General features: G+C 44.2%; 1 protein-coding gene across 2 annotated transcripts; it reads left to right on the top strand.

The window, feature by feature from the left end:
* Positions 1-40450: 40450 nt before the first annotated feature.
* On the top strand, positions 40451-66460 carry LOC106593306 (troponin T, cardiac muscle isoforms). 2 transcript variants are annotated; one of them, XM_045692800.2, is made up of 10 exons: positions 40451-40494; positions 44597-44662; positions 45713-45734; positions 62439-62502; positions 62610-62726; positions 63629-63706; positions 63855-63962; positions 64067-64173; positions 64472-64603; positions 64722-66460. In XM_045692800.2, the coding sequence occupies exons 4-10, from the start codon at positions 62449-62451 to the stop codon at positions 64753-64755; spliced, it is 630 nt and encodes a 209-aa protein (XP_045548756.1). In that variant the 5' UTR covers positions 40451-40494; positions 44597-44662; positions 45713-45734; positions 62439-62448; the 3' UTR covers positions 64756-66460. The 2 variants fall into 2 exon arrangements, with proteins under 2 accessions (XP_045548756.1, XP_082815890.1); XM_082959764.1 differs by having other exon boundaries at positions 40464-40506.
* Positions 66461-72089: the final 5629 nt, after the last annotated feature.

Genomic DNA, 72089 nt, shown 5'->3' with positions numbered 1-72089 from the left:
TAGAGTTAACACTAGGTACACATCCTGTATGGTAGGGGTTAGGGTTAACACTAGGTACACATCCTGTATGGTAGGGGTTAGGGTTAGAATTAACACTAGGTACACATCATGTATGGTAGGGGTTAGGGTTAGAGTTAACACTAGGTACACATCCTGTATGGTAGGGGTTAGAGTTAGAGTTAACACTAGGTACACATCCTGTATGGTAGGGGTTAGAGTTAACACTAGGTACACACCCTGTATGGTAGGGGTTAGAGTTAACACTAGGTACACATCCTGTATGGTAGGGGTTAGAGTTAGAGTTAACACTAGGTACACATCCTGTATGGTAGGGGTTAGGATTAGAGTTAACACTAGGTACACATCCTGTATGGTAGGAGTTAGGGTTAACACTAGGTACACATCCTGTATGGTAGGGGTTAGAGTTAACACTAGGTACACACCCTGTATGGTAGGGGTTAGGGTTAACACTAGGTACACATCCTGTATGGTAGGGGTTAGGGTTATATTTAACACTAGGTACACATCCTGTATGGTAGGGGTAAGGGTTAGAGTTAACACTAGGTACACATCCTGTATGGTAGGAGTTAGGGTTAACACTAGGTACACATCCTGTATGGTAGGGGTTAGAGTTAACACTAGGTACACACCCTGTATGGTAGGGGTTAGGGTTAACACTAGGTACACATCCTGTATGGTAGGGGTTAGGGTTATATTTAACACTAGGTACACATCCTGTATGGTAGGGGTAAGGGTTTAGAGTTAACACTAGGTACACATCCTGTATGGTAGGGGTTAGGGTTAACACTAGGTATACACCCTGTATGGTAGGGGTTAGAGTTAGAGTTAACACTAGGTACACATCCTGTATGGTAGGCGTTAGAGTTAACACTAGGTACACACCCTGTATGGTAGGGGTTAGAGTTAACACTAGCTACACATCCTGTATGGTAGTGGTTAGAGTTAGAATTAACACTAGGTGCACACCCTGTATGGTAGGGGTTAGAGTTAACACTAGGTACACATCCTGTATGGTAGGGGTTAGAGTTAACACTAGGTACACATCCTGTATGGTAGGGGCTAGAGTTAACAATAGGTACACACCCTGTATGGTAGGGGTTAGAGTTAACACTAGGTACACATCCTGAATGGTAGGGGTTAGAGTTAACACTAGGTACACATCCTGTATGTTAGAGATTAGAGTTAACACTAGGTACACATCCTGTATGGTAGGGGTTAGGGTTAGAGTTAACACTAGGTACACATCCTGTATGGTAGGGGTTAGAGTTAACACTAGGTACACACCCTGTATTGTAGGGGTTAGAGTTAACACTAGGTACACATCCTGTATGGTAGGGGTTAGAGTTAGAGTTAACACTAGGTACACACCCTGTATGGTAATTGTTAGGGTTAACACTAGGTACACATCCTGTATGGTAGGGGTTAGAGTTAACACTAGGTACACACCCTGTATGGTAGGGGTTAGGGTTAACACTAGGTACACATCCTGTATGGTAGGGGTTATAGATAACACTAGGTACACATCCTGTATGGTAGGGGTTAGGGTTAACACTAGGTACACACCCTGTATGGTAGGGGTTAGGGTTAACACTAGGTACACACCCTGTATGGTAGGGGTTAGAGTTAACACTAGGTACACATCCTGTATGGTAGGGGTTAGGGTTAGAGTTAACACTAGGTACACACCCTGTATTGTAGGGGTTAGAGTTAGAGTTAACACTAGGTACACATTCTGTATGGTAGGGGTTAGGGTTAACACTAGGTACACATCCTGTATGGTAGGGGTTAGAGTTAGAGTTAACACTAGGTACACATCCTGTATGGTAGGGGTTAGAGTTAACACTAGGTACACACCCTGTATGGTAGGGGTTAGGGTTAGAGTTAACACTAGGTACACACCCTGTATGATAGGGGTTATAGATAACACTAGGTACACATCCTGTATGGTAGGGGTTAGAGTTAGAGTTAACACTAGGTACACATCCTGTATGGTAGGGGTTAGGGTTAACACTAGGTACACATCCTGTATGGTAGGGGTTAGGGTTAGAGTTAACACTAGGTACACATCCTGTATGGTAGGGGTTAGGGTTAGAGTTAACACTAGGTACACATCCTGTATGGTAGGGGTTAGAGTTAGAGTTAACACTAGGTACACATCCTGTATGGTAGGGGTTAGAGTTAACACTAGGTACACACCCTGTATGGTAGGGGTTAGAGTTAACACTAGGTACACATCCTGTATGGTAGGGGTTAGAGTTAGAGTTAACACTAGGTACACATCCTGTACGGTAGGGGTTAGAGTTAAATCCTGTATGGTAGGGGTTAGGATTAGAGTTAACACTAGGTACACATCCTGTATGGTAGGGGTTAGGGTTAACACTAGGTACACATCCTGTATGGTAGGGGTTAGAGTTAAGACTAGGTACACACCCTGTATGGTAGGGGTTAGGGTTAACACTAGGTACACATCCTGTATGGTAGGGGTTAGGGTTAGAGTTAACACTAGGTACACACCCTGTATTGTAGGGGTTAGAGTTAGAGTTAACACTAGGTACAAATCCTGTATGGTAGGGGTTAGGGTTAACACTACGTACACATCCTGTATGGTAGGGGTTAGGGTTAGAGTTAACACTAGGTACACATCCTGTATGGTAGGGGTTAGGGTTAGAGTTAACACTAGGTACACATCCTGTATGGTAGGGGTTAGGGTTAACACTAGGTACACACCCTGTATGGTAGGGGTTAGAGTTAGAGTTAACACTAGGTACACATCCTGTATGGTAGGGGTTAGAGTTAACACTAGGTACACACCCTGTATGGTAGGGGTTAGAGTTAACACTAGGTACACATCCTGTATGGTAGGGGTTAGAGTTAACACTAGGTACACACCCTGTATGGTAGGGGTTAGGGTTAGAGTTAACACTAGGTACACATCCTGTATGGTAGGGGTTAGGGTTAGAGTTAACACTAGGTACACATCCTGTATGGTAGGGGTTAGAGTTAACACTAGGTACACATCCTGTATGGTAGGGGTTAGAGTTAAATCTAGGTAGACATCTTGTATGGTAGGGGTTAGAGTTAGAGTTAACACTAGGTACACACCCTGTATGGTAGGGGTTAGAGTTAACAGTAGGTACACACCCTGTATGGTAGGGGTTAGAGTTAACACTAGGTACACATCCTGTATGGTAGGGGTTAGGGTTAGAGTTAACACTAGGTACACACCCTGTATGATAGGGGTTATAGATAACACTAGGTACACATCCTGTATGGTAGGGGTTAGGGTTAACACTAGGTACACACCCTGTATGGTAGGGGTTAGGGTTAACACTAGGTACACACCCTGTATGGTAGGGGTTAGAGTTAACACTAGGTACACATCCTGTATGGTAGGGGTTAGGGTTAGAGTTAACACTAGGTACACACCCTGTATTGTAGGGGTTAGAGTTAGAGTTAACACTAGGTACACATCCTGTATGGTAGGGGTTAGGGTTAACACTAGGTACACATCCTGTATGGTAGGGGTTAGGGTTAGAGTTAACACTAGGTACACATCCTGTATGGTAGGGGTTAGGGTTAGAGTTAACACTAGGTACACATCCTGTATGGTAGGGGTTAGAGTTAGAGTTAACACTAGGTACACATCCTGTATGGTAGGGTTTAGAGTTAACACTAGGTACACACCCTGTATGGTAGGGGTTAGAGTTAACACTAGGTACACATCCTGTATGGTAGGGGTTAGAGTTAGAGTTAACACTAGGTACACATCCTGTACGGTAGGGGTTAGAGTTAACACTAGGTACACATCCTGTATGGTAGGGGTTAGGGTTAACACTAGGTACACATCCTGCAAGGTAGGGGTTAGAGTTAAGACTAGGTACACACCCTGTATGGTAGGGGTTAGGGTTAACACTAGGTACACATCCTGTACGGTAGGGGTTAGAGTTAAGACTAGGTACACACCCTGTATGGTAGGGGTTAGGGTTAACACTAGGTACACATCCTGTATGGTAGGGGTTAGGGTTAGAGTTAACACTAGGTACACACCCTGTATTGTAGGGGTTAGAGTTAGAGTTAACACTAGGTACAAATCCTGTATGGTAGGGGTTAGGGTTAACACTACGTACACATCCTGTATGGTAGGGGTTAGGGTTAGAGTTAACACTAGGTACACATCCTGTATGGTAGGGGTTAGGGTTAGAGTTAACACTAGGTACACATCCTGTATGGTAGGGGTTAGGGTTAACACTAGGTACACACCCTGTATGGTAGGGGTTAGAGTTAGAGTTAACACTAGGTACACATCCTGTATGGTAGGGGTTAGAGTTAACACTAGGTACACACCCTGTATGGTAGGGGTTAGAGTTAACACTAGGTACACACCCTGTATGGTAGGGGTTAGAGTTAAATCTAGGTAGACATCCTGTATGGTAGGGGTTAGAGTTAACACTAGGTACACATCCTGTATGGTAGGGGTTAGGGTTAACACTAGGTACACATCCTGTATGGTAGGGGTTAGAGTTAGAGTTAACACTAGGTACACACCCTGTATGGTAGGGGTTAGAGTTAACACTAGGTACACATCCTGTATGGTAGGGGTTAGAGTTAGCACTAGGTACACATCCTGTATGGTAGGGGTTAGGGTTAGAGTTAACACTAGGTACACACCCTGTATGATAGGGGTTATAGATAACACTAGGTACACATCCTGTATGGTAGGGGTTAGAGTTAGAGTTAACACTAGGTACACACCCTGTATGGTAGGGGTTAGGGTTAACACTAGGTACACACCCTGTATGGTAGGGGTTAGAGTTAACACTAGGTACACATCCTGTATGGTAGGGGTTAGGGTTAGAGTTAACACTAGGTACACACCCTGTATTGTAGGGGTTAGAGTTAGAGTTAACACTAGGTACACATCCTGTATGGTAGGGGTTAGGGTTAACACTAGGTACACATCCTGTATGGTAGGGGTTAGGGTTAGAGTTAACACTAGGTACACATCCTGTATGGTAGGGGTTAGGGTTAGAGTTAACACTAGGTACACATCCTGTATGGTAGGGGTTAGAGTTAGAGTTAACACTAGGTACACATCCTGTATGGTAGGGTTTAGAGTTAACACTAGGTACACACCCTGTATGGTAGGGGTTAGAGTTAACACTAGGTACACATCCTGTATGGTAGGGGTTAGAGTTAGAGTTAACACTAGGTACACATCCTGTACGGTAGGGGTTAGAGTTAACACTAGGTACACATCCTGTATGGTAGGGGTTAGGGTTAACACTAGGTACACATCCTGTAAGGTAGGGGTTAGAGTTAAGACTAGGTACACACCCTGTATGGTAGGGGTTAGGGTTAACACTAGGTACACATCCTGTATGGTAGGGGTTAGGGTTAGAGTTAACACTAGGTACACACCCTGTATTGTAGGGGTTAGAGTTAGAGTTAACACTAGGTACACATCCTGTATGGTAGGGGTTAGGGTTAACACTAGGTACACATCCTGTATGGTAGGGGTTAGGGTTAGAGTTAACACTAGGTACACATCCTGTATGGTAGGGGTTAGGGTTAGAGTTAACACTAGGTACACATCCTGTATGGTAGGGGTTAGGGTTAACACTAGGTACACACCCTGTATGGTAGGGGTTAGAGTTAGAGTTAACACTAGGTACACATCCTGTATGGTAGGGGTTAGAGTTAACACTAGGTACACACCCTGTATGGTAGGGGTTAGAGTTAACACTAGGTACACATCCTGTATGGTGGGGGTTAGAGTTAGAGTTAACACTAGGTACACACCCTGTATGGTAGGGGTTAGAGTTAACACTAGGTACACATCCTGTATGGTAGGGGTTAGAGTTAACACTAGGTACACATCCTGTATGGTAGGGGCTAGAGTTAACAATAGGTACACACCCTGTATGGTAGGGGTTAGAGTTAACACTAGGTACACATCCTGTATGGTAGGGGTTAGAGTTAGAGTTAACACTAGGTACACTCCCTGTATGGTAAGGGTTAGGGTTAACACTAGGTACACACCCTGTATGGCAGGGGTTAGAGTTAACACTAGGTACACATCCTGTATATTAGGGGTTAGGGTTACAGTTAACACTAGGTACACACCCTGTATTGTACGGGTTAGAGTTAGAGTTAACACTAGGTACACATCCTGTATGGTAGGGGTTAGGGTTAACACTAGGTACACATCCTGTATGGTAGGGGTTAGGGTTAGAGTTAACACTAGGTACACATCCTGTATGGTAGGGGTTAGGGTTAGAGTTAACGTTAGGTACACATCCTGTATGGTAGGGGTTAGAGTTAACACTAGGTACACATCCTGTACTGTAGGGGTTAGAGTTAACACTAGGTACACATCCTGTATGGTAGGGGTTAGAGTTAACACTAGGTACACATCCTGTATGGTAGGGGTTAGAGTTAACACTAGGTACACATCCTGTACGGTAGGGGTTAGAGTTAACACTAGGTACACATCCTGTATGGTAGGGGTTAGGGTTAGAGTTTACACTAGGTACACATCCTGTATGGTAGGGGTTAGGGTTAACACTAGGTACACATCCTGTATGGTAGGGGTTAGAGTTAACACTAGGTACACATCCTGTATGGTAGGGGTTAGGGTTAGAGTTAACACTAGGTACACATCCTGTATGGTAGGGGTTAGAGTTAACACTAGGTACACACCCTGTATGGTAGGGGTTAGAGTTAGAGTTAACACTAGGTACACATCCTGTATGGTAGGGGTTAGAGTTAACACTAGGTACACATCCTGTATAGTAGGGGTTAGAGTTAACACTAGGTACACACCCTGTATGGCAGGGGTTAGAGTTAACACTAGGTACACATCCTGTATGGTAGGGGTTTGAGTTAACACTAGGTACACATCCTGTATGGTAGGGGTTAGAGTTAACACTAGGTACACATCCTGTATGGTAGGGGTTAAAGTTAACACTAGCTACACACCCTGTATGGTAGGGGTTAGGGTTAGAGTTAACACTAAGTACACATCCTGTATGGTAGGGGTTCGAGTTAACACTACGTACACATCCTGTATGGTAGGGGTTAGAGTTAACACTAGGTACACATCCTGTATGGTAGGGGTATAGTTAACACTAGGTACACACCCTGTATGGCAGGGGTTAGAGTTAACACTAGGTACACATCCTGTATATTAGGGGTTAGGGTTACAGTTAACACTAGGTACACACCCTGTATTGTAGGGGTTAGAGTTAGAGTTAACACTAGGTACACATCCTGTATGGTAGGGGTTAGGGTTAACACTAGGTACACATCCTGTATGGTAGGGGTTAGGGTTAGAGTTAACACTAGGTACACATCCTGTATGGTAGGGGTTAGGGTTAGAGTTAACGTTAGGTACACATCCTGTATGGTAGGGGTTAGAGTTAACACTAGGTACACATCCTGTACGGTAGGGGTTAGAGTTAACACTAGGTACACATCCTGTATGGTAGGGGTTAGGGTTAGAGTTTACACTAGGTACACATCCTGTATGGTAGGGGTTAGGGTTAACACTAGGTACACATCCTGTATGGTATGGGTTAGAGTTAACACTAGGTACACATCCTGTATGGTAGGGGTTAGGGTTAGAGTTAACACTAGGTACACACCCTGTATTGTAGGGGTTAGAGTTAGAGTTAACACTAGGTACACATCCTGTATGGTAGGGGTTAGGGTTAACACTAGGTACACATCCTGTATGGTAGGGGTTAGGGTTAGAGTTAACACTAGGTACACATCCTGTATGGTAGGGGTTAGGGTTAGAGTTAACACTAGGTACACATCCTGTATGGTAGGGGTTAGGGTTAACACTAGGTACACACCCTGTATGGTAGGGGTTAGAGTTAGAGTTAACACTAGGTACACATCCTGTATGGTAGGGGTTAGAGTTAACACTAGGTACACACCCTGTATGGTAGGGGTTAGAGTTAACACTAGGTACACATCCTGTATGGTGGGGGTTAGAGTTAGAGTTAACACTAGGTACACACCCTGTATGGTAGGGGTTAGAGTTAACACTAGGTACACATCCTGTATGGTAGGGGCTAGAGTTAACAATAGGTACACACCCTGTATGGTAGGGGTTAGAGTTAACACTAGGTACACATCCTGTATGGTAGGGGTTAGAGTTAACACTAGGTACACATCCTGTATGGTAGGGGTTAGAGTTAGAGTTAACACTAGGTACACTCCCTGTATGGTAAGGGTTAGGGTTAACACTAGGTACACACCCTGTATGGCAGGGGTTAGAGTTAACACTAGGTACACATCCTGTATATTAGGGGTTAGGGTTACAGTTAACACTAGGTACACACCCTGTATTGTACGGGTTAGAGTTAGAGTTAACACTAGGTACACATCCTGTATGGTAGGGGTTAGGGTTAACACTAGGTACACATCCTGTATGGTAGGGGTTAGGGTTAGAGTTAACACTAGGTACACATCCTGTATGGTAGGGGTTAGGGTTAGAGTTAACGTTAGGTACACATCCTGTATGGTAGGGGTTAGAGTTAACACTAGGTACACATCCTGTACTGTAGGGGTTAGAGTTAACACTAGGTATACACCCTGTATGGTAGGGGTTAGAGTTAACACTAGGTACACATCCTGTATGGTAGGGGTTAGAGTTAACACTAGGTACACATCATGTATGTTAGAGATTAGAGTTAACACTAGGTACACATCCTGTATGGTAGGGGTTAGGGTTAGAGTTAACACTAGGTACACATCCTGTATGGTAGGGGTTAGAGTTAACACTAGGTACACACCCTGTATGGTAGGGGTTAGAGTTAACACTAGGTACACATCCTGTATGGTAGGGGTTAGAGTTAGAGTTAACACTAGGTACACACCCTGTATGGTAATTGTTAGGGTTAACACTAGGTACACATCCTGTATGGTAGGGGTTAGAGTTAACACTAGGTACACATCCTGTATGGTAGGGGTTAGAGTTAACACTAGTTACACATCCTGGATGGTAGGGGTTAGAGTTAACACTAGGTACACAACCTGTATGGTAGGGGTTAGAGTTAACACTAGGTACACACCCTGTATGGTAGGGGTTAGGGTTAGAGTTAACACTAGGTACACATCCTGTATGGTAGGGGTTAGAGTTAACACTAGGTACACACCCTGTATGGTAGGGGTTAGGGTTAGAGTTAACACTAGGTACACATCCTGTATGGTAGGGGTTAGGGTTAACACTAGGTACACATCCTGTATGGTAGGGGTTAGGGTTAGAGTTAACACTAGGTACACATCCTGTATGGTAGGGGTTAGGGTTAGAGTTAACACTAGGTACACATCCTGTATGGTAGGGGTTAGAGTTAGAGTTAACACTAGGTACACATCCTGTATGGTAGGGGTTAGAGTTAACACTAGGTACACACCCTGTATGGTAGGGGTTAGAGTTAACACTAGGTACACATCCCGTATGGTAGGGGTTAGAGTTAGAGTTAACACTAGGTACACATCCTGTATGGTAGGGGTTAGGATTAGAGTTAACACTAGGTACACATCCTGTATGGTAGGGGTTAGGGTTAACACTAGGTACACATCCTGTATGGTAGGGGTTAGAGTTAACACTAGGTACACACCCTGTATGGTAGGGGTTAGGGTTAACACTAGGTACACATCCTGTATGGTAGGGGTTAGAGTTAACACTAGGTACACATCCTGTATATTAGGGGTTAGGGTTACAGTTAACACTAGGTACACACCCTGTATTGTACGGGTTAGAGTTAGAGTTAACACTAGGTACACATCCTGTATGGTAGGGGTTAGGGTTAACACTAGGTACACATCCTGTATGGTAGGGGTTAGGGTTAGAGTTAACACTAGGTACACATCCTGTATGGTAGGGGTTAGGGTTAGAGTTAACGTTAGGTACACATCCTGTATGGTAGGGGTTAGAGTTAACACTAGGTACACATCCTGTACTGTAGGGGTTAGAGTTAACACTAGGTACACATCCTGTATGGTAGGGGTTAGAGTTAACACTAGGTACACATCCTGTATGGTAGGGGTTAGAGTTAACACTAGGTACACATCCTGTACGGTAGGGGTTAGAGTTAACACTAGGTACACATCCTGTATGGTAGGGGTTAGGGTTAGAGTTTACACTAGGTACACATCCTGTATGGTAGGGGTTAGGGTTAACACTAGGTACACATCCTGTATGGTAGGGGTTAGAGTTAACACTAGGTACACATCCTGTATGGTAGGGGTTAGGGTTAGAGTTAACACTAGGTACACATCCTGTATGGTAGGGGGTTAGAGTTAACACTAGGTACACACCCTGTATGGTAGGGGTTAGAGTTAGAGTTAACACTAGGTACACATCCTGTATGGTAGGGGTTAGAGTTAACACTAGGTACACATCCTGTATAGTAGGGGTTAGAGTTAACACTAGGTACACACCCTGTATGGCAGGGGTTAGAGTTAACACTAGGTACACATCCTGTATGGTAGGGGTTTGAGTTAACACTAGGTACACATCCTGTATGGTAGGGGTTAGAGTTAACACTAGGTACACATCCTGTATGGTAGGGGTTAAAGTTAACACTAGCTACACACCCTGTATGGTAGGGGTTAGGGTTAGAGTTAACACTAAGTACACATCCTGTATGGTAGGGGTTCGAGTTAACACTACGTACACATCCTGTATGGTAGGGGTTAGAGTTAACACTAGGTACACATCCTGTATGGTAGGGGTATAGTTAACACTAGGTACACACCCTGTATGGCAGGGGTTAGAGTTAACACTAGGTACACATCCTGTATATTAGGGGTTAGGGTTACAGTTAACACTAGGTACACACCCTGTATTGTAGGGGTTAGAGTTAGAGTTAACACTAGGTACACATCCTGTATGGTAGGGGTTAGGGTTAACACTAGGTACACATCCTGTATGGTAGGGGTTAGGGTTAGAGTTAACACTAGGTACACATCCTGTATGGTAGGGGTTAGGGTTAGAGTTAACGTTAGGTACACATCCTGTATGGTAGGGGTTAGAGTTAACACTAGGTACACATCCTGTACGGTAGGGGTTAGAGTTAACACTAGGTACACATCCTGTATGGTAGGGGTTAGGGTTAGAGTTTACACTAGGTACACATCCTGTATGGTAGGGGTTAGGGTTAACACTAGGTACACATCCTGTATGGTAGGGGTTAGAGTTAACACTAGGTACACATCCTGTATGGTAGGGGTTAGGGTTAGAGTTAACACTAGGTACACACCCTGTATTGTAGGGGTTAGAGTTAGAGTTAACACTAGGTACACATCCTGTATGGTAGGGGTTAGGGTTAACACTAGGTACACATCCTGTATGGTAGGGGTTAGGGTTAGAGTTAACACTAGGTACACATCCTGTATGGTAGGGGTTAGGGTTAGAGTTAACACTAGGTACACATCCTGTATGGTAAGGGTTAGGGTTAACACTAGGTACACACCCTGTATGGTAGGGGTTAGAGTTAGAGTTAACACTAGGTACACATCCTGTATGGTAGGGGTTAGAGTTAACACTAGGTACACACCCTGTATGGTAGGGGTTAGAGTTAACACTAGGTACACATCCTGTATGGTGGGGGTTAGAGTTAGAGTTAACACTAGGTACACACCCTGTATGGTAGGGGTTAGAGTTAACACTAGGTACACATCCTGTATGGTAGGGGTTAGAGTTAACACTAGGTACACATCCTGTATGGTAGGGGCTAGAGTTAACAATAGGTACACACCCTGTATGGTAGGGGTTAGAGTTAACACTAGGTACACATCCTGTATGGTAGGGGTTAGAGTTAGAGTTAACACTAGGTACACTCCCTGTATGGTAAGGGTTAGGGTTAACACTAAGGACACACCCTGTATGGCAGGGGTTAGAGTTAACACTAGGTACACATCCTGTATATTAGGGGTTAGGGTTACAGTTAACACTAGGTACACACCCTGTATTGTACGGGTTAGAGTTAGAGTTAACACTAGGTACACATCCTGTATGGTAGGGGTTAGGGTTAACACTAGGTACACATCCTGTATGGTAGGGGTTAGGGTTAGAGTTAACACTAGGTACACATCCTGTATGGTAGGGGTTAGGGTTAGAGTTAACGTTAGGTACACATCCTGTATGGTAGGGGTTAGAGTTAACACTAGGTACATATCCTGTACTGTAGGGGTTAGAGTTAACACTAGGTATACACCCTGTATGGTAGGGGTTAGAGTTAACACTAGGTACACATCCTGTATGGTAGGGGTTAGAGTTAACACTAGGTACACATCATGTATGTTAGAGATTAGAGTTAACACTAGGTACACACCCTGTATGGTAGGGGTTAGAGTTAACACTAGGTACACATCCTGTATGGTAGGGGTTAGAGTTAGAGTTAACACTAGGTACACACCCTGTATGGTAATTGTTAGGGTTAACACTAGGTACACATCCTGTATGGTAGGGGTTAGAGTTAACACTAGGTACACATCCTGTATGGTAGGGGTTAGAGTTAACACTAGTTACACATCCTGGATGGTAGGTGTTAGAGTTAACACTAGGTACACAACCTGTATGGTAGGGGTTAGAGTTAACACTAGGTACACACCCTGTATGGTAGGGGTTAGGGTTAGAGTTAACACTAGGTACACATCCTGTATGGTAGGGGTTAGAGTTAACACTAGGTACACACCCTGTATTGTAGGGGTTAGGGTTAGAGTTAACACTAGGTACACATCCTGTATGGTAGGGGTTAGGGTTAACACTAGGTACACATCCTGTATGGTAGGGGTTAGGGTTAGAGTTAACACTAGGTACACATCCTGTATGGTAGGGGTTAGGGTTAGAGTTAACACTAGGTACACATCCTGTATGGTAGGGGTTAGAGTTAGAGTTAACACTAGGTACACATCCTGTATGGTAGGGGTTAGAGTTAACACTAGGTACACACCCTGTATGGTAGGGGTTAGAGTTAACACTAGGTACACATCCCGTATGGTAGGGGTTAGAGTTAGAGTTAACACTAGGTACACATCCTGTATGGTAGGTGTTAGGATTAGAGTTAACACTAGGTACACATCCTGTATGGTAGGGGTTAGGGTTAACACTAGGTACACATCCTGTATGGTAGGGGTTAGAGTTAACACTAGGTACACACCCTGTATGGTAGGGGTTAGGGTTAACACTAGGTACACATCCTGTATGGTAGGGGTTAGAGTTAACACTAGGTACACATCCTGTATATTAGGGGTTAGGGTTACAGTTAACACTAGGTACACACCCTGTATTGTACGGGTTAGAGTTAGAGTTAACACTAGGTACACATCCTGTATGGTAGGGGTTAGGGTTAACACTAGGTACACATCCTGTATGGTAGGGGTTAGGGTTAGAGTTAACACTAGGTACACATCCTGTATGGTAGGGGTTAGGGTTAGAGTTAACGTTAGGTACACATCCTGTATGGTAGGGGTTAGAGTTAACACTAGGTACACATCCTGTACTGTAGGGGTTAGAGTTAACACTAGGTACACATCCTGTATGGTAGGGGTTAGAGTTAACACTAGGTACACATCCTGTATGGTAGGGGTTAGAGTTAACACTAGGTACACATCCTGTACGGTAGGGGTTAGAGTTAACACTAGGTACACATCCTGTATGGTAGGGGTTAGGGTTAGAGTTTACACTAGGTACACATCCTGTATGGTAGGGGTTATGGTTAACACTAGGTACACATCCTGTATGGTAGGGGTTAGAGTTAACACTAGGTACACATCCTGTATGGTAGGGGTTAGGGTTAGAGTTAACACTAGGTACACATCCTGTATGGTAGGGGGTTAGAGTTAACACTAGGTACACACCCTGTATGGTAGGGGTTAGAGTTAGAGTTAACACTAGGTACACATCCTGTATGGTAGGGGTTAGGGTTAGAGTTAACACTAGGTACACATCCTGTATGGTAGGGGTTAGGGTTAGAGTTAACACTAGGTACACATCCTGTATGGTAAGGGTTAGGGTTAACACTAGGTACACACCCTGTATGGTAGGGGTTAGAGTTAGAGTTAACACTAGGTACACATCCTGTATGGTAGGGGTTAGAGTTAACACTAGGTACACACCCTGTATGGTAGGGGTTAGAGTTAACACTAGGTACACATCCTGTATGGTGGGGGTTAGAGTTAGAGTTAACACTAGGTACACACCCTGTATGGTAGGGGTTAGAGTTAACACTAGGTACACATCCTGTATGGTAGGGGTTAGAGTTAACACTAGGTACACATCCTGTATGGTAGGGGCTAGAGTTAACAATAGGTACACACCCTGTATGGTAGGGGTTAGAGTTAACACTAGGTACACATCCTGTATGGTAGGGGTTAGAGTTAGAGTTAACACTAGGTACACTCCCTGTATGGTAAGGGTTAGGGTTAACACTAGGTACACACCCTGTATGGCAGGGGTTAGAGTTAACACTAGGTACACATCCTGTATATTAGGGGTTAGGGTTACAGTTAACACTAGGTACACACCCTGTATTGTACGGGTTAGAGTTAGAGTTAACACTAGGTACACATCCTGTATGGTAGGGGTTAGGGTTAACACTAGGTACACATCCTGTATGGTAGGGGTTAGGGTTAGAGTTAACACTAGGTACACATCCTGTATGGTAGGGGTTAGGGTTAGAGTTAACGTTAGGTACACATCCTGTATGGTAGGGGTTAGAGTTAACACTAGGTACATATCCTGTACTGTAGGGGTTAGAGTTAACACTAGGTATACACCCTGTATGGTAGGGGTTAGAGTTAACACTAGGTACACATCCTGTATGGTAGGGGTTAGAGTTAACACTAGGTACACATCATGTATGTTAGAGATTAGAGTTAACACTAGGTACACATCCTGTATGGTAGGGGTTAGGGTTAGAGTTAACACTAGGTACACATCCTGTATGGTAGGGGTTAGAGTTAACACTAGGTACACACCCTGTATGGTAGGGGTTAGAGTTAACACTAGGTACACATCCTGTATGGTAGGGGTTAGAGTTAGAGTTAACACTAGGTACACACCCTGTATGGTAATTGTTAGGGTTAACACTAGGTACACATCCTGTATGGTAGGGGTTAGAGTTAACACTAGGTACACATCCTGTATGGTAGGGGTTAGAGTTAACACTAGTTACACATCCTGGATGGTAGGTGTTAGAGTTAACACTAGGTACACAACCTGTATGGTAGGGGTTAGAGTTAACACTAGGTACACACCCTGTATGGTAGGGGTTAGGGTTAGAGTTAACACTAGGTACACATCCTGTATGGTAGGGGTTAGAGTTAACACTAGGTACACACCCTGTATTGTAGGGGTTAGGGTTAGAGTTAACACTAGGTACACATCCTGTATGGTAGGGGTTAGGGTTAACACTAGGTACACATCCTGTATGGTAGGGGTTAGGGTTAGAGTTAACACTAGGTACACATCCTGTATGGTAGGGGTTAGGGTTAGAGTTAACACTAGGTACACATCCTGTATGGTAGGGGTTAGAGTTAGAGTTAACACTAGGTACACATCCTGTATGGTAGGGGTTAGAGTTAACACTAGGTACACACCCTGTATGGTAGGGGTTAGAGTTAACACTAGGTACACATCCCGTATGGTAGGGGTTAGAGTTAGAGTTAACACTAGGTACACATCCTGTATGGTAGGGGTTAGGATTAGAGTTAACACTAGGTACACATCCTGTATGGTAGGGGTTAGGGTTAACACTAGGTACACATCCTGTATGGTAGGGGTTAGAGTTAACACTAGGTACACACCCTGTATGGTAGGGGTTAGGGTTAACACTAGGTACACATCCTGTATGGTAGGGGTTAGAGTTAACACTAGGTACACATCCTGTATATTAGGGGTTAGGGTTACAGTTAACACTAGGTACACACCCTGTATTGTACGGGTTAGAGTTAGAGTTAACACTAGGTACACATCCTGTATGGTAGGGGTTAGGGTTAACACTAGGTACACATCCTGTATGGTAGGGGTTAGGGTTAGAGTTAACACTAGGTACACATCCTGTATGGTAGGGGTTAGGGTTAGAGTTAACGTTAGGTACACATCCTGTATGGTAGGGGTTAGAGTTAACACTAGGTACAAATCCTGTACTGTAGGGGTTAGAGTTAACACTAGGTACACATCCTGTATGGTAGGGGTTAGAGTTAACACTAGGTACACATCCTGTATGGTAGGGGTTAGAGTTAACACTAGGTACACATCCTGTACGGTAGGGGTTAGAGTTAACACTAGGTACACATCCTGTATGGTAGGGGTTAGGGTTAGAGTTTACACTAGGTACACATCCTGTATGGTAGGGGTTATGGTTAACACTAGGTACACATCCTGTATGGTAGGGGTTAGAGTTAACACTAGGTACACATCCTGTATGGTAGGGGTTAGGGTTAGAGTTAACACTAGGTACACATCCTGTATGGTAGGGGGTTAGAGTTAACACTAGGTACACACCCTGTATGGTAGGGGTTAGAGTTAGAGTTAACACTAGGTACACATCCTGTATGGTAGGGGTTAGAGTTAACACTAGGTACACATCCTGTATAGTAGGGGTTAGAGTTAACACTAGGTACACACCCTGTATGGCAGGGGTTAGAGTTAACACTAGGTACACATCCTGTATGGTAGGGGTTTGAGTTAACACTAGGTACACATCCTGTATGGTAGGGGTTAGAGTTAACACTAGGTACACATCCTGTATGGTAGGGGTTAAAGTTAACACTAGCTACACACCCTGTATGGTAGGGGTTAGGGTTAGAGTTAACACTAAGTACACATCCTGTATGGTAGGGGTTCGAGTTAACACTACGTACACATCCTGTATGGTAGGGGTTAGAGTTAACACTAGGTACACATCCTGTATGGTAGGGGTATAGTTAACACTAGGTACACACCCTGTATGGCAGGGGTTAGAGTTAACACTAGGTACACATCCTGTATATTAGGGGTTAGGGTTACAGTTAACACTAGGTACACACCCTGTATTGTAGGGGTTAGAGTTAGAGTTAACACTAGGTACACATCCTGTATGGTAGGGGTTAGGGTTAACACTAGGTACACATCCTGTATGGTAGGGGTTAGGGTTAGAGTTAACACTAGGTACACATCCTGTATGGTAGGGGTTAGGGTTAGAGTTAACGTTAGGTACACATCCTGTATGGTAGGGGTTAGAGTTAACACTAGGTACACATCCTGTACGGTAGGGGTTAGAGTTAACACTAGGTACACATCCTGTATGGTAGGGGTTAGGGTTAGAGTTTACACTAGGTACACATCCTGTATGGTAGGGGTTAGGGTTAACACTAGGTACACATCCTGTATGGTAGGGGTTAGAGTTAACACTAGGTACACATCCTGTATGGTAGGGGTTAGGGTTAGAGTTAACACTAGGTACACACCCTGTATTGTAGGGGTTAGAGTTAGAGTTAACACTAGGTACACATCCTGTATGGTAGGGGTTAGGGTTAACACTAGGTACACATCCTGTATGGTAGGGGTTAGGGTTAGAGTTAACACTAGGTACACATCCTGTATGGTAGGGGTTAGGGTTAGAGTTAACACTAGGTACACATCCTGTATGGTAAGGGTTAGGGTTAACACTAGGTACACACCCTGTATGGTAGGGGTTAGAGTTAGAGTTAACACTAGGTACACATCCTGTATGGTAGGGGTTAGAGTTAACACTAGGTACACACCCTGTATGGTAGGGGTTAGAGTTAACACTAGGTACACATCCTGTATGGTGGGGGTTAGAGTTAGAGTTAACACTAGGTACACACCCTGTATGGTAGGGGTTAGAGTTAACACTAGGTACACATCCTGTATGGTAGGGGTTAGAGTTAACACTAGGTACACATCCTGTATGGTAGGGGCTAGAGTTAACAATAGGTACACACCCTGTATGGTAGGGGTTAGAGTTAACACTAGGTACACATCCTGTATGGTAGGGGTTAGAGTTAGAGTTAACACTAGGTACACTCCCTGTATGGTAAGGGTTAGGGTTAACACTAGGTACACACCCTGTATGGCAGGGGTTAGAGTTAACACTAGGTACACATCCTGTATATTAGGGGTTAGGGTTACAGTTAACACTAGGTACACACCCTGTATTGTACGGGTTAGAGTTAGAGTTAACACTAGGTACACATCCTGTGTGGTAGGGGTTAGGGTTAACACTAGGTACACATCCTGTATGGTAGGGGTTAGGGTTAGAGTTAACACTAGGTACACATCCTGTATGGTAGGGGTTAGGGTTAGAGTTAACGTTAGGTACACATCCTGTATGGTAGGGGTTAGAGTTAACACTAGGTACACATCCTGTACTGTAGGGGTTAGAGTTAACACTAGGTATACACCCTGTATGGTAGGGGTTAGAGTTAACACTAGGTACACATCCTGTATGGTAGGGGTTAGAGTTAACACTAGGTACACATCATGTATGTTAGAGATTAGAGTTAACACTAGGTACACATCCTGTATGGTAGGGGTTAGGGTTAGAGTTAACACTAGGTACACATCCTGTATGGTAGGGGTTAGAGTTAACACTAGGTACACACCCTGTATGGTAGGGGTTAGAGTTAACACTAGGTACACATCCTGTATGGTAGGGGTTAGAGTTAGAGTTAACACTAGGTACACACCCTGTATGGTAATTGTTAGGGTTAACACTAGGTACACATCCTGTATGGTAGGGGTTAGAGTTAACACTAGGTACACATCCTGTATGGTAGGGGTTAGAGTTAACACTAGTTACACATCCTGGATGGTAGGGGTTAGAGTTAACACTAGGTACACAACCTGTATGGTAGGGGTTAGAGTTAACACTAGGTACACACCCTGTATGGTAGGGGTTAGGGTTAGAGTTAACACTAGGTACACATCCTGTATGGTAGGGGTTAGAGTTAACACTAGGTACACACCCTGTATGGTAGGGATTAGGGTTAGAGTTAACACTAGGTACACATCCTGTATGGTAGGGGTTAGGGTTAACACTAGGTACACATCCTGTATGGTAGGGGTTAGGGTTAGAGTTAACACTAGGTACACATCCTGTATGGTAGGGGTTAGGGTTAGAGTTAACACTAGGTACACATCCTGTATGGTAGGGGTTAGAGTTAGAGTTAACACTAGGTACACATCCTGTATGGTAGGGGTTAGAGTTAACACTAGGTACACACCCTGTATGGTAGGGGTTAGAGTTAACACTAGGTACACATCCCGTATGGTAGGGGTTAGAGTTAGAGTTAACACTAGGTACACATCCTGTATGGTAGGGGTTAGGATTAGAGTTAACACTAGGTACACATCCTGTATGGTAGGGGTTAGGGTTAACACTAGGTACACACCCTGTATGGTAGGGGTTAGGGTTAACACTAGGTACACATCCTGTATGGTAGGGGTTAGGGTTATATTTAACACTAGGTACACATCCTGTATGGTAGGGGTAAGGGTTAGAGTTAACACTAGGTACACATCCTGTATGGTAGGGGTTAGGGTTAACACTAGGTATACACCCTGTATGGTAGGGGTTAGAGTTAACACTAGCTACACATCCTGTATGGTAGTGGTTAGAGTTAGAATTAACACTAGGTACACACCCTGTATGGTAGGGGTTAGAGTTAACACTAGGTACACATCCTGTATGTTAGGGGTTAGAGTTAACACTAGGTACATATCCTGTATAGTAGGGGCTAGAGTTAACAATAGGTACACACCCTGTATGGTAGGGGTTAGAGTTAACACTAGGTACACATCCTGTATGGTAGGGGTTAGAGTTAGAGTTAACACTAGGTACACTCCCTGTATGGTAGGGGTTAGGGTTAACACTAGGTACACACCCTGTATGGCAGGGGTTAGAGTTAACACTAGGTACACATCCTGTATTGTAGGGGTTAGGGTTAACACTAGGTACACATCCTGTATGGTAGGGGTTAGGGTTAGAGTTAACACTAGGTACACATCCTGTATGGTAGGGGTTAGGGTTAGAGTTAACACTAGGTACACATCCTGTATGGTAGGGGTTAGAGTTAGAGTTAACACTAGGTACACATCCTGTATGGTAGGGGTTAGGGTTAACACTAGGTACACATCCTGTATGGTAGGGGTTAGAGTTAACACTAGGTACACACCCTGTATGGTAGGGGTTAGGGTTAACACTAGGTACACATCCTGTATGGTATGGGTTAGAGTTAGAGTTAACACTAGGTACACATCCTGTACGGTAGGGGTTAGAGTTAACACTAGGTACACATCCTGTATGGTAGGGGTTAGGGTTAGAGTTAACACTAGGTACACATCCTGTATGGTAGGGGTTAGGGTTAACACTAGGTACACATCCTGTATGGTAGGGGTTAGAGTTAACACTAGGTACACACCCTGTATGGTACTGGTTAGGGTTAACACTACGTACACATCCTGTATGGTAGGGGTTAGAGTTAACACTAGGTACACATCCTGTATGGTAGGGGTTAGGGTTAGAGTTAACACTAGGTACACATCCTGTATGGTAGGGGTTAGAGTTAACACTAGGTACACATCCTGTATGGTAGGGGTTAGAGTTAACACTAGGTACACACCCTGTATGGCAGGGGTTAGAGTTAACACTAGGTACACATCCTGAATGGTAGGGGTTAGAGTTAACACTAGGTACACATCCTGTATGTTAGAGATTAGAGTTAACACTAGGTACACATCCTGTATGGTAGGGGTTAGGGTTAGAGTTAACACTAGGTACACATCCTGTATGGTAGGGGTTAGAGTTAACACTAGGTACACACCCTGTATGGTAGGGGTTAGAGTTAACACTAGGTACACATCCTGTATGGTAGGGGTTAGAGTTAGAGTTAACACTAGGTACACACCCTGTATGGTAATTGTTAGGGTTAACACTAGGTACACATCCTGTATGGTAGGGGTTAGAGTTAACACTAGGTACACATCCTGTATGGTAGGGGTTAGAGTTAACACTAGTTACACATCCTGGATGGTAGGGGTTAGAGTTAACACTAGGTACACAACCTGTATGGTAGGGGTTAGAGTTAACACTAGGTACACACCCTGTATGGTAGGGGTTAGGGTTAGAGTTAACACTAGGTACACATCCTGTATGGTAGGGGTTAGAGTTAACACAAGGTACACACCCTGTATGGTAGGGGTTAGGGTTAGAGTTAACACTAGGTACACATCCTGTATGGTAGGGGTTAGGGTTAACACTAGGTACACATCCTGTATGGTAGGGGTTAGGGTTAGAATTAACACTAGGTACACATCCTGTATGGTAGGGGTTAGAGTTAACACTAGGTACACATCCTGTACTGTAGGGGTTAGAGTTAACACTAGGTATACACCCTGTATGGTAGGGGTTAGAGTTAACACTAGGTACACATCCTGTATGGTAGGGGTTAGAGTTAACACTAGGTACACATCATGTATGTTAGAGATTAGAGTTAACACTAGGTACACATCCTGTATGGTAGGGGTTAGGGTTAGAGTTAACACTAGGTACACATCCTGTATGGTAGGGGTTAGAGTTAACACTAGGTACACACCCTGTATGGTAGGGGTTAGAGTTAACACTAGGTACACATCCTGTATGGTAGGGGTTAGAGTTAGAGTTAACACTAGGTACACACCCTGTATGGTAATTGTTAGGGTTAACACTAGGTACACATCCTGTATGGTAGGGGTTAGAGTTAACACTAGGTACACATCCTGTATGGTAGGGGTTAGAGTTAACACTAGTTACACATCCTGGATGGTAGGGGTTAGAGTTAACACTAGGTACACAACCTGTATGGTAGGGGTTAGAGTTAACACTAGGTACACACCCTGTATGGTAGGGGTTAGGGTTAGAGTTAACACTAGGTACACATCCTGTATGGTAGGGGTTAGAGTTAACACTAGGTACACACCCTGTATGGTAGGGGTTAGGGTTAGAGTTAACACTAGGTACACATCCTGTATGGTAGGGGTTAGGGTTAACACTAGGTACACATCCTGTATGGTAGGGGTTAGGGTTAGAGTTAACACTAGGTACACATCCTGTATGGTAGGGGTTAGGGTTAGAGTTAACACTAGGTACACATCCTGTATGGTAGGGGTTAGAGTTAGAGTTAACACTAGGTACACATCCTGTATGGTAGGGGTTAGAGTTAACACTAGGTACACACCCTGTATGGTAGGGGTTAGAGTTAACACTAGGTACACATCCCGTATGGTAGGGGTTAGAGTTAGAGTTAACACTAGGTACACATCCTGTATGGTAGGGGTTAGGATTAGAGTTAACACTAGGTACACATCCTGTATGGTAGGGGTTAGGGTTAACACTAGGTACACATCCTGTATGGTAGGGGTTAGAGTTAACACTAGGTACACACCCTGTATGGTAGGGGTTAGGGTTAACACTAGGTACACATCCTGTATGGTAGGGGTTAGAGTTAACACTAGGTACACATCCTGTATATTAGGGGTTAGGGTTACAGTTAACACTAGGTACACACCCTGTATTGTACGGGTTAGAGTTAGAGTTAACACTAGGTACACATCCTGTATGGTAGGGGTTAGGGTTAACACTAGGTACACATCCTGTATGGTAGGGGTTAGGGTTAGAGTTAACACTAGGTACACATCCTGTATGGTAGGGGTTAGGGTTAGAGTTAACGTTAGGTACACATCCTGTATGGTAGGGGTTAGAGTTAACACTAGGTACACATCCTGTACTGTAGGGGTTAGAGTTAACACTAGGTACACATCCTGTATGGTAGGGGTTAGAGTTAACACTAGGTACACATCCTGTATGGTAGGGGTTAGAGTTAACACTAGGTACACATCCTGTACGGTAGGGGTTAGAGTTAACACTAGGTACACATCCTGTATGGTAGGGGTTAGGGTTAGAGTTTACACTAGGTACACATCCTGTATGGTAGGGGTTAGGGTTAATACTAGGTACACATCCTGTATGGTAGGGGTTAGAGTTAACACTAGGTACACATCCTGTATGGTAGGGGTTAGGGTTAGAGTTAACACTAGGTACACATCCTGTATGGTAGGGGGTTAGAGTTAACACTAGGTACACACCCTGTATGGTAGGGGTTAGAGTTAGAGTTAACACTAGGTACACATCCTGTATGGTAGGGGTTAGAGTTAACACTAGGTACACATCCTGTATAGTAGGGGTTAGAGTTAACACTAGGTACACACCCTGTATGGCAGGGGTTAGAGTTAACACTAGGTACACATCCTGTATGGTAGGGGTTTGAGTTAACACTAGGTACACATCCTGTATGGTAGGGGTTAGAGTTAACACTAGGTACACATCCTGTATGGTAGGGGTTAAAGTTAACACTAGCTACACACCCTGTATGGTAGGGGTTAGGGTTAGAGTTAACACTAAGTACACATCCTGTATGGTAGGGGTTCGAGTTAACACTACGTACACATCCTGTATGGTAGGGGTTAGAGTTAACACTAGGTACACATCCTGTATGGTAGGGGTATAGTTAACACTAGGTACACACCCTGTATGGCAGGGGTTAGAGTTAACACTAGGTACACATCCTGTATATTAGGGGTTAGGGTTACAGTTAACACTAGGTACACACCCTGTATTGTAGGGGTTAGAGTTAGAGTTAACACTAGGTACACATCCTGTATGGTAGGGGTTAGGGTTAACACTAGGTACACATCCTGTATGGTAGGGGTTAGGGTTAGAGTTAACACTAGGTACACATCCTGTATGGTAGGGGTTAGGGTTAGAGTTAACGTTAGGTACACATCCTGTATGGTAGGGGTTAGAGTTAACACTAGGTACACATCCTGTACGGTAGGGGTTAGAGTTAACACTAGGTACACATCCTGTATGGTAGGGGTTAGGGTTAGAGTTTACACTAGGTACACATCCTGTATGGTAGGGGTTAGGGTTAACACTAGGTACACATCCTGTATGGTAGGGGTTAGAGTTAACACTAGGTACACATCCTGTATGGTAGGGGTTAGGGTTAGAGTTAACACTAGGTACACACCCTGTATTGTAGGGGTTAGAGTTAGAGTTAACACTAGGTACACATCCTGTATGGTAGGGGTTAGGGTTAACACTAGGTACACATCCTGTATGGTAGGGGTTAGGGTTAGAGTTAACACTAGGTACACATCCTGTATGGTAGGGGTTAGGGTTAGAGTTAACACTAGGTACACATCCTGTATGGTAAGGGTTAGGGTTAACACTAGGTACACACCCTGTATGGTAGGGGTTAGAGTTAGAGTTAACACTAGGTACACATCCTGTATGGTAGGGGTTAGAGTTAACACTAGGTACACACCCTGTATGGTAGGGGTTAGAGTTAACACTAGGTACACATCCTGTATGGTGGGGGTTAGAGTTAGAGTTAACACTAGGTACACACCCTGTATGGTAGGGGTTAGAGTTAACACTAGGTACACATCCTGTATGGTAGGGGTTAGAGTTAACACTAGGTACACATCCTGTATGGTAGGGGCTAGAGTTAACAATAGGTACACACCCTGTATGGTAGGGGTTAGAGTTAACACTAGGTACACATCCTGTATGGTAGGGGTTAGAGTTAGAGTTAACACTAGGTACACTCCCTGTATGGTAAGGGTTAGGGTTAACACTAGGTACACACCCTGTATGGCAGGGGTTAGAGTTAACACTAGGTACACATCCTGTATATTAGGGGTTAGGGTTACAGTTAACACTAGGTACACACCCTGTATTGTACGGGTTAGAGTTAGAGTTAACACTAGGTACACATCCTGTATGGTAGGGGTTAGGGTTAACACTAGGTACACATCCTGTATGGTAGGGGTTAGGGTTAGAGTTAACACTAGGTACACATCCTGTATGGTAGGGGTTAGGGTTAGAGTTAACGTTAGGTACACATCCTGTATGGTAGGGGTTAGAGTTAACACTAGGTACACATCCTGTACTGTAGGGGTTAGAGTTAACACTAGGTATACACCCTGTATGGTAGGGGTTAGAGTTAACACTAGGTACACATCCTGTATGGTAGGGGTTAGAGTTAACACTAGGTACACATCATGTATGTTAGAGATTAGAGTTAACACTAGGTACACATCCTGTATGGTAGGGGTTAGGGTTAGAGTTAACACTAGGTACACATCCTGTATGGTAGGGGTTAGAGTTAACACTAGGTACACACCCTGTATGGTAGGGGTTAGAGTTAACACTAGGTACACATCCTGTATGGTAGGGGTTAGAGTTAGAGTTAACACTAGGTACACACCCTGTATGGTAATTGTTAGGGTTAACACTAGGTACACATCCTGTATGGTAGGGGTTAGAGTTAACACTAGGTACACATCCTGTATGGTAGGGGTTAGAGTTAACACTAGTTACACATCCTGGATGGTAGGGGTTAGAGTTAACACTAGGTACACAACCTGTATGGTAGGGGTTAGAGTTAACACTAGGTACACACCCTGTATGGTAGGGGTTAGGGTTAGAGTTAACACTAGGTACACATCCTGTATGGTAGGGGTTAGAGTTAACACTAGGTACACACCCTGTATGGTAGGGGTTAGGGTTAGAGTTAACACTAGGTACACATCCTGTATGGTAGGGGTTAGGGTTAACACTAGGTACACATCCTGTATGGTAGGGGTTAGGGTTAGAGTTAACACTAGGTACACATCCTGTATGGTAGGGGTTAGGGTTAGAGTTAACACTAGGTACACATCCTGTATGGTAGGGGTTAGAGTTAGAGTTAACACTAGGTACACATCCTGTATGGTAGGGGTTAGAGTTAACACTAGGTACACACCCTGTATGGTAGGGGTTAGAGTTAACACTAGGTACACATCCCGTATGGTAGGGGTTAGAGTTAGAGTTAACACTAGGTACACATCCTGTATGGTAGGGGTTAGGATTAGAGTTAACACTAGGTACACATCCTGTATGGTAGGGGTTAGGGTTAACACTAGGTACACATCCTGTATGGTAGGGGTTAGAGTTAACACTAGGTACACACCCTGTATGGTAGGGGTTAGGGTTAACACTAGGTACACATCCTGTATGGTAGGGGTTAGGGTTATATTTAACACTAGGTACACATCCTGTATGGTAGGGGTAAGGGTTAGAGTTAACACTAGGTACACATCCTGTATGGTAGGGGTTAGGGTTAACACTAGGTATACACCCTGTATGGTAGGGGTTAGAGTTAACACTAGCTACACATCCTGTATGGTAGTGGTTAGAGTTAGAATTAACACTAGGTACACACCCTGTATGGTAGGGGTTAGAGTTAACACTAGGTACACATCCTGTATGTTAGGGGTTAGAGTTAACACTAGGTACATATCCTGTATAGTAGGGGCTAGAGTTAACAATAGGTACACACCCTGTATGGTAGGGGTTAGAGTTCACACTAGGTACACATCCTGTATGGTAGGGGTTAGAGTTAGAGTTAACACTAGGTACACTCCCTGTATGGTAGGGGTTAGGGTTAACACTAGGTACACACCCTGTATGGCAGGGGTTAGAGTTAACACTAGGTACACATCCTGTATTGTAGGGGTTAGGGTTAACACTAGGTACACATCCTGTATGGTAGGGGTTAGGGTTAGAGTTAACACTAGGTACACATCCTGTATGGTAGGGGTTAGGGTTAGAGTTAACACTAGGTACACATCCTGTATGGTAGGGGTTAGAGTTAGAGTTAACACTAGGTACACATCCTGTATGGTAGGGGTTAGGGTTAACACTAGGTACACATCCTGTATGGTAGGGGTTAGAGTTAACACTAGGTACACACCCTGTATGGTAGGGGTTAGGGTTAACACTAGGTACACATCCTGTATGGTATGGGTTAGAGTTAGAGTTAACACTAGGTACACATCCTGTACGGTAGGGGTTAGAGTTAACACTAGGTACACATCCTGTATGGTAGGGGTTAGGGTTAGAGTTAACACTAGGTACACATCCTGTATGGTAGGGGTTAGGGTTAACACTAGGTACACATCCTGTATGGTAGGGGTTAGAGTTAACACTAGGTACACACCCTGTATGGTACTGGTTAGGGTTAACACTACGTACACATCCTGTATGGTAGGGGTTAGAGTTAACACTAGGTACACATCCTGTATGGTAGGGGTTAGGGTTAGAGTTAACACTAGGTACACATCCTGTATGGTAGGGGTTAGAGTTAACACTAGGTACACATCCTGTATGGTAGGGGTTAGAGTTAACACTAGGTACACACCCTGTATGGCAGGTGTTAGAGTTAACACTAGGTACACATCCTGTATGGTAGGGGTTAGAGTTAACACTAGGTACACACCCTGTATGGTAGGGGTTAGAGTTAACACTAGGTACACATCCTGAATGGTAGGGGTTAGAGTTAACACTAGGTACACATCCTGTATGTTAGAGATTAGAGTTAACACTAGGTACACATCCTGTATGGTAGGGGTTAGGGTTAGAGTTAACACTAGGTACACATCCTGTATGGTAGGGGTTAGAGTTAACACTAGGTACACACCCTGTATGGTAGGGGTTAGAGTTAACACTAGGTACACATCCTGTATGGTAGGGGTTAGAGTTAGAGTTAACACTAGGTACACACCCTGTATGGTAATTGTTAGGGTTAACACTAGGTACACATCCTGTATGGTAGGGGTTAGAGTTAACACTAGGTACACATCCTGTATGGTAGGGGTTAGAGTTAACACTAGTTACACATCCTGGATGGTAGGGGTTAGAGTTAACACTAGGTACACAACCTGTATGGTAGGGGTTAGAGTTAACACTAGGTACACACCCTGTATGGTAGGGGTTAGGGTTAGAGTTAACACTAGGTACACATCCTGTATGGTAGGGGTTAGAGTTAACACAAGGTACACACCCTGTATGGTAGGGGTTAGGGTTAGAGTTAACACTAGGTACACATCCTGTATGGTAGGGGTTAGGGTTAACACTAGGTACACATCCTGTATGGTAGGGGTTAGGGTTAGAATTAACACTAGGTACACATCCTGTATGGTAGGGGTTAGGGTTAGAGTTAACACTAGGTACACATCCTGTATGGTAGGGGTTAGAGTTAGAGTTAACACTAGGTACACATCCTGTATGGTAGGGGTTAGAGTTAACACTAGGTACACACCCTGTATGGTAGGGGTTAGAGTTAACACTAGGTACACATCCTGTATGGTAGGGGTTAGAGTTAGAGTTAACACTAGGTACACATCCTGTATGGTAGGGGTTAGGATTAGAGTTAACACTAGGTACACATCCTGTATGGTAGGAGTTAGGGTTAACACTAGGTACACATCCTGTATGGTAGGGGTTAGAGTTAACACTAGGTACACACCCTGTATGGTAGGGGTTAGGGTTAACACTAGGTACACATCCTGTATGGTAGGGGTTAGGGTTATATTTAACACTAGGTACACATCCTGTATGGTAGGGGTAAGGGTTAGAGTTAACACTAGGTACACATCCTGTATGGTAGGAGTTAGGGTTAACACTAGGTACACATCCTGTATGGTAGGGGTTAGAGTTAACACTAGGTACACACCCTGTATGGTAGGGGTTAGGGTTAACACTAGGTACACATCCTGTATGGTAGGGGTTAGGGTTATATTTAACACTAGGTACACATCCTGTATGGTAGGGGTAAGGGTTTAGAGTTAACACTAGGTACACATCCTGTATGGTAGGGGTTAGGGTTAACACTAGGTATACACCCTGTATGGTAGGGGTTAGAGTTAGAGTTAACACTAGGTACACATCCTGTATGGTAGGCGTTAGAGTTAACACTAGGTACACACCCTGTATGGTAGGGGTTAGAGTTAACACTAGCTACACATCCTGTATGGTAGTGGTTAGAGTTAGAATTAACACTAGGTACACACCCTGTATGGTAGGGGTTAGAGTTAACACTAGGTACACATCCTGTATGGTAGGGGTTAGAGTTAACACTAGGTACACATCCTGTATGGTAGGGGCTAGAGTTAACAATAGGTACACACCCTGTATGGTAGGGGTTAGAGTTAACACTAGGTACACATCCTGAATGGTAGGGGTTAGAGTTAACACTAGGTACACATCCTGTATGTTAGAGATTAGAGTTAACACTAGGTACACATCCTGTATGGTAGGGGTTAGGGTTAGAGTTAACACTAGGTACACATCCTGTATGGTAGGGGTTAGAGTTAACACTAGGTACACACCCTGTATTGTAGGGGTTAGAGTTAACACTAGGTACACATCCTGTATGGTAGGGGTTAGAGTTAGAGTTAACACTAGGTACACACCCTGTATGGTAATTGTTAGGGTTAACACTAGGTACACATCCTGTATGGTAGGGGTTAGAGTTAACACTAGGTACACATCCTGTATGGTAGGGGTTAGAGTTAACACTAGTTACACATCCTGGATGGTAGGGGTTAGAGTTAACACTAGGTACACAACCTGTATGGTAGGGGTTAGAGTTAACACTAGGTACACACCCTGTATGGTAGGGGTTAGGGTTAGAGTTAACACTAGGTACACATCCTGTATGGTAGGGGTTAGAGTTAACACTAGGTACACACCCTGTATGGTAGGGGTTAGGGTTAGAGTTAACACTAGGTACACTCCCTGTATGGTAGGGGTTAGGGTTAACACTAGGTACACACCCTGTATGGCAGGGGTTAGAGTTAACACTAGGTACACATCCTGTATGGTAGGGGTTAGGGTTAACACTAGGTACACATCCTGTATGGTAGGGGTTAGGGTTAGAGTTAACACTAGGTACACATCCTGTATGGTAGGGGTTAGGGTTAGAGTTAACACTAGGTACACATCCTGTATGGTAGGGGTTAGAGTTAACACTAGGTACACATCCTGTATGGTAGGGGTTAGAGTTAACACTAGGTACACACCCTGTATGGCAGGGGTTAGAGTTAACACTAGGTACACATCCTGTATGGTAGGGGTTAGAGTTAACACTAGGTACACACCCTGTATGGTAGGGGTTAGAGTTAACACTAGGTACACATCCTGAATGGTAGGGGTTAGAGTTAACACTAGGTACACATCCTGTATGTTAGAGATTAGAGTTAACACTAGGTACACTTCCTGTATGGTAGGGGTTAGGGTTAGAGTTAACACTAGGTACACATCCTGTATTGTAGGGGTTAGAGTTAACACTAGGTACACACCCTGTATGGTAGGGGTTAGAGTTAACACTAGGTACACATCCTGTATGGTAGGGGTTAGAGTTAGAGTTAACACTAGGTACACATCCTGTATGGTAGGGGTTAGAGTTAACACTAGGTACACACCCTGTATGGTAATTGTTAGGGTTAACACTAGGTACACATCCTGTATGGTAGGGGTTAGAGTTAACACTAGGTACACATCCTGTATGGTAGGGGTTAGAGTTAACACTAGGTACACATCCTGTATGGTAGGGGTTAGAGTTAACACTCGGTACACATCCTGTATGGTAGGGGTTAGGGTTAGAGTTAACTAGGTACACATCCTGTATGGTAGGGGTTAGAGTTAACACTAGGTACACATCATTTATGGTAGAGGATATGGTTAGAATTAGAGTTATGGGGATAAAAATGCACAAACGCACTCACTCTGTCATCAGTAATAAACACACTCACTCACACACCCCTAACCCCTATCCTACCATGTCTGACCCCTAACCCTAACCCTAAATCCTACCATGTCTGACCCCTAACCCTAAATCCTACCATGTCTGACCTTTAACCCTAAATCCTACCATGTCTGACTCCTAACCCTGACCTGTAACCCTACCATGTCTGACCAGTAACCCGTAACCCTAACCCCTATCCTACCATGTCTGACCAGTAACCCGTAACCCGTAACCCTAACCCCTATCCTACCATGTCTGACCAGTAACCCGTAACCCTAACCCCTATCCTACCTTGTCTGACCCCTAACCCCTAAACCTAACTCCTAAGAATGTGTCTAACCTTTCGCCATGAATAAAACATTTTATATCCTCTTGTGTTCTTTACTGAAGTAAAAACAAGAGAAGCTATAGATTATATATGGAATTACTTGTAACCCTAACCCTCCTGGTTGCTCTACTGAAGTAGATGGGTCAGGGACAGATCTGCCTCCAGAAGAGTCCTTTTTAGGGATGGATGATAAGAGAATACCCTCACCCTATCAGAATGTTCAGGCTGTTATCTCTGGTTATTAATACACACTAAAGGGTCCAACACCTCCTCCATTCTCTCTCTCTCTCTCTTGCTCTCTCTCTCTCTCTCTCTCTCGCTCTCTTTCTCTCTCTCTGCTGGGAGTTAATTCTCTATCTCTCTCTCTCTCTTTCTCTCCCAATTCAATGGGATTTATCGGCATGGGAAACATATATTTAGTGAAATAAACAATGAACAAAATTGAAAAGAAACAAATGTAACATTAACAAAAAAACATTAGAAATTAACAGTAAACATTGCACTCAAAAAGGTTAACAAAAGAAAGACATTTCAAGTGTTATATGGGAATTTATCAGTGTTGAACTTCTTTTCAAACTCTTTGTGGGTCTGTGTGATCTGTGGGAAATATGTGTCTCTAATATGGTCATACATGTGGCAGGAGGTTAGGAAGTGCAGCTCAGTTTCCACCTCTTTTTTTGTACAGTGGGCACACATCCTGTCTTCTCTTGAGAGCCAGGTCTGCTTATGGAGACCTCTCTCAATAGCAAGGTTTTGCTCCCTAAGTCTGTACATAGTCAAAGCTTTTCTTCATTTTGGGTCAGTGACAGTGGTCAGGTATTCAGCTACTGTGTACTCTCTGTTTAGCATTCCAATTTGCTCTGGTTTATTCTTTCCAGTGTGTCAAATAGTTATCTTTTTGCTTTCTCATAATTTGGTTGTGTCTGTCCTGGGTCTCTGTGGAGTCTGTTTGTGTTTGTGAACCCCAGAATCAGCTGGCTGAGGGGACTCATTTCTAGGTTCATCTCTCTGTAGGTGAGTGCTTTGTGGTGGCATGTGTGGGCATCGCTTCCTTTTAAGTGTCTGTGTGGGTGAGTCTTTGTGTGTGTGTGTGTGTGTGTGTGTGTGTGTGTGTGTGTGTGTGTGTGTGTGTGTGTGTGTGTGTGTGTGTGTGTGTGTGTGTGTGTGTGTGTGTGTGTGTGTGTGTGTGTGTGTGTGTGCGTGTGTCAGGGACAGGTCTGCCTCCAGAAGAGTCCTTTTTAGGGATGGATGATAAGAGAATACCCTCACCCTATCAGAATGTTCAGGCTGTTATCTCTGGTTATTAATACACACTAAAGGGTCCAACACCTCCTCCCTTCTCTCTCTCTCTCTCTCTCTCTCGCCTATTGTCACGTTTCTGTTGATCAGTGGAAAATACTTTCAACTGAAGTCAGTTCTTCTCTCCATCTGTCAGGTATGTCTGACCACTGTACCTTTCTATAAAGATATACCTTTCTACCTATAGCTGTATATTCATGTATGTAATATAATGTAATATAGAAAACATGTATAGATGTATATTCATGTATGTAATATAATGTAATATAGAAGATGTATAGATGTATATAAATGTATAGATGTATATTAATGTATGTAATATAATGTAATATAGAACATGTATAGATGTATATTAATGTATGTAATATAATGTACTACAGAACATATATGGTAGCATATTAATGTATGTAATATAATGTAATACAGAACATATATGGCTGAATATTAATGTATGTAATATAATGTAATACAGAACATATATGGCAGCATATTAATGTATGTAATATAATGTAATACAGAACATATATGGCTGAATATTAATGCATGTAATTAATGTAATACAGAACATATATGGCTGTATATTAATGTATGTAATTAATGTATGTAATATACACATATATGGCTGTTTATATATGTATATTCATGGGTTTTTATGTCACTTCACCACATAGTTGAATGTTCTATTAGGGTTAGGGTTAGCTAGCTAATGACAACATTGTTTTCTGTCTACAGTGAATCTGGCGACATTATAATGATAACAAAGTTGTTCCAACTAATTATTTGCCTATGTTAGCATATAATTTTATTTCCAAGACACTGTATTGTAATTTGGACAAAATCATCATTAGCACCTTTTTAGAATGAGTGGAGGAACCTGAAAAGTTGGTTCATACCAACGGCGTGATGTGACCGTGAAACCCATGAATAGGTATTGATATATGGTAATAAACTGTATATGTATGTATTGTAATATTTATGGATATTTATATGTGTGTGTGTGTATTTGTTTTCTCTCGACCAGAGCAACCATGTCAGACAATGAAGAGGTTGAAGAGTTTGAGTAAGTCTTTACACATACACATTATATATGTGGCTCAGTTGGTAGAGCATGGTGTTTGGTGTTTGCAATGGTGTTTGCAACGCCAGGGTTGTGGGTTCGATTCCCACGGGAGGCCAGTATGGGGGGGGAAAAAAGTATATGAATTGAAATGTATGCATTCACTACTGTAAGTCGCTCTGGATAAGAGCGTCTGCTAAATGACTAAAATGTAAAAAAAATATGTACAATGGTGTAAAGTCACTAATTAAAAATACTTTGAAGTACTACTTAATCATTTTTTAGGGGTATCTGTACTTTACTCTAGCATTTCGATGCGTAGCAGGACAGGAAAATTGTCAAATTCACACACTTATCAAGAGAACACAAGGTCATCCATACTTTTTCTGATCTGGCGGACGATAAATGCTTTGTTTGTAGATGATGTCTGAGTGTTGGAGTGTGCCCCTGGCTATCTGTACATTAAAATAACAAGACCATCGTGCCGTGTAGCTTGCTAAATATAAGGAAATGTAAATCGTTTATAGCATTTACTTTTACTTTTGATACTTATTTAAATTTGACCAATGACATTTGAGTATATTTAAGTATATTTAAAACCAAATGCTTTTACTCAAGTAGTATTTTATATATATATATCACATTATCAACCAGATATACTAACCTGTATACATGTAGTATCATATTATCAACCAGATATACTAACCTGTATACATGTAGTATCATATTATCAACCATATCCCTACCTATAAAGTCTCACATTTCACTTGCTTTTATATTTTGTTGAATTTCTGTTTCTAATGTCTGTTGTTTTCTGTGATTCTAATTTCTTATTCATCCACAGGGAGCAGAATGGTAAGTTCTCTGTGTGTGTGTGTGTGTGTGTGTGTTTGTACGTGTTTGTATGTGTGTGTGTGTTTGCATTTGTTTGTGTGTTTGCATGTCTTTGTGTGTGATTGTGTGTGTGTGTGTGTGTGTGTGTGTGTGTGTGTGTGTGTGTGTGTGTGTGTGTGTGTGTGTGTGTGTGTGGTGTGTGTGTTTGTGTGTCAGTGTGTGTGTGTGTGTGTGTGTGTGTGTGATTGTGTGTGTGTGTGTGTGTGTGTGTGTGATTGTGTGTGTGTGTGTCAAATCAAATCAGATCATATCAAATTGTATTGTATTGGTCCATACACATGGTTAGCAGATGTTATTGGTCCATACACATGGTTAGCAGATGTTATTGGTCACATGGTTAGCAGATGTTATTGATCCATACACATGGTTAGCAGATGTTATTGGTCACATGGTTAGCAGATGTTATTGGTCACATACACATGGTTATCAGATGTTATTGGTCACATGGTTAGCAGATGTTATTGGTCCATACACATGGTTAGCAGATGTTATTGGTCCATACACATGGTTAGCAGATGTTATTGGTCACATGGTTAGCAGATGTTATTGGTCCATACACATGGTTAGCAGATGTTATTGGTCACATGGTTAGCAGATGTTATTGGTCCATACACATGGTTAGCAGATGTTATTGGTCCATACACATGGTTAGCAGATGTTATTGGTCCATACACATGGTTAGCAGATGTTATTGGTCACATGGTTAGCAGATGTTATTGGTCACATACACATGGTTAGCAGATGTTATTGGTCCATACACATGGTTAGCAGATGTTATTGGTCACATGGTTAGCAGATGCTATTGGTCCATACACATGGTTAGCAGATGTTATTGGTCCATACACATGGTCAGCAGATGTTATTGGTCACATGGTTAGCAGATGTTATTGGTCACATACACATGGTTAGCAGATGTTATTGGTCACATACACATGGTTAGCAGATGTTATTGGTCCATACACATGGTTAGCAGATGTTATTGGTCCATACACATGGTTAGCAGATGTTATTGGTCTATACACATGATCAGCAGATGTTATTGGTCCATACACATGGTCAGCAGATGTTATTGGTCACATACACATGGTTAGCAGATGTTATTGGTCACATGGTTAGCAGATGTTATTGGTCACATACACATGGTTAGCAGATGTTATTGGTCCATACACATGGTTAGCAGATGTTATTGGTCACATACACATGGTTAGCAGATGTTATTGGTCCATACACATGGTTAGCAGATGTTATTGGTCACATGGTTAGCAGATGTTATTAGTCCATACACATGGTCAGCAGATGTTATTGGTCCATACACATGGTTAGCAGATGTTATTGGTCCATACACATGGTTAGCAGATGTTATTGGTCACATATACATGGTTAGCAGATGTTAATGCGAGTGTAGCGAAATGCTTGTGCTTCTAGTTCCGACCATGCATTAATATCTAACAAGTAACCTACCAATTCCACAACAACTACCTCATACACACAAATCTAAGTAAAGGATGGAAAAAAATATGTACATATAAATATATGGATGGGCCCTGACTGACCGGCATAGACGAGATGCAATAGATGGGGTAAAATACAGTATATACATATGAGATGAGTAATGCAAGATATGTAAACATCATTATTAAAGTGGCATTGATAAAGTGACGAGTGATCTCTTTGTTAGAGCGGCCAATGATTTCAAGTCTGTATGTAGGCAGCAGCCTCTCTGTCTTAGTGATGGCTGTTTAACAGTCTAATGGCCTTGAGATAGAAGCAATTTTTCAGTCTCTCGGTCCCAGCTTTGATGCACCTGTACTGACCTCGCCTTCTGGATGATAGTGGGGTGAACAGGCAGTGGCTCGGGTGGATGTTGTCCTTGATGATTTTTTTGGCCTTCCTGTGACATCGGGTGCTGTAGGTGTCCTGGAGGGCAGATAGTTTGCCCCCGGTGATGCGTTGTTCAGACCGCACTACCCTCTGGAGAGCCCTGCGGTTGTGGGAGGTGCAGTTGCCGTACCAGGCGGTGATACAGCCGACAGGACGCTCTAAATTGTGCATCTGTAGAAGTTTGTGAGAGTTTTAGGTGACAAGCCACATTTCTTCATCCTCCTAAGGATGAGGAGATGCTGTTGCGCCACACTGTATGAGTGGATCATTTCAGTTTGTCCGTGATGTGTATGCCGAGGAACTTTAAACTTTCTACCTTCTCTTCTGTCCCTTCGATGTGGATTGGGAGGGGGGCACCCACTGTTGTTTCCACGATTATCTCCTTTGTTTTGTTGACGTTGAGTGAGAGGTTGTTTTCCTGACACCACACTTCGATTGCCCTCACCTCCTCCCTATTGGCTGTCTCGTCGTTGTTGGTGATCAAGCCTACTACTGTTGTGTTGTCTGCAAACTTGATGATCGAGTTGGAGGTGTGCATGGCCACGCAGACATGGGTGAACAGGGAGTACAGGAGGGGGCTGAGCACGCACCCTTGTGGGGCCCTTGTGTTGAGGATCAGTGAAGTGGAGATGTTGTTTTCTACCTTCACCACCTGGGGGCGGCCTGTCAGGAAGTCCAGGACCCAATCGCACAGGTAGGGGTTGAGACCAAGGGCTTAATGATGAGCTTGGAGGGTACTATGGTGTTGAATGCTGAGCTATAGTCAAGGAACAGCATTCTTACATAGGTATTCCTCTTGTCCAGATGGGATAGGGCAGTGCACAGTGTGATGATGATTGCATTGTCTGTAGACCTGTTTGACCTGTTGGGGCGGTATACAAATTGGAGTGGGTCTAGGGCAGGGGTGGGCAACTCCAGTCCTCGAGGGCCTGATTGGTGTTACACTTTTTCTCCATCCCAAGCAAACACAGCTGATTGCATTCTAAACTGAGATCATGATTAGGTGATTATTGGAGTCAGGTGTGTTAGCTGGGGCTGGGCAAAACTGTGACACCAATCAGGCCCTTGAGGACTGGAGTTGCCCACCCCTGGTCTAGGGTGACAGGAAAGGTGGAGGTGATATGATCCTTGACTATTCTCTCAAAGCACTTCATGACGACAGAATTGAGTGCAACGGGGCAATAGTCATTCAGTTCTGTTACCTTTTCCTTCTTGGGTACAGGAACAATGGTGTCCATCTTGAAGGATGTGGGGACAGCAGACTGGGATAGGGAGAGATTGAATATGTCCATAAACACACCAGCCAGCTGGTCTGCGCAAGCTCTGAGGATGCGGCTTGGGATGTCGTCTGGGCCAGCAGCCTTGCGAGGGTTAACATGTTTAAATGTTTTACTCACGTCGGCCACGGAGAAGGAAAGGGAGGGGTGCACTCCTTGGTATTGGGCCGCGATGGTGGCACTCTGTTATCCTAAAATCAGCCAAAGAAGGTATTTAGTTTGTCTTGAAGCAAGATGTCGGTGTCCGTGACGTGGCTGGTTTTCTTTTTGTAGTTCATGATTGCCTGTAGACCCTGCCACATATGTTTTGTGTCTGAGCTGTTGAATTGCGACTCCACTTTGTCCCTATACTGACGTTTCGCTTGTTTGATTACCTTGCAGAGGGAATAACTACACTGTTTGTATTCAGCCATATTCCCGGTCATCTTTCCAAGGTTAAATGCGGTGGTTAGCGCTTCAGTTTTGCGTGAATGCCGCCATCTATCCAAGATTTCTGGATAGGGTAGGTTTTAATAGTCACATTGAGAACAACATCTCCTATGCACTTCCTTATAAACTCACTCACCGAATCAGCAAATAAATCTATATTATTCTCTGAGGCTACCCGGAACATGTCCCAGTCCGCGTGATCAAAATAATCTTGAATCGTGGATTCCGATTGGTCAGACCAGCGTTGAATGATCCTAGTCACGGGTACATTCTGTTTGAGTTTCTGCCTATAGGAGTGGAGAAGCAAAGTGGAGTTGTGGTTGGATTTTCCGAATCGAGGGCAGGGGAGGGCCTTGTATGCATCGCAGAAGTTAGAGTAGCTGTCACGTCCTGACCAGTAAAGGGGTTATTTGTTATTATAGTTTGGTCAGGACGTGGCAGGGGGTGTTTGTTTTATGTGGTTCGGGGTTTGTTGGTATATGTGTTTTGTAGAGGGGTGTTTGTTTAGATTAGTCTGGGGTTTTTGGTTAGGTTCTATGTTGTGTATTTCTATGTTAGATCTAGGGTGTTTAGTTCTATGTTTAGTTTATTGGGATTGGGCCTTCAATTGGAGGCAGCTGTTCCTCGTTGCCTCTGATTGAAGGTCCTATGTATAGGGGTGTGTTTGTTATGGGAATTGTGGGAGGTTGTTTGTGCATAGCTGTGTATAGCCTGCATTACTGTTGTCGTCCGTTTTCTTATTTTTGTTTCGTGAGTGTTCTTAATAAAGTTAAAATGAGCACTCAACCCGCTGCGCCGTGGTCCACTTCCTACGACGACCGTTACAGTAGCAGTGATCCAGTGTTTTGCTAGCCCGGGTACTACAATCGATATGCTGATAGAATTTAGATAGGCTGGATGTCAAATTTGCTTTGTTAGAATCCACAGCTACAATACATGTAGTCTCCGGATATATGGTTTCCAGTTTGACTTAGAGTCTAGTGGAGTTCCTTAGGGGCTGTCGTGGTGTCGGCTTGGGGGGGATATTCACCGCTGTGACAATAACCAACGAGAATTCTCTTGGGTGATAATACGGATGGCATTTGATTGTGAGGAATTCTAGGTCCGGTGAACGGAAGGACTTGTGTTCCTGTATGTTGTTACAATTACACCATGAGTCGTTAATCATGAAACATACACCCCTGCCCTTCTTCTTCCCTGAGAGATGTTTATTCCTGTCAGAGCAACACACAAAGAATCCTGGTTGCTGTACCGACTCCGACAGCATGTCCCCAGAGAGTCATGTTTCCATGAAACAGAGTATGTTACAATCCTAGATGTCTCTCTGGAAAGCAACTCTTGCCTTTATTTCGTCTACTTTGTTATCTAGAGACTGGACATTAGCGAGTAAAATACTCGGAAGCGGTGGGTGGTGTGCGTGCCTCCAAAGTCTGACCAGAAGGCCGCTCCATTTACCTCTCCTGTGGCAACGTTGTTTTGAGTCAGCCTCTGAAAACAGTTTGAATGCCTTGCGTGGTTTGAACAAAGGATCCGCTTCGGGAAAGTCGTATTCCTGGTTGTAATGTTGGTAAGTTGACGTTGCTCTGATATCCAATAGTTCTTCCCGGCTGTATGAATTGACACTTCAGATTTTCTGGGCTAACAATGTAAGAAATAACACATAAAAATACTACATAGTTTCCTAAGGACTAGAAGCGAGGCGACCATCTCTGTCGGTGCCATCTTGCTTTGTATGTCTGTGTCTGTATGTGTGCCTCTGTGTGTCTGTGTGTCTGTCTGTGTGTGTGTATGTGTTTTGTTGTATTCGTTTCACCTCTGGAACAGACAAGACAAAGAGAAATATTAAATAATATATTGTTTTGTCACATGAACTGAAATTAGTCAAAAATGATAGAACTTGATAGAACAGGTCATGGTAGAGCTATTTGTAAATGTTGATTGCAGTGGGCTTAATCAGGAGCACACAGGGGGTTTCTTGGTTCTCTTAAACAAATCTACTTTGAAACAAAAGTAACACCTCACACACATGGCTATGGGCTTAAAAAAAGAAAACATCCATACAATGTCAAACATAGAGTTGAAATTTAATCAATTTGGAGTTTGCATCCCAGTATTTCACTTTCTATACATCACAGAAGACTGAAATACAACAAAACCGTTTGACATTAAACACAGGAATTTCAGATAATTATGAAATTATGAACATTATTAACATTCCACCAATGAGGCCGCTCTGGTCATTCAACTGCAGGAAAGGGGTATGGACAATATGGTTTCAAATGTGATCGGTCCTACTTCTCTACTGATTTTCTACTGATTTTACATTTTAGTCATTTTATACATTTTGATGCTCTTCTTATCCCCTTCTCCCTACAAGTGTGCACTCGTTCACTCCTACTCAAGGATTTAAAAGCTTTGGAATGGTGAAGTCGTAGTTTCTACCATAACTTTACACCAATCCAATGTCTTGAAGTGAACAAGTGCACACCTTAGGGAGAAGGGGAGGAGATAGGCTTTTCTGCCTGTCTATCACTCTCTCACTTTATGTGTCCTAGAGGACGAACAGGAAGAAGAGGAGCCAGCCATAGAGGAGGAAGAGGAGACCAATGAGGAGCCAGGTCAGAAGTCAAGTGAGAGGGGCTTATGAAAGAGAGCGTAGCACTACTAGTATCTAAAAATAGAACATTAACCTACGTCAGTAGAAAAATAACATAACCCTACCAGACCCTACCTCAGAAGAAAATATAACATAACCCTACCAGACCCTACCTCAGTAGAAAATACAGCAAAACCCTATTAGACCCTACCTCAGTATAATATATATATAACCCTACTAGACCCTACCTCAGTATAATATATATAACATAACCCTACTAGACCCCACCTCAGTATAATATATATAATATAACCCTACTAGACCCCACCTCAGTATAATATATATAATATAACCCTATTAGACCCTACCTCAGTATAATATATATAATATAACCCTACCGGACCCTACCTCAGTATAATATATATAATATAACCCTACTAGACCCTACCTCAGTATAATATATATAATATAACCCTACTAGACCCTACCTCAGTATAATATATATATTATAACCCTACTAGACCCTACCTCAGTATAATATATATATAATATAACCCTACTAGACCCCACCTCAGTATAATATATATAATATAACCCTACTAGACCCTACCTCAGTATAATATATATAATATAACCCTACCAGACCCTACCTCAGTATAATATATATAATATAACCCTACCAGACCCTACCTCAGTATAATATATATAATATAACCCTATTAGACCCTACCTCAGTATAATATATATAATATAACCCTACCAGACCCTACCTCAGCATAATATATATAATATAACCCTATTAGACCCCACCTCAGTATAATATATATATATAATATAACCCTATTAGACCCTACCTCAGTATAATATATATATATAACATAACCCTACTAGACCCTACCTCAGTATAATATATATATAATATAACCCTACTAGACCCTATCTCAGTATAATATATATAATATAACCCTACTAGACCCTACCTCAGTATAATATATATATATAATATAACCCTACTAGACCCTACCTCAGTATAATATATATAATATAACCCTACCAGACCCCACCTCAGTATAATATATATAATATAACCCTACTAGACCCCACCTCAGTATAATATATATATAACATAACCCTACTAGACCCCACCTCAGTAGAATATGCAGTGCATTCTGAAAGTATTCCAACCCTTTGACTTTTTCCACATTGTCACGTCCTGACCCTAGTAAGATGTCATTTTCATTAGTAGAGTAGGGCAGGGCGTGACAGGTGGTGTTTTTTGGTTGTTCTATGTTTTATATTTCTATGTTTTAGTTCTAGTTGTTCTATTTCTATGTTGGGATTGTTTGGGGTTGATCTCTAATTGGAGGCAGCTGATCCTCATTGCCTCTGATTAGAGATCATATTTAAGTAGGGGTTTTTCTCTTCCTGTTTTGTGGGTGATTATATTTTTTGAGTAGTGTGTTTTCCTCTCTGTGGCACGGTGTGTTGTTTTGTCTGTAAGTTTATCTTTATTATTGCATTAAGTTTCACTAACTAATAAATATGTGGAACGAAACCGACGCTGCATTTTGGTCCGCTCCTTCAAACAGCCGTGACACATTTCGTAGTCTTTTTCTAAAATTGATTAAATATGTATTTTTTGTTATCAATCTACACACAGTACCTCATAATTAGAAAGCATAAACAGGTTTTTAGAAATGTTTGCAAAATGATAAAAATTGAATACAGAAATACCTTATTTACATTAGTATTCAGACCCTTTGCTATAAGTCTAAAACTTGAGCTCAGGTGCATCCTGTTTCCATTGATCATTCTTGAGCTGTTTCTACAACTTGATTTGAGTCCACCTGTGGTAAATTCAATTGATTAGACATGATTTGGAAAGGCACACACCTGTCTATATAAGGTCCCACAGTTGACAGTGCATGTCAGAGCAAAAACCAAGCCATGAGGTTGAAGAAATTGTCAGTAGAGCTCTGAGCAGGATCGTGTCGAGAAACAGATCTGGGATGGAGTACAAAAACATTTATGTAGAATTGAAGGTCCCCAAGAACACAGTCGCCTCCATCATTCTCCATCAGCACTCTACTCAGCAAACTGGATGTAGTCTATCACAGTGCCCTCCGTTTTATCACCAAAGCCCCATATACTACCCACCACTGCGACCTGTATGCTTTCGTTGGCTGGTCCTCACTACATATCCATCGCCAAACCCACTGCCTCCAGGTCATCTATAAGTCTTTTTTTAGGTAAAGCCCCGCCTTATCTCAGCTCACTGGTCACCATAGCAACACCTATCCGTAGCACGCGCTCCAGCAGGTAAATTGCACTTGTCATCCCCAAAGCCAACACTTCCTTTGGCTGCCTTTCCTTCCAGTTCTCTGCTGCCAATGACTGGAACGAATTGCAAAAATCTCTGAAGCTGGAGTCTTATATCTCCCTCTCAAACTTTAAGCATCAGCTGTCAGAGCAGCTTACCGATCACTGTACCTGTACACAGCCAATCTGTAAATAGCCCATCCAACTACCTCATCGCCATTTTATTACTTACCCTCTTGCTATTTTGCACCCCAGTATCTCTACTTGCACATCATCATCTGCACATCTATCACTCCAGTGTTAATGATAAATTGTAATTATTTTCGCCTCTAGGGCCTATTTATTGCCTACCTCCATACTCTTCTACATTTGCACACACTGTACATAGATCTTTCTATTTTTCTTTTATTTTGTGTTATTGACTGTACGTTTGTTTATGTGGTACTCTGTGTTGTTGTTTTTGTCGCACTGCTTTATCTTGGCCAGGTCGCAGTTGTAAATGAGAACTTGTTCTCAACTGGCCTGCCTGGTTAAATAAAGGTGAAATAAAATAAATAAAATAAAATTCTTAAATGGAAGAAGTTTGGAACCTCCAAGACTCTTCCTAGAGCTGACTGCCTGGCCAAACTGAGCAATCGGCGGAGAAGGGGCTTGGTCAGGGAAGTGACCAAGAACCCGATGGTCACTCTGGCAGAGTTCCAGAGCTCCTCTGTGGAGATGGGAAAACCTTCCATCCTTCCACCTTCCAACCTTCCACAAGGACAACCATCGCTGCAGCACTCCACCAATCATGCCTTTATGGTAGAGACGGAAGCCACTCCTCAGTAAAAGGCACATGACAGCCCGCTTGGAGTTTACCAAAAGGCACCGAAAGGTATCTCAGACCATGAGAAACAAGATTCTTTGCTCTGATGAAACCAAGATGGAAACCTGGCACAATCCCTACGGTGGAGCCTGGTGGTGGCAGCATCATGCTGTGGGGATGTTTTTTCAGCGGCAGGGACTGGGAGAGTAGTCAGGATCGAGGGAGAGAAGAACAGAGCAAAGTACAGAGAGATTCTTGATGAAAACCTGCTCCAGAGTGCTCAGGACTTTAGACTGAGGCGAAGGTTCAAGTTCCAACAGGACAACAACCCTAAGCACACAGCCAAGTCAACGCAGAAGTGGCTTTGGGGCTTGTCTCTGAATGTCCTTGAGTGGCCCAGCCAGAGCCCGGACTTAAACCCAATCTAACATCTCTGGAGAGATCTGAAACTAGCTGTGCAGCAATGCTCACCATCCAACCTGACAGAGCTTGAGAGGATCTGCAGAGAAGAATGGGAGAAACTCCCCAAATACAGGTGTGCCAAGCTTGTAGCGTCATTCCCAAAAAGACTCGAGGATGTAATCACTGCCAAAGGTGTTTCAAAAAAGCACTGAGTAAAGGGTCTGAATACTTATGTAAATGTGATATATTAAAAAAAATATGTTTTTAATACATTTGCAAAAATGTCAAAAAAACGTTTTTTGCTATTTCATTATGAGGTATTGTGATGTCATTATGGGGTATTGTGATGTCATTATGAGGTATTGTATGTAGATTGATGAGGGGGAAAAAACGATTTCCTCCATTTTAGTCTAAGGCTGTAACGTAACAAAATGTGGAAAAAGTCAAGGGGTCTGAATACTTTCAGAATTCACTGTATATAACATAACCCTACTACAACCTACCTCAGTAGAATATATATAACATTACCCTCCACACACGTGCACAGACACACACACCTCTTGTCTTTAACAGTGTTCTTTTTCTTTTCCTGATGCAGGGGAGGAGCCACAGGAGGGAGAGGAGGAGCATGCAGATGAAGGGGAGGGGGCAGAGGAGGGAGAAGGTAAATAATTGGCAAGCTCGTTTTGCATCGCTCGGTCCTGTGGCTGTTGCCCAGGTAGAGTTAGCACCGGTGGTGAACGCTAAATGCCCCACTCAAAACCAACAGCGAGGCCGGCTAGGAGGGATGCGGTTCAAGCATAGACTGTTTATATAAGGTGGGGTCCAAAATTACTGCCACCTTGATAAAGATGAGCAAAAAACACTGTATGAAGTAAATAACACAAATACTGAGGTATTGTTGTATGCAAAAAAAAAGGGAAAATAAAATATTTCACACTAAAATAATAAATCTTTCTCATGGAAAGAGATTTTGTTCAACAACTATTTTTTATTTTTTAAGGTAGGGGTTGCAATTATTGACATCTCTGTTTTCAATACCTTTCAATATCTCACCTTGCAACTAAAACGGCACTGAGCCTTTTCCTAAAATATTTTATGAGTTGGAGAACACACTAGTTGTGGATTTTGATGTCTGCTATGGTTTATTGTCTTGCTGGAAGATCCACTTGCGGCCAAGTTTTAGCCTTCTGGCAGAGGCAACCAGGTTTGTTGGCAAAAAATGTCCTGGTACTGGATAAAGTTCATGATGCCGTTGACCTTAACAAGTGGAAGCAAATAGCCCCATAACATCAAAGATCGATCCCCATATTTTACATTAGGGATGGGGTTCTTTTCTGCTTATGCATCCTTATTTTGACACCAAAACCACCACTGGTATGAATGGCCAAAGAGCTCTATTTTCATGTCATCCAACCAATGTAAACGCATAGAGTTTGCTAAACGGCATTGGCATTTGGATTGAAACCGGTGCTTTGGTCAGAGCTTTTTGGAAACACACCAGGATAATATTTTTTGCTCATCTTTATCATAGGGTGCCAATAATTTTGGACCCCCACTCAAAATGGACAAACCCATCGATGATGTTACCCCATTCATTCCTACAGTATGTGACTGTGTCCATCTGTCTGTCTCTCTGTCTGTCTCTCTGTCACACCTGGACATCTCTAATGACTATTTTTTTCTCTCTCCACCTCTCTCTCATCATCCACAGAGGAGGCCAAACCTAAATTCAAGTAAGTCCTCCAACATGTTAATGAATGGATGGGGGGTATGGAAGGTTAGATTGGATTGGAATATGGAATACATGCTGGGAGTTGTTGTCCATTCTTATTCTCTATCTCTCTCTCTCTCTTTCTCTCCCAATTCAATGGGATTTATCGGCATGGGAAACATATATTTAGTGAAATAAACAATGAACAAAATTGAGAAGAAACAAATGTAACATTAACAAAAGAACGTTAGAAATTAACAGTAAACATTGCACTTAAAAAGGTTTAAAAAAGAAAGACATTTTACGTGTTTTATTATCAGCTACAGTGTTTTAGCAATGTACAAATAGTTGTAGTATGAATAGTGAGGGAAGATAAATAAACAGATAAATATAGGTTGTATTTACAATGTTGTTTGTGCTCCACTGGTTGCCCTTTTCTCATTTCAACGGACCACAAATCTTGCTGCTGTGACTGCACACTGTGGTATTTCTCCTCACAAATATGGGAGTTTATCAGTGTTGGATTTCTATATTCTATACATACTCAAAGATTTTCTTAATTTTGGGTCAGTCACAGTGGTCACGTATTCTGCCACTGTGTACTCTCTGTTGATGGCCAGATAGCATTCCAATTTGCTGTTTTTTGGTTGATTATTTCCAGTGTGTCAAATAGTTATCTTTTTGCTTTCTCTTAATTTGGTTGGGTCTAAAAGTGTTGCTGGCCTGGGGCTCTGTGGGGTGTGTTTGTGTTTGTGAACCCCAGAATCAGCTGGCTGAGGGGACTCGCCTCTAGGTTCATCTCTCTGTAGATGAGTGCTTACAATTGAATTCTCTTCGAGTATAGTCACAGCCGTGTATGTACCCCCCCAAGCAGATACCTCGTCGGCCCTGAAAGAACATGCATTTATTGTAGCCGGGGATTTTAACAAAGCTAACCTGGGAACGAGACTTCCTAAATTCTATCAGCATATCAAATGCGCGACACGGGCTGCTAACATTCTGGATCATTGCTACTCTAACTTCCACGATGCATACAAAGCCCTCCCCCGCCCTGCAAATCTGACCATGACTCCATTTTGTTGCTCACAGCCTATAGACAGAAATTTAAACAGGAAACGCCTGTGCTCAGGTCTGTCCAACGCTGGTCTGACCAATCGGATTCCACGCTTCAGGACTGCTTCGATCACGTGGACTGGGATATGTTCTGGATAGCCTTAGACAACAACATTGATGTATACGCTGACTCGGTAAGCGAGTTTATTAGCAAGTGCATCGGAGATGTCGTACCCAATATGACTATTAAAACATTTCCTAACCAGAAACCATGGATTGATGGCAGCATTTGTGCAAAACTGAAAGCGCGAACCACCACTTTTAATCATGGCAAGGCGACTGGAAACATGACCGAATACAAACAGTACAGCTATTCCCTCCACAAGGCAATCAAACAAGCAAAGCGTCAGTATACAGTCGTGGCCAAAAGTTTTGAGAATTACACAAATATAAATTTTCACAAAGTTTGCTGCTTTAGTGTCTTTAGATATTTTTGTCAGATGTTACTATGGAATACTGAAGTATAATTACAAGCATTTCATAAGTGTCAAAGGCTTTTATTGACAATTACATGAAGTTGATGCAAAGAGTCAATATTTGTAGTGTTGACCCTTTCTTTTTCAAGACCTCTGCAATCCGCCCTGGCATGCTGTCAATTAACTTCTGGGCCACATCCTGACTGATCGCAGCCCATTCTTGCATAATAAATGCTTGGAGTTTGTCAGAATTTGTGGGTTTTTGTTTGTCCACCCGCCTCTTGAGGATTGACCACAAGTTCTCAATGGGATTAAGGTCTGGGGAGTTTCCTGGCCATGGACCCAAAATATCGATGTTTTGTTCCCCGAGCCACTTAGTTATCACTTTTGCCTTATAGCAAGGTGCTCCGTCATGCTGGAAAAGGCATTGTTCGTTACCAAACTGTTCCTGGATGGTTGGGAGAAGTTGCTCTCGGAGGATGTGTTGGTACCATTCTTTATTCATGGCTGTGTTCTTAGGCAAAATTGTGAGTGAGCCCACTCTCTTGGCTGAGAAGCAACCCCACACATGAATGGCCTCAGGATGCTTTACTGTTGGCATGACACAGGACTGATGGTAGCGCTCACCTTGTCTCCTCCAGACAAGCTTTTTCCGGATGCCCCACACAATCGGAAAGGGGATTCATCAGAGAAAATGACTTTACCCCAGTCCTCAGCAGTCCAATCCCTGTACCTTTTGCAGAATATCAGTCTGTCCCTGATGGTTTTTTCTGGAGAGAAGTTGCTTCTTTGCTGCCCTTCTTGACACCAGGCCATCCTCCAAAAGTCTCACTGTGCGTGCAGATGCACTCACACCTGCCTGCTGCCATTCCTGAGCAAGCTCTGTACTGGTGGTGCCCCGATCCCGCAGCTGAATCAACTTTCGGAGACGGTCCTGGCGCTTGCTGGACTTTCTTGGGCGCCCTGAAGCCTTCTTCACAACAATTGAACCGCTCTCCTTGAAGTTCTTGATAAATCCGATAAATGGTTGATTTGGGTGCAATCTTACTGGCATGCAAATTGCCATCATACAAACTGAGGCAGCAGACTTTGTGAAAATGAATATTTGTGTCATTCCCCAAACTTTTGGCCACGACTGTAGAGACAAAGCAGAGTCGCAATTTAACGGCTCAAACACGAGACATATGTGTCACGATTCCCACCGACGGTGGCGCCCCCTCCTACTCGGGTGGCGCTCGGCGGTCGTCGTCACCGGCCTATTAGCTACTACCGATCCCTTTTTGGTTTTCCCTTTTTTTGGTTTTGGGCACCTGTGGCCAATTAGCTATTAGAGGGGGTATTTAGTTCAGCTGGCCCGTCTGTTGTTTGTGCGGGATTAATTTGTTTTCTTTGACGAAGTGTTGTTCGTCGGCTTTACCTGGTCGTCTATTTTGTATTTTATTCCCTATGGTTGGGAACTTTTGTTTATCCTGTGTGATTAAAAACACCACTCCATGTGTTCGCTGCTTCCTGCACCTCATTCCTCCTACCCGACTACCGAGCCGTTACAATATGTGGCAGGGTCTACAGTCAATCACAGATTACAAAAAGAATACCAGCCCTGTCGTGAACATCGACATCTTGCTCCCAGACAAATCAAACAACTTCTTTGCTCGCTTTGAGGACAATACAGTGCCACTGACATGGCCCGGTACCAAAGCCTGTGGGCTCTCCTTCTCCGTGGCTGACGTGAGTAAAACATTTAAACGTGTTAACCCTCGCAAGGCTGCCGGCCCAGACGGCAACCCCAGCCGCATCCTCATTGCATGCGCAGACCAGCTGGCTGGTGTGTTTATGGACATATTTAATCAATCCCTACCCCAGTCTGTTGTCCCCACATGCTTCAAGATGGCCACCATTGTTCCTGTTCCCAAGAAAGCAAAGGTAAACGAACTAAATGACTATTGCCCCGTTGCACTCACTTCTGTCATCATGAAGTGCTTTGAGAGACTAGCCAAGGAGCATATCACCTCCACCCTACCTGATACCCTAGACCCACGCCAATTTGCTTACCACCCCAATAGGTCCACTGACGATGCAATCACCATCACACTGCATACTGCCCTATCCCATCTGGACAAGAGGAATACCTATGTAAGAATGATGTTCATTGACTACAGCTCTGCATTTAATACCATAGTACCCTCCAAACTTGTCATTAAGCTTGAGACCCTGGGTCTCGACCCTGCCCTGTGCAACTGGGTCCTGGACTTTCTGACGGGTCACCCACAGGTGGTGAAGGTAGGAAACAACATCTCCACCCCGCTGATCCTCAACACTGGGGTCCCACAAGGGAGCGTTCTCAGCCCTCTCCTGTACTCCCTGTTCACCCATGGTTGCGTGGCCATGCACGCCTCCAACTCAGTCATCATTTTTGCAGACGACACTACAGTGGTAGGCTTGATTACCAACAACGACGAGACAGCCAACAGGGAGGAGGTGAGGCCCCTCGGAGTGTGGTGTCAGGAAAATAACCTCTCACTTAACATCAACAAAACAAAGGAGATAATCGTGGACTTCAGGAAACAGCAGAGGGATCACCCCCCACCACCTACAGCACCCGATGTCACAGGAAGGCCAAAAACATCATCAAGGACAACAACCACCCGAGCCACTGCCTGTTCATCCCGCTATCATCCAGAAGGCAAGGTCAGTACAGGTGCATCAAAGCTGGGACCGAGAGACTGAAAAACAGCTTGTATCTCAAGGCCATCAGACTGTTAAACAGCCATCACTAACATAGAGAGGCTGCTGTCAACATACAGAGTCAAATCTCTGGCAACTTTAATAAATGGACTTAATAAAGGTATCACTAGTCACCTTAATAAGTAATGCAACTTTAATAATGTTTACATATCCTACATTACTCATCTCATATGTATATACTGCTCTATACCATCTACTGCATCTTGCCTATGCCTATCATTAGTCACTTTAAATAATGCCACTTTACTAATGTTTACATATCCTACATCACTCATTTCATATGTGTATAGTGCTCTATACCATCTACTGCATCTTGCCTATGCCGCACGGCCATTGCTCATCCATATATTTATATGTACATATTCTTATTCATCCCTTACATTTGTGTGTATAGGTAGTTGTTGTGAATTTGTTAGATTAATGGTTAGATATTACTACATTGTCGGAACTAGAAGCACAAGCATTTCGCTACACTCGCATTAACATCTGCTAACCATGTGTGTGTGACCAATACAATTTGATTTGATTTGTGGAGGAATGTGTGGGCATCGCTTCCTTTTAAAGATATTTTCTGGGTGTTGATGTCCTGGAGAACCAGAACCAGCTGGCTGAGGGGACTCTTCTCCAGGTTCATTTCTCTGTAGGTGAGGGCTCTATGGGGTCTAATTGTGTTGATGTCCTGGGGAACCAGAACCAGCTGGCTGAGGGGACTCTTCTCCAGGTTAATCTCTCTGTAGGTGAGGGCTCTATGGGGTCTAATTGTGTTGATGTCCTGGGGAACCAGCTGGCTGAGGGGACTCTTCTCCAGGTTAATCTCTCTGTAGGTGAGGGCTCTATGGCGTCTAATTGTGTTGATGTCCTGGGGAACCAGAACCAGCTGGCTGAGGGGACTCTTCTCCAGGTTAATCTCTCTGTAGGTGAGGGCTCTATGGGGTCTAATTGTGTTGATGTCCTGGGGAACCAGAACCAGCTGGCTGATGGGACTCTTCTCCAGGTTAATCTCTCTGTAGGTGAGGGCTCTATGGGGTCTAATTGTGTTGATGTCCTGGGGAACCAGCTGGCTGAGGGGACTCTTCTCCAGGTTCATCTCTCTGTAGGTGAGGGCTCTATGGGGTCTAATTGTGTTGATGTCCTGGGGAACCAGCTGGCTGAGGGGACTCTTCAGGTTCATTTCTCTGTAGGTGAGGGCTCTATGGGGTCTAATTGTGTTGATGTCCTGGGGAACCAGAACCAGCTGGCTGAGGGGACTCTTCTCCAGGTTAATCTCTCTGTAGGTGAGGGCTCTATGGGGTCTAATTGTGTTGATGTCCTGGGGAACCAGCTGGCTGAGGGGACTCTTCTCCAGGTTAATCTCTCTGTAGGTGAGGGCTCTATGGGGTCTAATTGTGTTGATGTCCTGGGGAACCAGCTGGCTGAGGGGACTCTTCTCCAGGTTCATTTCTCTGTAGGTGAGGGCTCTATGGGGTCTAATTGTGTTGATGTCCTGGGGAACCAGCTGGCTGATGGGACTCTTCTCCAGGTTAATCTCTCTGTAGGTGAGGGCTCTATGGGGTCTAATTGTGTTGATGTCCTGGGGAACCAGCTGGCTGAGGGGACTCTTCTCCAGGTTAATCTCTCTGTAGGTGAGGGCTCTATGGCGTCTAATTATGTTGATGTCCTGGGGAACCAGCTGGCTGAGGGGACTCTTCTCCAGGTTCATTTCTCTGTAGGTGAGGGCTCTATGGGGTCTAATTGTGTTGATGTCCTGGTGAACCAGAACCAGCTGGCTGATGGGACTCTTCTCCAGGTTAATCTCTTTGTAGGTGAGGGCTCTATGGGGTCTAATTGTGTTGATGTCCTGGGGAACCAGCTGGCTGATGGGACTCTTCTCCAGGTTAATCTCTCTGTAGGTGAGGGCTCTATGGGGTCTAATTGTGTTGATGTCCTGGGGAACCAGCTGGCTGAGGGGACTCTTCTCCAGGTTCATTTCTCTGTAGGTGAAGGCTTTGTGGAGGAATGTGTGGGCATCGCTTCCTTTAACAGCTCTTTTCTGGGTGTTGATAACTAGCAGGTATAGTCCTAGTTCTGCTCTGCATCCATTGGTTGGTGTTTTGCGTTGTACACAGAATTCTGCTTGCAGAGTCTCAATTGGGTGTTTGTCCCATTTTGGGAGTTCTTGGTTAGTGAGTGGACCCCAGACCTCACAAACATAGAGGGCAATGGGTTCTATAACTGATTTAAGTTTTTTAGCCAGATCCTAATTGGGATGTCGGGTTTTATGTTCCTTTTGATGGGAGTTCTTGGTTAGTGATTGGACCCCAGACCATAGAAGGCCATTCTAGCCTTATATTTTAGATTGTTCACAGCCTGGTAGAAGTTATAAGTGGTGTTGATGTTTAGGCTGAGGTAGATATAGATCTTTGTGTGCTTTAGGGCATCTCTGTCTAGATAGAATTTGTAGTCCTGGCAACTGGACCTTTTTTGGTACGCCATTATTTTTGTCTTACTGAGATTCACTGTCAGGGCCCAAGTCTAACAGAATCTGTGCAGAAGATCTAAGTGCTGCTGAAGGCCCTCCTTGGTTGGGAACAGAATAACCAGATTTATATTCACATTTGAGTAATTTAGCAGACGCTCTTATCCAGGGCAACTTACAGATAGTGCATTCATCTTAAAATAGCTAGGTGGAACAATCACATATCACAGGCATAGTAACTACAATTTTCCTCACTAAAAGCCATAACTAGCAAGGGGGGGGGGGGGGGGGTGGTCAAGTGCTAGTGTTGGATTAGTATTTGTATATATGCTGCTCACCCATAGGGGTGAGAGTGCCAACATCCCAGAGGTGGCAGAACAGAGTGCAGAGTATGAGCCTGAAGATACATTTAGCAGACACTCTTATCCAGAGCGACTTTCAGTAGTGAGTGCATACATTTTTATATTTTTTTCATACTGATCCCCCCATGGAAATTGAACCCACAACCCTGGCATTGTCAGTGCCATGCTCTACCAACTGAACCACACAGGGAGGGGCAGTTCCTCTTGCTGTTCCGTAGGTAAGCACCATGGTCTTGTTGTGGATGAGAGCTTCAACTGGAAGCCAGTGGAGTGTGCCCACTGATCTGAGGCTAGGAAACACTGTTACCACCGGTAAATCCACTATAATTGAGAATTTCAATAAGCATTTCTCTACGGCTGGCCATGCTTTCCATCTGGCTACCCCTACCCCGGCCAGCTGCCCGGCACCCTCCACAGCAACCTGCAGAAGCCCCTACCATTTCTCCTTCACCCAAATCCAGATAGCTGATGTTCTGAAAGAACTGCAAAATCTGGACCCCTACAAATCAGCCGGGCTAGACAATCTGGACCCTCTCTTTCTAAAATAATCTTCCGAAATTGTTGCAACCCCTATTACTAGCCTGTTCAACCTCTCTTTCGTATCGTCTGAGATTCCCAAAGATTGGAAAGCTGCTGCGGTCATCCCCCTCTTCAAAGGGAGTGACACTCTAGACCCAAACTGCTACAGCCCTATATCTATCCTACCCTGTCTTTCTAAGGTCTTCGAAAGCCAAGTTAACAAACAGATCACCGACCATTTCGAATCCCACCGTACCTTCTCCGCTATGCATTTTATTTCAGAGCTGGTCATGGGTGCACCTCAGCCACGCTCAAGGTCCTAAATGATATCATAACCGCCATCGATAAGAGACATTATTGTGCAGCCGTATTCATCGACCTGGCCAAGGTTTTCGACTCTGTCAATCATCACATTCTTATTGGCAGACTCGACAGCCTTGGTTTCTCAAATGATTTCCTCGCCTGGTTTACCAAATACTTCTCTGATATAGTTCAGTGTGTCAAATCCGAGGGCCTGTTGTCCGGACCTCTGGCAGACTCTATGGGGGTGCCACAGGGTTCAATTCTCAGGCTAACTCTCTTCTCTGTATACATCAATGATGTCGCTCTTGCTGCTGGTGATTCTCTGATCCACCTCTACGCAGACGACACCATTCTGTATACTTCTGGCCCCTCTTTGGACACTGTGTTAACTAACCTCCAGACGAGCTTTAATGCCTTACAACTCTCCTTCCGTGGCCTCCAACTGCTCTTAAATGCAAGTAAAACTAAATGCATGCTGTTCAACCGATCACTGCCTGCATCTGCCCGCCCGTCCAGCATCACTACTCTGGACGGCTCGGACAACTATAAATACCTGGGTGTCTGGTTAGACTGTAAACTCTCCTGCCAGACTCACATTAAGCATCTCCAATCCAAAATTAAATCTAGAATTGGCTTCCTATATCGCAACAAAGCATCCTTCACTAATGCTGCCAAACATACCCTCGTAAAACTGACCATCCTACCGATCCTCAACTTTGGCGATGTCATCTACAAAATAACCTCCCACACTCTACTCAACAAATTGCATACAGTCTATCACAGTGCCATCCGTTTTGTCACCAAAGCCCCATACACTACCCACCACTGCGACCTGTACGCTCTCGTTGGCTGGCCCTCGCTTCATACTCGTCGCCAAACCCACTGGCTACAGGTCATCTACAAGACCCTGCTAGGTAAAGTCCCCCCTTATCTCAGCTCACTGGTCACCATAGCAGCACCCACCAATAGCACGGGCTCCAGCAGGTATTTCTCACTGGTCACCCCCAAAGCCAATTCCGCCTTTGGTCGTCTTTCCTTCCAGTTCTCTGCTGCCAATAACTGGAATGAACTGCAAAAATCTCTGAAGCTGGAGACTCATATCTCCCTCACTAGCTTTAAGCATCAGCTGTCAGAGCAGCTCACAGATCACTGCACCTGTACATAGCCCATCTGTAAACAGCCCATCTATCTACCTACCTCATCCCCGTACTGTATTTATTTATTTCTTGCTCCTTTGCACCCCAGAATCTCTACTTGCACATTCATCTTCTGCACATCTACCATTCCAGTGTTTAATTGCTATATTGTAATTACTTACCTCATTTACTTACCTCAATTGAACTCACTGTATATAAACTTTTTGTTTTCTTTTGTTCCACTATATTACTGACTGTATGTTTTGTTTATTCCATGTGTAACTCTGTTGTTGTTGTATGTGTCGAATTGCTATCCTTTATCTTGGCCAGGTCGCAGTTGCAAATGAGAACTTGTTCTCAACTAGCCTACCTGGTTAAATAAAGGTGAAATAAAAATAAATAAAATAAAAATATATATATCTTAACAAATATATTGTTCACGTTTCCTTCTGCTAACTTTAAACCTTTATTATTGTTCAGGAAGTTGTCTAGGAGGGATTGGATTTGTTGTTGACCAATTGTTTTTTCGTAGGTTTCTACATTATCCTCCTTACTTTATAGCATTTCTTTAACCTTATGCAGTTTGTTCGGCTTCGATGCTTTATGGTTGAGTATTGCTCTGTTCAAGTAGATTGGGATTTTACTATGGTCTGATAAGGGTGTCAGTTGGCTGACATCGAACGCTCTGAGAGACTGGGTTCAAATCAAATCAAAGCATATTTGTCACATGCTGGTGTAGACTAACAGTGACATGCCTACTTACGAGTCCTTTTTTTTTAAATTGAAAAAATAACATAGTTGCACAGTGAATAAGAAATAAATATAATTAGTAAAAATAACATGGCTATATACAGGGAGTAGAAAATAACATGACTATATACAGGGAGTAGAAAATAACATGGCTATATACAGGGAGTAGAAAATAACATGGCTATATACAGGGAGTAGAAAATAACATGGCTATTGTCACGGCTGTCTGAAGAATGGGACCAAAGCGCAGCGTGCGTATCGTTCCACATTTTATTTTCACTGTGAAACTATGCAAGACATACAAATAAACTAATAAACAAAAACAACAAACCGTGACGAAGAGGTGCAACATACACTAACTCAAAAACAATCTCCCACAAAACCAGGTGGGAAAAACAACTACTTAAGTATGATCTCCAATTAGAGACAACAATGACCAGCTGCCTCTAATTGGAGATCATCCCAAAAAACAACAACATAGAAATACAAAAACTAGAACATAACAACATAGAAAATCTAAACTAGAAAACACCCCCTGTCATGCCCTGACCTACTCTACCATAGAAAATAACAGCTTTCTATGGTCAGGACGTGACAGCTATATACAGGGAGTATAAAATAACATGGCTATATACAGGAAGTAGAAAATAACATGAAAATAATATAGGAAGTAGAAAATAACATGGCTTTATATATATATAGGAAGTAGAAAATAACATGGCCAAATATATATACAGGGAGTAGAAACTAACATGGCTTTATACAGGGAGTACCATTACCAAGTCGATGTGCAGTGGTACGAGGTAATTGAGGTAGATATATATTCTACATATAGGTAGGGGGAAAGTGACTGAGATCAGCATATGCGGTGAGTGTGAAAGTGTTTGTGAGTGTGAGTGTATGAGTGTGGAGACTCCATTGTGTGGGTAGAATCCTGTATGTGGGTAGACTCCATTGTGTGGGTAGAATCCTGTATGTGGGTAGACTCCAGTCTGTGGGTAGAGTCCAGTGTGTGGGTAGAGTCCAGTGTGTGGGTAGAGTCCAGTGTGTGGATAGAGTCCAGTGTGTGGATAGAGTCCAGTGTGTGGATAGAGTCCAGTGTGTGGGTAGAGTCCAGTGTGTGGGTAGAGTCCAGTGTGTGGGTAGAGTCCAGTGTGTGTATAGTCCAGAGTGTGTTGAGTCCATTGTGTGGGTAGAGTCCAGTGTGTGGGTAGAGTCCAGTGTGTGTAGAGTCCAGTGTGTGGGTAGAGTCCAGTGTGTGGGTAGAATCGAGTCTGTGGGTAGAGTCCAGTGTGTGGGTAGAGTCCTGTGTGTGGATAGAGTCCAGTGTGTGGGTAGAGTCCAGTGTGTGGGTAGAGTCCAGTGTGTGGGTAGAGTCCAGTGTGTGGATAGAGTCCAGTGTGTGGGTAGAGTCCAGTGTGTGGGTAGAATCGAGTCTGTGGGTAGAGTCCAGTGTGTGGGTAGAGTCCAGTGTGTGTAGAGTCCAGTGTGGGGGTAAAATCGAGTCTGTGGGTAGAGTCCAGTGTGTGGGTAGAGTCCAGTGTGTGGGTAGAGTCCAGTGTGTGTAGAGTTCAGAGTGTGTTGAGTCCAGTGTGTGGGTAGAGTCCAGTGTGTGAGTAGAGTCCAGTGTGTGGGTAGAGTCCAGTGTGTGGGTAGAGTCCAGTCTGTGGGTAGAATCGAGTCTGTGGATAGAGTCCAGTGTGTGGGTAGAGTCCAGTGTATGGGTAGAGTCCAGTGTGTGGGTAGAATCGAGTCTGTGGGTAGAGTCCAGTGTGTGGGTAGAGTCCAGTGTGTGGGTAGATTCCAGTGTGTGGGTAGAGTCCAGTGTGTGGGTAGAATCGAGTCTGTGGGTAGACTCCAGTGTGTGGATAGAGTCCAGTGTGTGGATAGAGTCCAGTGTGTGTGTAGAGTCCAGTGTATGGGTAGAGTCCAGTGTGTGGGTAGAGTCCAGTGTGTGGGTAGAGTCCAGTGTGTGTAGAGTTCAGAGTGTGTTGAGTCCAGTGTGTGGGTAGAGTCCAGTGTGTGGGTAGAGTCCAGTGTGTGGGTAGAGTCCAGTGTGTGGGTAGAGTCCAGTCTGTGGGTAGAATCGAGTCTGTGGATAGAGTCCAGTGTGTGGGTAGATTCCAGTGTGTGGGTAGAGTCCAGTGTGTGGGTAGAATCGAGTCTGTGGGTAGACTCCAGTGTGTGGATAGAGTCCAGTGTGTGGATAGAGTCCAGTGTGTGTGTAGAGTCCAGTGTATGGGTAGAGTCCAGTGTGTGGGTAGAATCGAGTCTGTGGGTAGAGTCCAGTGTGTGGGTAGAGTCCAGTGTGTGGGTAGAGTCCAGTGTGTGTAGAGTTCAGAGTGTGTTGAGTCCAGTGTGTGGGTAGAGTCCAGTGTGTGGGTAGAGTCCAGTGTGTGGGTAGAGTCCAGTGTGTGGGTAGAGTCCAGTGTGTGGGTAGAGTCCAGTGTGTGTGGGTAGAGTCCAGTGTGTGGGTAGAGTCCAGTGTGTGGATAGAGTCCAGTGTGTGGTAGAATCGAGTCTGTGGGTAGAGTCCAGTGTGTGGGTAGAGTCCTGTGTGTGGGTAGAGTCCAGTGTGTGGGTAGAGTCCAGTGTGTGGGTAGAGTCCAGTGTGTGGGTAGAGTCCAGTGTGTGGGTAGAGTCCAGTGTGTGGGTAGAGTCCAGTGTGTGGGTAGAGTCCAGTGTGTGGATAGAGTCCAGTGTGTGGGTAGAATCGAGTCTGTGGGTAGAATCGAGTCTGTGGGTAGAGTCCAGTGTATGGGTAGAGTCCAGTGTGTGGGTAGAATCGAGTCTGTGGGTAGAGTCCAGTGTGTGGGTAGAATCCAGTGTGTGGGTAGAGTCCAGTGTGTGTAGAGTCCAGTGTGTGGGTAGAGTCCAGTGTGTGGGTAGAGTCCAGTTTGTGGATAGAGTCCAGTGTGTGGATAGAGTCCAGTGTGTGGATAGAGTCCAGTGTGTGGATAGAGTCCAGTGTGTGGGTAGAGTCCAGTGTGTGGGTAGAATCCAGTGTGTGGGTAGAGTCCAGTTTGTGGGTAGAGTCCAGTTTGTGGGTAGAGTCCAGTTTGAGTAGAGTCCAGTCTGTGGGTAGAGTCCAGTGTGTGGGTAGAGTCCAGTGTGTGGGTAGAGTCCAGTGTGTGGGTAGAGTCCAGTCTGTGGGTAGAATCCAGTGTGTGGATAGATTCCAGTGTGTGTAGAGTTCAGAGTGTGTTGAGTCCAGTGTGTGGGTAGAGTCCAGTGTGTGGGTAGAGTCCAGTGTGTGGGTAGAGTCCAGTGTGTGGGTAGAGTCCAGTCTGTGGGTAGAATCGAGTCTGTGGATAGAGTCCAGTGTGTGGGTAGAGTCCAGTGTATGGGTAGAGTCCAGTGTGTGGGTAGAATCGAGTCTGTGGGTAGAGTCCAGTGTGTGGGTAGAGTCCAGTGTGTGGGTAGATTCCAGTGTGTGGGTAGAGTCCAGTGTGTGGGTAGAATCGAGTCTGTGGGTAGACTCCAGTGTGTGGATAGAGTCCAGTGTGTGGATAGAGTCCAGTGTGTGTGTAGAGTCCAGTGTATGGGTAGAGTCCAGTGTGTGGGTAGAGTCCAGTGTGTGGGTAGAGTCCAGTGTGTGTAGAGTTCAGAGTGTGTTGAGTCCAGTGTGTGGGTAGAGTCCAGTGTGTGGGTAGAGTCCAGTGTGTGGGTAGAGTCCAGTGTGTGGGTAGAGTCCAGTGTGTGGGTAGAGTCCAGTCTGTGGGTAGAATCGAGTCTGTGGATAGAGTCCAGTGTGTGGGTAGATTCCAGTGTGTGGGTAGAGTCCAGTGTGTGGGTAGAATCGAGTCTGTGGGTAGACTCCAGTGTGTGGATAGAGTCCAGTGTGTGGATAGAGTCCAGTGTGTGTGTAGAGTCCAGTGTATGGGTAGAGTCCAGTGTGTGGGTAGAATCGAGTCTGTGGGTAGAGTCCAGTGTGTGGGTAGAGTCCAGTGTGTGGGTAGAGTCCAGTGTGTGTAGAGTTCAGAGTGTGTTGAGTCCAGTGTGTGGGTAGAGTCCAGTGTGTGGGTAGAGTCCAGTGTGTGGGTAGAGTCCAGTGTGTGGGTAGAGTCCAGTGTGTGGATAGAGTCCAGTGTGTGGATAGAGTCCAGTGTGTGGGTAGAGTCCAGTGTGTGGGTAGAGTCCAGTGTGTGGGTAGAATCCAGTGTGTGGGTAGAGTCCAGTTTGTGGGTAGAGTCCAGTTTGTGGGTAGAGTCCAGTTTGAGTAGAGTCCAGTCTGTGGGTAGAGTCCAGTGTGTGGGTAGAGTCCAGTGTGTGGGTAGAGTCCAGTCTGTGGGTAGAATCCAGTGTGTGGATAGATTCCAGTGTGTGTAGAGTTCAGAGTGTGTTGAGTCCAGTGTGTGGGTAGAGTCCAGTGTGTGGGTAGAGTCCAGTGTGTGGGTAGAGTCCAGTGTGTGGGTAGAGTCCAGTCTGTGGGTAGAATCGAGTCTGTGGATAGAGTCCAGTGTGTGGGTAGAGTCCAGTGTATGGGTAGAGTCCAGTGTGTGGGTAGAATCGAGTCTGTGGGTAGAGTCCAGTGTGTGGGTAGAGTCCAGTGTGTGGGTAGATTCCAGTGTGTGGGTAGAGTCCAGTGTGTGGGTAGAATCGAGTCTGTGGGTAGACTCCAGTCTGTGGATAGAGTCCAGTGTGTGGATAGAGTCCAGTGTGTGTGTAGAGTCCAGTGTATGGGTAGAGTCCAGTGTGTGGGTAGAGTCCAGTGTGTGGGTAGAGTCCAGTGTGTGTAGAGTTCAGAGTGTGTTGAGTCCAGTGTGTGGGTAGAGTCCAGTGTGTGGGTAGAGTCCAGTGTGTGGGTAGAGTCCAGTGTGTGGGTAGAGTCCAGTGTGTGGGTAGAGTCCAGTCTGTGGGTAGAATCGAGTCTGTGGATAGAGTCCAGTGTGTGGGTAGATTCCAGTGTGTGGGTAGAGTCCAGTGTGTGGGTAGAATCGAGTCTGTGGGTAGACTCCAGTGTGTGGATAGAGTCCAGTGTGTGGATAGAGTCCAGTGTGTGTGTAGAGTCCAGTGTATGGGTAGAGTCCAGTGTGTGGGTAGAATCGAGTCTGTGGGTAGAGTCCAGTGTGTGGGTAGAGTCCAGTGTGTGGGTAGAGTCCAGTGTGTGTAGAGTTCAGAGTGTGTTGAGTCCAGTGTGTGGGTAGAGTCCAGTGTGTGGGTAGAGTCCAGTGTGTGGGTAGAGTCCAGTGTGTGGGTAGAGTCCAGTGTGTGGGTAGAGTCCAGTGTGTGTGGGTAGAGTCCAGTGTGTGGGTAGAGTCCAGTGTGTGGATAGAGTCCAGTGTGTGGTAGAATCGAGTCTGTGGGTAGAGTCCAGTGTGTGGGTAGAGTCCTGTGTGTGGGTAGAGTCCAGTGTGTGGGTAGAGTCCAGTGTGTGGGTAGAGTCCAGTGTGTGGGTAGAGTCCAGTGTGTGGGTAGAGTCCAGTGTGTGGGTAGAGTCCAGTGTGTGGGTAGAGTCCAGTGTGTGGGTAGAGTCCAGTGTGTGGATAGAGTCCAGTGTGTGGGTAGAATCGAGTCTGTGGGTAGAATCGAGTCTGTGGGTAGAGTCCAGTGTATGGGTAGAGTCCAGTGTGTGGGTAGAATCGAGTCTGTGGGTAGAGTCCAGTGTGTGGGTAGAATCCAGTGTGTGGGTAGAGTCCAGTGTGTGTAGAGTCCAGTGTGTGGGTAGAGTCCAGTGTGTGGGTAGAGTCCAGTTTGTGGATAGAGTCCAGTGTGTGGATAGAGTCCAGTGTGTGGATAGAGTCCAGTGTGTGGATAGAGTCCAGTGTGTGGGTAGAGTCCAGTGTGTGGGTAGAATCCAGTGTGTGGGTAGAGTCCAGTTTGTGGGTAGAGTCCAGTTTGTGGGTAGAGTCCAGTTTGAGTAGAGTCCAGTCTGTGGGTAGAGTCCAGTGTGTGGGTAGAGTCCAGTGTGTGGGTAGAGTCCAGTGTGTGGGTAGAGTCCAGTCTGTGGGTAGAATCCAGTGTGTGGATAGATTCCAGTGTGTGGGTAGAGTCCAGTGTGTGGGTAGAATCCAGTGTGTGGGTAGAATCCAGTGTGTGGGTAGAGTCCAGTGTGTGGGTAGAATCCAGTGTGTGTGCATAGAGTTAATGCAGGTAGTCCGGGTAATAAATCTGTTAGTTATTCAGCAGTCTTGTTTAGAATTCTTATGGCTTGGGGGTAGAAGCTGTTCAGGGGTCTGTTGGTTCCAGACTTGGTTCACTGGCACAGCTTGCCGTGCGGTAGCAAAGAGAACAGTCTGTGGCTTGGCTTGCTGGAGTCTAAAATAAATTTGGGCCTTTCTCTGAAACCGCCTGCTATAGAGTATGGCAGGGAGCTCGGCCCCAGTGATGTACTGGGCCGTTCGCATTACCCTCTGTAGCACTACCCTCTGTACCCTCTGTAGCACTACCCTCTGTAGCACTACCCTCTGTACCCTCTGTAGCACTACCCTCTGTAGCACTACCCTCTGTAGCACCTTGCGGTCGGATGCCAAGCAGTCAAGATGCTCTCGATGCTGAAGCTGTAGAAGGTTTTGAGATATTTTTAACCTCCTGAGGGGGGGAAGAGGCATTGTCGTGCCATCTTCACGACTGTGTTGATGTGTGTGGACCATGATAGATCCTAAGTGATGTGGACACTGTGGAATTTGAAGCTCTCGACCTGCCACACTACAGCCCTGTTGATGTAAATGGGGGCACGTTCAGCCCTCCGTTTCCTGTAGTTGAAGTTGATTATATTCCTCTCTCCCTCTCCCTTTCTCTCCCCCTCTCCCTCTCTCCCTAACTCCCTCTCTCCTTCTTCCTCTAACCTCTTCCCCTCTCTCTCTCTCTCTCTCTCTCTCCCTCCCTCTTCCTCTCTCTCTCATCCTCTCCCTCTCTCTCTCTCTCTCTCTCTCTCTCTCTCCCTCTTCCTCTCTCATCCTCTCCCTCTCTCTCTCCCTCTCTCAGGCCGTTCATAATGCCCAACCTCATCCCACCTAAGATCCCAGATGGAGAGAAGGTAGATTTTGATGTAAGTATGTGACTGGATATACTATACCGTTGTTATCATCTCTGCCGGACAGGAAGAGTATGGAGAAGGATCTTTTGTTGTTGTTGTTATTGTTTTTATTTCTGCAGGACATCCACAGAAAGCGCATGGAGAAGGATCTGAATGAGCTGCAGACACTGATCGAGGTTCACTTTGAAAGCAGGAAGAAGGAGGAGGAGGAGCTTATCAACCTCACAGACAGGATTGTGAGTGGCACAGACATGTCACTCAAACTAGCCCAGTTCCAGACCCCTATCACTAAAACTAGCCCCTCCCAGACCCCTGTCACTCAAACTAGTCCCTCCCAGACCCCTGTCACTCAAACTAGTCCCTCCCAGACCCCTGTCACTCAAACTAGTCCCTCCCAGACCCCTGTCACTCAAACTAGTCCCTCCCAGACTCCTGTCACTCAAACTAGCCCCTCCCAGACCCCTGTCACTCAAACTAGCCCCTCCCAGACCCCTGTCACTCAAACTAGCCCCTCCCAGACCCCTGTCACTCAAACTAGCCCCTCCCAGACCCCTGTCACTCAAACTAGTCCCTCCCAGACTCCTGTCACTAAAACTAGCCCCTCCCAGACCCCTGTCACTCAAACTACCACCGCCCCAGACACCTGTCACTAAAACTAGCCCCTCCCAGACCCCTGTTACTCAAACTAGCACCGCCCCAGACATCTGTCACTAACACTAGCCCCTCCCAGACCCCTGTTACTCAAACTAGCACCGCCCCAGACTCCTGACAGTCAAACTAGCCCCTCCCCAGACTCCTGACAGTCAAATTAGCCCCTCCCCAGACTCATGACAGTCAAATTAGCCCCTCCCCAGACTCCTGACAGTCAAACTAGCCCCTCCCCAGTCTCCTGACAGTCAAACTAGCCCCACCCCAGACTCCTGACAGTGAAATTAGCCCCTCCCCAGACTCCTGACAGTCAAATTAGCCCCTCCCCAGACTCCTGACAGTCAAATTAGCCCCTCCCCAGACTCCTGACAGTCAAATTAGTCCCTCCTTTGACCCCTGTCACTCAAACTAGCTAGTATTTACTTTTAGAGAGCATTGTACACTACGGTCATGTTATTCCTAAAGTTAGGGATCTGGATATTCTCTCTAGGAGAAGCGACGTTCTGAACGATCAGAGCAGCAAAGGATCCGCAGCGAACGAGAGAAAGAACGACAGAAGAGGTTGGAGGTAAGAGAGAGAGTCTCAGTGACACTGTGTATCAGGCCGGGTATTGAACCTGAATAGCAGCTTTTATGGGTGATCTCTCTCGCTCTCTCTCTCTCTCTCTCGCGTGCTTTCTCTCCTTCTCTCTCCTTCTCTCTCCTTCTCTCTCCAGGACGAGAGGACTCGTAAAGAGGAGGAGGAGGCAAAGAGGAAAGCAGATGATGATGCTAAGAAGAAGAAGACGTTGACCAGCTTACACTTTGGAGGCTACATGCAGAAGGTACTATTATAATACACTGTATATACATTATCAGTAGATTATTATATTAAGTCGTTATTACATTATTATTATATAAATGTATCTCATTATTATGACATGACTAGATGGAGGTCAGAGGGAAGAGACAGACAGAAAGAGAGAAGAAGAAGAAGATTCTACAGGACAGACGAAAGTCTTTGGACATCGAGAACATGAGCCAGGACAAACTGAAGTACAGTACTACAACAATACTATACTATACTATACTACTACAATTATGTGTACTATACTACTAGATCCTAACCTCTCTGTCTCTGTGTAGAGACAAGGCCCAGGAGCTGTGGCTGTGGCAGCAGTACTATACTATACTATACTATACTATACTATACTATACTATACTATACTATACTATACTATACTACTAGATCCTAACCTCTCTGTCTCGGTGTAGAGACAAGGCCCAGGAGCTGTGGCTGTGGCAGCAGCACTATACTATACTACTAGATCCTAACCTCTCTGTCTCTGTGTAGAGACAAGGCCCAGGAGCTGTGGCTGTGGCAGCAGCAGCTGGAGGCTGAGAAGTTTGATCTGCAGTATCAGATTAGCAGACAGAAGTATGACATCAACGTCCTCCGCAACAGAGTGTCAGACCACCAGAAGACGTACGGACAACCCTTACACACACACACACACACACACACACACACACACACACACACACACACACACACACACACACACACACACACACTGTGTAACTAAGTGTCCTCTATTCTGCAGCACCAAGAGAACCAAGAGAGGCCTGAGGAAGTAGAGAGATATTGAAGAGGCACTGAAGAGGGACTGAAGATGGACTGAAGTAGACTGAAGATGCACTGAAGTAGTCTGAAGAGGGACTGAAGTAGACTGGTTGAGGGACTGAAGTAGACTGGCTGAGGGACTGAAGTAGACTGGCTGAGGGACTGAAGTAGACTGGTTGAGGGACTGAATTAGCCTGGCTGAGGGACTGAATTAGCCTGGCTGAGGGACTGAAGTAGACTGGCTGAGGGACTGAAGTAGACTGGCTGAGGGACTGAAGTAGACTGGCTGAGGGACTGAAGTAGACTGAAGAGGGACTGAAGTAGACTGAAGGTGGACTGAAGTAGACTGGCTGAGGAGATCAGCTGTCTGGCCTTTCTGTCTATTGTCTGATCTTTCTCCTTCCTACATCTCTCTCTCCTTCCTTCCTACATCTCTCTCTCCTTCCTACATCTCTCTCTCCTTCCTACATCTCTCTCCTTCCTACATCTCTCTCCTTCCTACATCTCTCTCTCCTTCCTACATCTCTCTCTCCTTCCTACATCTCTCTCTCCTTCCTACATCTCTCTCTACTTCCTACATCTCTCTCTTCCTACATCTCTTTCCTTCCTACATCTCTCTCTCCTTCCTACATCTCTCTCCTTCCTACATCTCTCTCTCCTTCCTACATCTCTCTCCTTCCTACGTCTCTCTCTTCCTACATCTCTCTCTCCTTCCTACATCTCTCTCTTTCTACATCTCTCTCTCCTTCCCGCATCTCTCTCTCTTCCTACAACTCTCTCCTTACATCCTTCTCCCCGTCCCTCCCTCGTCTCCTTACCCTCTTCCTTCCTCTCCCAAACCTGGTTTGATATTTTCTGTTTCTTTCCCCATAGTGTGTGGTGTAAATAAAATACTTCATCTCATTTTTGATCTGTGATGGTGTGTGTGTATGTGTTTGTATGTGTGTTGTCGGGGGGTTGTCAGGGGTTTGGGAGCAGAGCACAAGCCCTAACAGTCAAATACAGTATTAGGGCTCCATTCAATCTGTAGCGCTGAAGATCTGAGCAGTATCGCGATTGAAATGTGACGGTCATTTCCTCTTGAGTCGACACATGCAGCATTTACCGTGATTGCAGTCTTTGCAAACATTCCTATGGTGGTTTATAAGGACATACATTCATATCAATCAAATGTATTTATCAAGCCCTTTTTACATCAGCTGATGTCACTAAGTGCTATACAGAAACCCAGCCTAAAACCCCAAACAACAAGCAATGCAGATGTAGAAGCACGGTGGCTAGGAAAAACTCTCTAGAAAGACAGGAACCTAGGAAGAAACCTAGAGAGGAACCAGGCTCTGAGGGATGGCCAGTCCTCTTCTGGCTGTGCCGGGTGGAGATTATAACAGAACATGGCCAAGATGTTCATAGATGTCACGATTCCTACTGACGGTGGCACCCCCTTCTGCTCGGGTGGCGCTCGGCGGTCGTCGTCACCGGCCTATTAGCTACCACCGATTCCCTTTTTGTTTTTCCCTTTTTTTATGTTTTCTCACCTGCCCTGAGTTAGTCATTAAGAGGGCTATTTAGTTCAGCTGGCCCGCTCCCTATTGTGCGGGATTGTCTTTCTGTGTGTCGACTGCGTTTTGTTCGACTGTGCTTGTATTTTGCGTGTATTTTCCCTGTTGTTGGGAAACCTTTTATTTTGTGCTTGTGGTTTATTAAAATTACCACACAGTGTTCGCTGCTTCCTGCGCTTCTTTCCGCCACACAACAGACAAGCCGTTACAATAGATGACCAGCAGGGTCAGATAATAATAATCACAGTGGTTGTAGAGGGTGCAACAGGTCAGCACCTCAGGAGTAAATGTCAGTTGGCTTTTCATAGCCGAGCATTCAGAGTTGAAAACAGCAGGTCTGGGACAGGTAGCATGTCCAGTGAACAGGTCAGGGTTCCATAGCCGCAGGCAGAATAGTTGAAACTGGAGCAGCAGCACGACCATGTGGACCGGGGACAGCAAGGAGTCATCAGGCCAGGTAGTCCTGAGGCATGGTCCCAGGGCTCTGGTCCTCCGGGAGGGGAGGGAGAGAGAGAATTAGAGGGAGCATACTTAAATTCACACAGGACACCGGATAAGACAGGAGAAATACTCCAGATATAACAGACTGACCCTAGCCCCTCGACACATAAACTATTGCAGCATAAATACTGGCGGCTGAGACAGGAGGGGTCGGGAAACACTGTGGTCCGGTCCGACGATATCCCCGGATATGGCCAAGCAGGCAGGATATAACCCCGCCCACTTTGCCAAAGCACAGCCTCCACACCACTAGAGGGATATCTCCAGCCACCAACTTACTGCCCTGAGACAAGGCTGAGTATGTGTAACCTTTATTTAACTAGGCAAGTCAGTTAAGAACAAATTCTTATTTACAATGACGTCCTACACCGGCCAAACCCGGACAACGCTGGGCCAGTTGTGCGCCGCCCTATGGGACTCCCAATCACAGCCAGTGATACAGCCTGGACTCAAACCAGGGTGTCTATTGTATAGTGACACCTCTCACACTGAGATGCAGTGCCTTAGACCGCTGCACCACTCGGGAGCCAAAGCCTTGTATGTGGTGGTTTATAAGAACATATGGTTTATAAGGACATTGTGTATATGAGTACATATAAGGATAGACGTAATTAATATTTGCTCAAATGACAAATAGGAAGCATTAGAAGTATAAACTCAAAGTGTATACTCATCAGACAAACTTTTGGAAAGAAATGGATTGTATTCATATTTTGAAATATTTTATTCATAATTGCATATCAACTCATTACTGGAAAATAATGAGCCCGGCATCACAGGGCTAGCTATTTAGACACCCGGCAAGTTTAGCACTCACCAATATCAGATTTACTATTATAAAAGTTTGATTACCTTTTGTTGTCTTCGTCAGAATGCACACCCAGGACTGCTACTTCAATAACAAATGTTGGTTTGGTCCAAAATAATCCATCGTTATATCCAGACAGCGGCGTTTTGTTCGTGCGTTCAAGACACTATCCGAAAGGGTAAATAAGGGTGACGAGCATGGCGCAATTCGCGCCTATGGACGACGTGGGAAGTGTCACGTTAGAGCAGAGATCCTTAGTAAATGATAGAGATGGAAAAGAAGTTCAAGAAATGGTCAGACAGGCCACTTCCTGTAAAGGAATCTCTCAGGTTTTGACCTGCCAAATGAGTTCTGTTATACTCACAGACACCATTCAAACAGTTTTAGAAACTTTAGGGTGTTTTCTATCCATATGTAATAAGTATATGCATATTCTAGTTACTGGGTAGGAGTGGTAACCAGATTAAATCGGGTACGTTTTTTATCCAGCCGTGAAAATACTGCCCCCTAGCCATAACAGGTTAACACTTGTTTCTTGCGTATCATCAACATGAAATGTGGTTATATTTGTATAGCACAATGAAGACACAATAACCAATCACTATTGGTACATATGTCAGGTATGGGGTTTATTTCACATATACAAAAAGATGGGTTACATATACATTGACATGATAAAGATAACACCTTTCTGTGATGCGGAGAGCCGTACAATATGTTGTCACCGGGCATCACTTTGGGTTCAGGGCCACTCTGGTTCTTTGCCTCTTTTCAGTTGATGCCGAGGTTAGTTCCACGACAAGGTCCATTTGCTCTATATGTGGCAGGATCAGAGTCATCACATAGACTGCGTGTTGAAAGTGGAAAGAGTAAATCCTATCTGCTAGGCCGTAAATATCTTTCATCTCAATGACACCATAGGGAATATGATTGTACCCCTTGACAATCTCCCATGACAGCAACAGTTTCACTCGGTTCACATCAGCGTGACTGAGGTTGACCAGTGTGGTTTCCAATGTTGAACGTAGGTTCGAATCACGATACATATCATGCTTAGCCAGCCCTTCAAGGCCGTGCGCTTCGTTGTCAGTGACTCTGAAGTCAACATGGTGCTTTCGGAGTGTGTCCACGATAAGAGTCCAGGCAACCTCCCTGCCCAAGTAGGAGTACATTTTATTCATCAGAGTCTCGGGATATTTCACAAAGGTTTCTGACTTATTCCTCCTAAGCATAATGCGTAGTGGTTCTCTTTGTGTACCTTCTAGAGGGATGTTTCTGTGGTCTTGAATTGCGGCAACCAGCTTCTGGAACATGTCTTTGTTTCTCATGAGGTATTTGGCCATTTTGAATTTATTAGTCAACTCCATGTTGTTGATCTACTCTGGTGTCTCTCTGAGCTGTGGAGATGTGTAAGTGTATCTGCCCTATGTGACTGTATATATATATATTCTTTCACCAAGGTCTATCAGATGGAGAATACATCAAGGATAACGGCTCATATCACCAACCAGGGCTGAAGTGTCCTACCCATGATGTGTCTATGGGATCTGTAATATCCGATCAGGGCTGACTCAGCAGCCAGCTCTAAGACATCCGATTGGGTCGAATCACCTAAGTGTCTAAGCACTCTGACCGGGGCTACTGTGGTCAACCGTGGCGGATGTCTCCAACCAGGACAATGTAGTGAAAGTGTATAAAGCCTACCTACCCCAAAGATAGTTTGTATTTAACATTGTACACATCTCAACATAGGTTCCTACACAATAGCCACATCTGCAAGACATGGCTGTACAGTCCTATCTGACAGAATGGGACCAATGTTTTCACAGTGACAACTTCAAGCATGTCACCTTGGATAGGTTTCTAGCCATCTCACACAGAGAACTGATGGATGATTACAGAGCATCTTTCGCTACACAACATCGGAACCTGTGCAATACGCTACGAAAGGTGTTGGCGAAGAAACTATTTGTAGATCGGAGGCAATGCACTCCATCTGCCCCAAGGAAAAGACGACCCTTGGAAGTCGACAACTTGTCGTGCAAGATAAAGACCCTATCAATAAGGGATCGAGTGGGAGTCAAGAACCTAAGTTTCAACTGTTCTTCCCAAAGCACAACCCCAAGTGTCTCCAATTGCAAGGAACGTGTCTCGGTTAACCTGTTAGGGCTAGGGGGCAGTATTTGCACGGCTGGATATTTTTTTTTTACCCGATTTAATCTGGTTACTAATCCTACCCAGTAACTAGAATATGCATATACTTATTATATATGGATAGAAAACACTCTAAAGTTTCTAAAACTGTTTGAATGGTGTCTGTGAGTATAACAGAACTCATTTGGCAGGCAAAACCCTGAGACATTTTCTGACAGGAAGTGGATACCTGATGTGTTGTATTACCTTTAAACCTATCCCATTGAAAAACACAGAGGCTGAGGAATATTTTGGCACTTCCTATTGCTTCCACTAGATGTCACCAGCATTTACAAAGTGCTTTGAGTCTTCTGGAGGGAGATCTGACCGAACAAGAGCCATGGAACGATGATGGCCCATTAGACACCTGGCGCGCGAGTTCATGTTGGGTACCCTCGTTCCAATACGTTATAAAAGAGTATGCATTCGTCCACCTTGAATATTATTCATGTTCTGGTTAAAAAAGGCCCTAATGATTTATGCTATACAACGTTTGACATGTTTGAACGAACGTAAATATATTTTTTCCCCTCGTTCATGACGAGAAGTCCGGCTGGCTTAGATCATGTGCTAACAAGACGGAGATTTTTGGACATAAATTATGAGCTTTTTTGAACAAAACTACATTCGTTATGGACCTGTGATACCTGGAAGTGACATCTGATGAAGAGAATCAAAGGTAATGGATTATTTACATAGTATTTTCGATTTTAGATCTCCCCAACATGACGTCTAGTCTGTATCGCAACGCGTATTTTTCTGGGCGCAGTGCTCAGATTATTGCAAAGTGTGATTTCCCAGTAAGGTTATTTTTAACCTCTATGGGCTAGGTGGCTAGGCTACGTAACAGCCACTGCCAGCCTGTGGCGCGATTTTCAAAACCTTAAAAATCCTATTACTTCAATTTCTCAAACATATGACTATTTTACAGCCATTTAAAGACAAGACTCTCGTTAATCTAACCACACTGTCCGATTTCAAAAAGGCTTTACAACGAAAGCAAAACATTAGATTATGTCAGCAGAGTACCAAGCCAGAAATAATCAGTTACCCATTTTTCAAGCCAGCATATAATGTCACCAAAACCCAGAAGACAGCTAAATGCAGCACTCACCTTTGATGATCTTCATCAGATGACAACCCTAGGACATTATGTTATACAATACATGCATGTTTTGTTCAATCAAGTTCATATTTATATCAAAAACCAGCTTTTTACATTAGCATGTGACGTTCAGAACTAGCAAACTTCCGGGGAATTCGCTAACATTTTACTAAATTACTCACGATAAACGTTCACAAAAAGCATAACAATTATTTTAAGAATTATAGATACAGACCTCCTCTATGCACTCGATATGTCCGATTTTAAAATAGCTTTTTGGTGAAAGCACATTTTGCAATATTCTAAGTACATAGCCCAGGCATCACGGGCTCGCTATTTAGACACCCGGCAAGTTTAGCACTCACCATAATCATATTTACTATTATAAAAGTTTGATTACCTTTTGTTGTCTTCGTCAGAATGCACACCCAGGACTGCTACTTCAATAACAAATGTTGGTTTGGTCCAAAATAATCCATCGTTATATCCGAATAGCGGCGTTTTGTTCGTGCGTTCCAGACACTATCCAAAATAGTAAAGAAGTGTCGCGCGCATGGCGCAATTCGTGACAATAAAATTCTAAATATTCCATTACCGTACTTCGAAGCATGTCAACCGCTGTTTAAAATCAATTTTTACGACATTTTTCTCGTAGAAAAGCGATAATATTCCGACAGGGAATCTCCTTTTCGGCAAACAGAGGAAAAAATCCCAAAGGCGGGGGCGGTCGGGGTCACGCGCATAAGCCAGTGTCCCTTGATCGGCCACTTGAGAAAGGCGATAATGTGTTTCAGCCTGGGGCTGGAATGACGACATTCTGTTTTTTCCCGGGCTCTGAGTGCCTATGGACGACGTGGGAAGTGTCACGTTAGAGCAGAGATCCTTAGTAAATGATAGAGATGGAAAAGAAGTTCAAGAAATGGTCAGACAGGCCACTTCCTGTAAAGGAATCTCTCAGGTTTTGACCTGCCATTTGAGTTCTGTTATACTCACAGACACCATTCAAACAGTTTTAGAAAATTTAGGGTGTTTTCTATCCATATGTAATAAGTATATGCATATTCTAGTTACTGGGTAGGAGTGGTAACCAGATTAAATCGGGTATGTTTTTTATCCAGCCGTGTCAATACTGCCCCCTAGCCCTAACAGGTTAAATCTGGCAAGTTGATTGCGTTCAAGAGA

This window comes from Salmo salar, chromosome 13 (assembly GCF_965601325.2).
Source record: "Salmo salar chromosome 13, fSalSal1, whole genome shotgun sequence".
NCBI lineage: Eukaryota > Metazoa > Chordata > Actinopteri > Salmoniformes > Salmonidae > Salmo > Salmo salar.
This window is presented reverse-complemented; position numbering and strand designations above follow the sequence as displayed.

What these genes read in the sequence shown, in the direction of transcription:
- LOC106593306 (XM_045692800.2), top strand. Translation starts at nt 62,449, where the DNA reads ATGCCCAACCTCATCCCACCTAAGATCCCAGATGGAGAGAAGGTAGAT. An exon ending in AACGACAGAAGAGGTTGGAG is followed by an intron (nt 63,707 to 63,854) that starts GTAAGAGAGAGA and finishes TTCTCTCTCCAG; the next exon opens with GACGAGAGGACTCGTAAAGA. An exon ending in GTGTCAGACCACCAGAAGAC is followed by an intron (nt 64,604 to 64,721) that starts GTACGGACAACC and finishes TCTATTCTGCAG; the next exon opens with CACCAAGAGAACCAAGAGAG.